A 72,089-nucleotide genomic window follows, 5' to 3' on the forward strand; every position below is an offset into this window, starting at 1 on the left:
TATATACATAAATGTAAATTTACAATATATTTATAATTAATTAAATATCAATACTTATATTTATAATTAATATATTTATAATTTATTATATTATCATTTATAATATGTTTATAACACATTTATATATAATACTTTTATATATAAATATATGTAATATAACACATATATTACATTATACATGATACAGTTAAAGTATAATATCATAAAATGAAGTAATATTTTAGTCCAAATTCCACCTATTCTTCAATCTAATAAGCAAGCAGCTTAAATACGTGCTTGAATATAGTACATGTATACCTTGTTTACATTGAATGTCATATACAAATAAATCTACTTAATTTTTTATATAGTCAATATAATTAATAAATTTTAATAATGTAATTGAGAGCAATCTAGTAGTGTTTCTTGTTTGAAAATTCTGTATAATGAATTGTTTGCTGTAGTTTGAGTTGCCTAGCACATCTAAGTCTCACAGCATACACATTTTTTTCTTTTTTTTTTTTGAGACTGTCTCACTCTGTCACCCAGGCTGGAGTTCAGTGGCACGATCTCAGCTCACTGCAACCTCTGCCTGCCAGAGTTCAAACGATCCTTCCACCTCAGCCTCCCGAGTAGCTGGGATTACAGGCGCCTGCCACTACATCTGGCTAATTTTTACATTTTTAATGGAGAAGGGGTTTCACCATGTTGTCCAGACTGGACAGGCTGGTCTCCAACTCCTGGCCTCAAGGGATCCGCCCTTCTCGGCCTTCCAAAGTGTTGCGATTACAGGCATGAGTCACTGCACCTGGCCTTCTTTTCTTTTTAAGACGTATAATAATTGCACATATTTATAGGGTATGTAGTGATGTTTCAATACAGATAATGTATAATAATCAGATCAGTGTAATTAGCATATTTATCACCTCAAACGTTTATCATTTATTTATATCGGGAGCATTCAGTATCCTCCTTCTAGCTGTATCAAAGTGTATAGTATATTATTGCTAACAATATCATCCACTGTGAAATAGAACACAATAATTTAGTCCTCCTGTCTAGCTGTAATTTGAAATCGTTTAATAATTCCCTCCTCATCCCTCCTTTCCCCCTACTCTTTCCAGCCCCTAGTCTCCTCTGTTCTAGTTTTTACTCCTATGAGACAAGCTTTTTGGCTTCAAAATATGCGTGAGAACATGTGGTGTTCAACTTTCTGTTTCTGGTTTATTTCACTTAATATAATGTCCTCCAGTTTTATCCATGTTGCTGCAAATGACAGGATTTCATTCATTTTTATGGTGCAATGGTATGCAACTGTGTATATGCAACACGTTTGCTTTCTACATCCATCTGTTTTTGGGCACCTAAATTGATTCTGTATATTGGCCGTTGCAAATAGTGCTGCAATAAACAGAGGCACAGATGTTTCTATTGGAAATACTGATTGCCTTTTCTTTGAATAAATACCCAGTCGTGAGACTGCTCAATCACATGGAAGTTCTATTTGTATTAATAATTTTTTGAGGCTGCTGCGTTCTGTTCTTCACAGTAGCTGCACTTGTTTACATTCCCTCTGAGCTTCCTTTTCTCTGCATCCTAGCCAGCATTTGTTAGTTTTTGTCTTTTTAATAAAAGTCTTCCTACGTGGGGTGAAGTGATACTTCACTGTGGTTTTAATGTGCATTTCCCTGATGACTAGATATGTTGAGCATTTTTTTTCGTATACCTGTTGGCCATCTGTATATCTACATTTAAGACATGGCTATTCAGATCCTTTAAATTAGATGATTCGTCTTTTGCTGTTTCTTGAGTTCCTTGCATATTCCGGATATCAGTCACTTGTCAGATACAACTTGCAATTTTTCTCCCATTCTGCAGGTTGCTTCTTCACTGTGTTGAATGTTTACTGTTCTGTGCAGAAGCTTTTTAGTGTTATACAACCCCATTTGTCTATGTTTTCTTTTGTTGCCTGTGCTTTTGTGGTCTTACCAAAAAATTCTTTGCCTAGACAGATGACCTGAAGTGGTTCTTCTGTGTTTTCCTCTAGTCGTTTATATAGTTATGAGTCTTTCATTTAAGTCTTTAATCAATTTTGAGTTGATTTTTGTAGAGGGTGAAAGACAAGGACCAAATTTTATTTTTCTGCGTATGAGTATCCAGTTTTCCCAGTACCATTTGTGGAAGAGATCATCCTTTCCCCATTGCATGTTCTTGGCACCTTTGTTAAAAATCAGTTGTCTGTAAATACATGGATTTGTTCCTCTATTCTGTTCTATTCGTCTATATGTCTGTTGTTGTTGTTGTTGTTGTTTGTTTTTAATACCAGTAACATGCTGTTTCAGTTACCATGGCTTTGTAGTGTATTTTGAAGTCGGGTATAATGTAATGTCTCCAGCTTTGTTTCTTTTGCTTAGGATTGCCTTGGCTATACAAGGTTATTTGTGATTCCATAGAAATTTTAGATTTTTTTTGCCATTTCTGTTAATGACATCATTTTTAAAATTGGGATTGCAGTAAATCTTTAGATTGTTTTGAGTAGTGTGATTATTTTAACAATATTAATTCTTTTGATCCATGGGATATCTTTCCATATTTTTGTGTCCTCTTCCAATTCTTTCACCAATATTTCATAGTTTTAATTTTAGAAATCTTTCATCTCTTTGGCTAAATTTATTTTTAAGTTTTTTTTTTGTTTGGAGCCATTATCAATGGAATTCTTGATTATTTTTCAGCTAGTTTCTTATTGTTGTATAGAAACATTATGGATTTTTCTGTTTATTTTTCGTATCCTACAACTTCACTAGATTTGTTTATAAACTCTAGGAATTCTCTCATCTTTATGTTTTTCTATATATAGGATTATGTGATCTGCAAAGAGAGACAATTTGACTTCCTTTTTTCCAATATGGGTGCCATTTTTTTCTTTCTCTAGGTTAATCTTGGAAGTCCTAACAGGGCTTCCAGGATTATGTTGAATAAGAGTGTGAAAACTGGTTCTCTTGTCTTCTTGCATTTCTCAGAGAAAAAGCTTTCAGTTTTTTTCCATTCAGTATATGTTAGATGTAGGCTTGTCATCTATAGCCTCTGTTGTGTGAGGGTATGTTCATTTTTTATCTAATTTGTTGATAGTTTTTATCATGAGACGATGATAAATCTTATTAAATACTTTGTCTACATCTTTTAATATGATCATAAGGAGTTTGCTCTTTATTACCTTTATTGATTTGTATATGTTGAATCACCCTTTTATCACTCGGATAAATCCTACTTGATCATGATGTAGTATCTTTTTGATATGCTGTTCAATTTGGTTTGTTAGAATTTTGTTGGGGATTTTTGTATCTATGTTCATGAGGGTTATTGGCCTGTAGTTTTTCTTGTTTGTTGTGTCTGTGGTTTTGAAATCAGTGTAAATCTAAACTCATAAAATGAGTTAGGAAGAATTTCCTCCTCATCTATTTCTTGGAATAGTTTGAGAAGAATTTCTGTTAATTCTTTCAAAACTTTGTGGATTCAGTGGTGAAGTTACCAGTCCAGGCCTTTTCTTTGTTGGGAGACATTTTATTGCTAATTTAATCTTATTACTTGATATTTATCTTTTCAGGTTTCTATTTCTTCTTGGTTCATCCTTGGTAGGTTTTATGTGTCCTGGAATTTATTCGTTTTCTCTAGGTTTTCTAGTTGTTCTCTAATGATCCTTTATATTTCTGTAGTATGATTTATAACATCAGTCTGGTTTTTGTTCTGATTTTATTTATTTGGGTCTTCTCTCTCATTTGAAAGTGAGTTGAGCTAGTGGTTTTTAAAATTTTATGTTCTTTTAAAAAATCTTTTCATTTTATTGATTCTTTGTGATATTTTAATCTCTATTTTGTTTAGCTCTACTCTGATTTTTATTAGTTTTTTACTTGTATTCATTTGGGGTGTGGTTTGTTCTTGATTTTATGATCCTTGAGATGTATCATTATGTTGTTTATGTAAAATATTTTTATTTTTTGATGTAGGATATGTATTGCTATAAACTACCCTATTAGTACTTTCTATGCTATATCCCATAGGTTTTAGTATGTTGTATATCTGTTTTAATTTCTTTCAAGAAATCCTTTGATTTTCTTTTTTAATCAATGCATCGATCATTCAGGAGATTATTGTTTAATTTCCACGTATCTGTATAATTTCCAAAGTTCCTCTTTTCATTATTTTCTAGTTTTATTTCACTGCAGTCAGATAATATACTTGACATAATTTTATTTATTTATTTTTTTTAATGCAGTCTTTCTCTGTTGCCCCAGGCTGGAAGGCAATAGCACCACCATGACTCACTGCAAACCCTACTTCCTGGGTTGACGCAATCTTCCTACCTCAGTCTCCCAAGTAGCTAGGAACACAGGTGTGCACTGCCACACCTAGCTAGCTAATTATTTTGATAAAAAAATTGTTGAGACATTTTTGTATTCTAACACATGATCTATCCTGGAGAATGTTCCATATGCTGTTGAGAAGAATGTGTATTCTGCAGCTGTTGGGTTAAATGTTCTTTAAATGTCTTCTCTATATATCTGTATATCTATCTAGTCCAACTTGAAGTTTAAATTCAACATTTCTTTTTTTGATTTTCTGTCTGGATGATCTTTCTAATGCTGAGGGTAGAGAGTTGAAAGTCCCCAACTATTATTGAATTGGAGTTTCTCTCTCTCTTTAGTTCTAATAATATTTGCCTTATAGGTGCAGGTGCTTTTATTTTGGATATATTTATAATTGTTATGGCCTCTTGCTGAATTGATGATTTATCATTATATTATAATAGTATTACATATTATCATAAATATGTGACACATGTTTCTTATCCCTTCACTTATAGTCTATTTGTGTCTTTACAGGTGAAGGTAGTTTATTGAAGGCCAAATACAGTTGGGTCTTGTTTTTTTGTTCATTCAGTCAGTCTATATTTTATAATTGGGGAGTTTATAATTTTTAGATTAAAGTTATTATTGACAGATGAGAACTTACTGCTGTCATTTTGTTCACAGTTTTCTGATTGTTTTGTGTATACGTTTTTTCTTTTCTTCCTCTCTTATTGTTTATCTTTACAGATCAGTGGTTTTCGGTGGTGATAACTTTTTATTTCCTTCTCCTTCTTATTTGTGTATCTGCTCTATCATTATAATTTTTATGCTTTCTTGTGATTACAGGATGCTGGATATGGTCCGTTCACTTTCAGATTTAGAAATTCCTTAAACATTTCTTGTAGAACAGGTCTAGTAGTGATGAATTTTCTTAGTTTTTGCTTTTGAGGAAAGACTTTATTTATATTTTATTTCTTATGGGTAGCTTCAATGGTATAGTATTTTTGGTTGCCAGTTATTTTCTTTCAGCATATTATATCATCCCATTCTCTCTGATCCTGTTAGGTGTCTGCTAAGAAATCTGCTGTTAGTTTGATGAGGATTCCCTTGCATTTGACTTAATTTTTTGTTGTTGTTGTTGCTGTTTTCATAATTCTCTCTTTGTCTTTTACTTTTGACAGGTTGACTGTAATGTGACATGGAGATCTTTTAAATTATACGTATGTGGAGATCTCTGAGTTTTCTGTGTCTGGAGGTCTAAATCTCTGGCTAGACTTGGTAGGTTTTAATCTGTTGTTTCACTAAATAAGTTATCTATCCATTTTGTTTTCTCTTCACTTTCTGAAGAACTGAAAATTCAAATATTTGGTTGCTTTAATGTCCCATCGTCATGTAGGTATCGTATATTCTCTTTTATTCTTCTCCCTTTTTTGTTTCCTCACAGAGTTATTTCAACAGACCTATCTTCAAGTTCAAAAATCCTTTCTTCTGCTTGAAATCTAATCTATTGATGAAGCACTTGATTGTAGTTTGTATTGTATTGTATTGTAGTTGATTTGCATTTGTATTTATATTCTTTTAATTATTCATTTCTAGGACATCTGGTTGGTTCTTCTCTAACTATGTCTGTCTCTTCATTGAAATTCTCATTCAGATCATGAATTGTTTTCTAGTTTCTTTGTCTTGTTTATCTGTGTTGTCTTGTATTTCATGAAGTTTCCTTAAGATTATTATTTTGAATTATTTTTCAGGTGTATACATTTCCTTTACTTTGGGGGTCTATTACTGGAGAATTATTGTGTTACTTTGGAGGTTTCATGTTTTCTTGCTTGTTCATGTTGTTTGTGTTTCTACACTGATATCTGCACATCTGGTATAAACATTTCCAATTTTATGAAGGTGATTTCGTATGGTGTGAGTTGTGTGTGGTACTTTGGCTTTGGTTCTGAGTCAGTTCAGAAGTGCACTCACCATATGATTTCTTCAGCAGTTGTTTGTGAAGGCTGTGGTACAGCTCTTCCAGGGGCTGGCATGCTGGAATGCCTGGTCCCTGAGCCCCTGGGGTGCATGCAGAGGCATCAGCGGTGGTAGCGGTGGGCCCAGGGTAGCTCAGTCCTCAGGATCCAGGTCAGTGCATGAAGGCACATGGCAGTTTTGATACTGACAGGCATGGGTTTATTCAGCAGGTGTGGTGATAGGTTCTGGGTGGGCCTATCTTCAAGCTCTCAAACAGTGAATGTTTACACCAGGAGTTGCGGTGGTGGGCCATGGATGTGTCAGTCTTTGAGCTTCTGGGATGGCGTACTTGAGCCCCGGAGAGGCTGACACTTGGACTGGTCTTTGGGTCCCTGCGTGGCACATGTGGGCCTTGGTTGGGCTGGTCCTTGGGCTCCCAAAGAGTGCACATGGGTGCTGGGAGTGGGTCCTGAGTGAGCCAGTTCGTGGGCCTCTGGGTGGCACATGTAGGGATTGGGGGGCTCTGTGGCATAATGAGCATGCCAGGCAGACCTGACATTGAGTCCCCAGGCAGCATGCATTGGTGTGTGACAACCTCCTTGCTGGAGGGAGTGAGGTTGTTCTAGTTGGCGGTGGTTCCAGGCATGTGGCTCTCAGGCTCTGGGGAGCGTGTGCTTTGGCTCCCTATGTCCTGAGGTAACCTCCCTGATGTGTGGGACTGCTGTTCTCCGGGGTGCAGGATGCTGTGTGGGCTCAGGTGTCAGAGATGTGGCTGTACTGAAGGGCCCAGCTAGTGCTGTGATGCTACAGCCCCCTGGGTGGTTTTGGGTGAATGTCGACAGCACTCCAAAGATATGGAGATGCAGGAGTTGTTGGACCCCAGGCCAGAACGTAGTCTGGTCATGTCATGTCTCCACTCCTAAAATAGCACTGTGCTGCAGTGGCTTGGGTTCTGGGGGTATTGGAAGATCAGTATGAATTTTCTCTCTGGACCAATGCAGTTGTATGGACTCCAGGTAGTTCACTATATTAGGCTCAGAGACTGTGAGGGCAGAGAGAGACCCTCCTGTGGTGAGGATTACGAATGTCTATGATGGGAATATCGTTGCTGGGATCTCCTTTCCTTTTCCCCACAGTGTGTAGTCTTCACTTGCCTCTCTATGCTGCCATCTGGAGTTTCCATGTCTTTGGGTGGATACGGTTGGATGTGGAGATGCAGGAGTTACTGGGCCTGGGTTTTTGTCACTTCCTCGCTGAATTCATATTCCCCCTTAAATGCTCTATTTGATATATGGTTGTCGATTTGCTGTTTGGTCCTTCTTTGTGGAGAAGGTGAGTACTGGGTGCTCTAGTTGGCCATCTTGATGATATCTCTTAATTATCTTTCTCCTGGCGTAACTCCTCTTTCTATTCATAAAATGGGACACTTTTTAAGGAATAATTGGGTTGTTCCCCAATTAATTTACTAAGTGTGAAAATATCATACACCTACCACAGCTTTGGCACTTCCTAAGTTTTCTTGGATGATAGGAATTTTTATATCAGAGTAAGACAGCTTATAAAATTATAATTAATATCACTCTTTTATCAGTGTATAAAAATGCAGAGTTAAAATGACACAACATGTATAGTCAATATTTAATAAAAAGTCTAACTGCAGTCATTTTTACTTGTGTGATCTCTCAGCTTCAGTTTCTCTATATTTAAAAGGAGAAAAATAAAACCTACCACTAAAATCAGATAATATATGCCTAAGTACTGCGAAACGTTAAGCACTATACAAATGAAAGCTATTATCATTACTTCCATAACTTACAGGCTATTATTCCCCTAAATATTAAAGGCTCCTGTGTGAAGGATGCTGCAACCTAAACTCTGAGGGCTACTGCTAACCTACTCCTAAACTTCCACTTTAACGGAATGAGAATTTATTACAGTGAAGGCAAAAATGTTCTGTAAGAGCATAGAAGAGAGAATTTAGATTAAAAAAAATGTTTTTACCTCAACTTTTCTTTGGTGATAAATTACAGCTACATATTAAATGTTCAGGTGTACCTCAAAATAAAATAATTTGGATTTGCAGGTGATTTGATTGTACCATTGTTTCCTAAAATGTTATGTGTACCATTTAAAAATAGCTCCATTCTCTACCACACTTAACTGACTTAAATGTTGCATTTTGCAGACTGTTTCATACAAGGCAGGTGAAATGACAACGTTGCAACAGAGAAGAGTCTGCTGAGAAGTAATATGATTAACATCTCCTTGAGATACTGATGGATAGATGGTAGGGGATGTAAGGATTGGCCATAAGTATTAATCATGTGCGGTAATGTGACTGATTGTTATTACTTCATATAGTAGGTGGCTAGGAATGCAGCCAGTTCAATAAAATTATTTTAATTTCCTTTTCATGGTGGTCATTTTTCTTGTGTCTCCTTTCTTCCTTTGGTATCTTCAATTAAGGAAGAGAAGGCCTTCCTTTCATTTCACTGTAAGTGACCCATGATTGGGGTCCACTAAGGAAAAATAAATGACTATGCTATTCAAAGTATGTCCCTCTGTGCAAGGCTGGCTCTGAACCATGAGAAGAATTGGGCAAGTTGACTCCCCTCCCTTAAGTTTCCACCTTTGTTCCATAATCTTATTGCTAAGGAGGGGTAAAGAAATTCCAATTAATGTTTTCCTTGTACAGTAAGTATCTTTAGATATTGCTGTATATTTTTGATGTATAGAAATTCCTCCAGAAATAAAGAAGAGAACTTTTAATGTGGAAGAGACCATATGGTTTGCTATTTGAAGTATCCCCCACTTGAATTTTGGAGGAAATGTAGCACAACTAATAAAATGTGGCCTGAAATGTTGAATATTCTGGACTAAAGTTATGTTAAAGACAATGTATGACCTTCAAGAATCTCAGAAATTCTAAACTTCAAGGGATATTATTTTGTTTCTGCAGAACTGTGTTACTTTCTAGAATTATAAAACCATTCAGGTAAAAATGACTTTTATTTAGTTTAAGTGGAGAAACATTAATGAAACTATTTCATTGATGAATGAAATACTATCTGTAGATGACTAGGTGTTTTTGGTTAGTGTAAAGTAAAAGCACATTCATAGTTAGAATTTCATTATACAGTTTGTTTATAGAGTTAATTGAAACATTAAAAATGTATTGCACATATACACAAATACAAAACTGTTGAAAGTGCTTTTTACACAAAATGCCTTGGAAAAAGAAAAGGAATGTAAATGTAATAGTATAATACATTTGATCATAAATAGTTGTTTTGGTAACTAATACTAGGTTTAAATGATCTTTTTTTCCTATTGACTATTGCTGTGAATCTGGTATCTGAAATATTTTAAAAGGGGCTGTCAAATAGTGTTTTCCATTTTCACATACAGGTAAAAAATAATCCTTTTGATTGTTAAACTTTTCAGGCACCCTCAGTGAGAGATTAACTAAAACAATATTTTGTTCCCTGCTATAATGGTGAGTACAAAGCATTAAATAAAATATGAATTCAACAAGGTGTCTACATGCTAAGTCATTTGGATCCATCGGTAGGCTCTTTGAAATTGATGGATTACTGCATTATCATTTAATTCAGTTTTGTTTTAAAGGCATAACGTTCACCATCATTTTAGTTAATTGTTTAACCAAATAAGGAGAGAAGTTGCTCCAGGAAGATGAATAATGTAGAAAATAATTCTTGTTGTTAAAATAATTATTAAAAATTGCTTTCTTAAAGAATCTACGCACAGTGTTGCATATACTCTTACAAGTACCTTCAATGTAACTGAGGAAAAGAACTAGGGGAGAAGAAAAATTCAATTATTTGTGATTTGGGGATTTTACCTTTCCTTTGAAATAACAACGATAATGTGTCAGGTCTGTTTGTGGCTTTAGTTTTCTCTCAGAGCAATTTTCAAATACAAAACCAGCTCTGCTCAGAGGGAGAATTACTGAAAATCAATTGCAATTGTATTTGTGATACTTAAAATTACACCCACCCACCATTTCTGCTCAATTATACCACGCTCAAATAATTTGTTAAATATCTTCGTGTCATAGTCGATATATGGGAATGAATGCTACTTGTATATTCGTGCAACTTTAGAAAACAACAGAAATTTCTTTGGTGAAGACTGAATTCGAAACTCTTGAAATGCATACTAAATTATTCTAATAGGGCACAAATGGATCTGGTAAAAAGTAATATTTTACTTTAAAACATTTTAGAGTTACAAAATTACGGTGCAGATAGCACAGACAGTTATTGTATATATCAGACCCAGCTTCCTCTGTTACTAACATCTCACTTTAGTATGGTATATTTGTCGCTGTTACTGAATGCATATTGATATATTATTAAATTTCTTACTTTATTCATATTTCCTCAGGTTACCTCCAAAGTTCTTTTTCTATTCCAGGATCTTATTCAGAATACCACATTACATTCAGTAGTCACGCCTTCTTAGGCTCCTACTGGCTGGGACAGTTTCTCAGACTTCCCTTGTTTTTTATACCACTGACAATTTCAAGAATTATTGGAGAGATGTTTTGTAGAATACCCCACAAATGAAATTTGTTTGATGTTTTTGCCATGATTTAACTGGGATTTGTAGCTTTTGGGGAGGAATACCATAAAAGTAGCCTACCTGCTGTGGTCTGAATGCCTCCCTCCAAATTCGTGTGTTGGAAACTTGATCCCCGGTGTAGCAGTGCTGGGAGATGGCACCTTCTGGGAGGTGTTTAGGTCATGAGGGCTCTGCCCTTTTGAATGGATTAAGGCTGCTTTAAAAAGGGATAGCACTTAAGTTCTCTCTCTTCTTCTGTGTGGGGACATGGTGGTCATTCCCGTTAGCCCTACTGCCTTTTACCATGTGAGGGTGTAGCAGACCCTCACCAGACACCAGAGGCTGCTGCCTTAATCTTGGACTTCCTGGCCTCTAGAACTGTGAGCAAATACATTTCTGTTTTGGTTTTCTTTAAATACATTATCATGTATCAGGTATTCTGTTACAGTAGCACAAGATGAACCAAGGCTGTGCCATTCTGATCACATGGCATCAAGGGTATATTCTCTCAGCATGACTTGTGACTGTTAATGTTAACCTTGATCACCTAACCAGAGTAGTGTTTGCCGGGTTTTTCCATTGTAAAGTTACTCTTTTGTTTTCTTTATGTATTCGACTCATTGAAAGGAATTTACCATGTACAGCCTACAGTTAAGGACTGGGGGTTGTGCTCCATCTCTTTTAGGGTGGAATATCTATGTAAATTGTTTGAAATTCTTCTGAACAAGAGATTTTTCTCTTTTCTTCATCTACTTATTTAGCCACTAGCTTGTTTATATCAGTAGAACTGGTGGTTACTTATTTTATACATTAGAATATAATACAATACTACTTCTTTAATTTGTTTATTTTGCTCAAATTGTTCCAGCTTTGGCCACTGGGAGCTCGGTCAGCTGGCTCCTGTATCCCTGTTGCATACCCCATCATTCTGTGTTTTCTCTAGTTTTCTTAGATTTTTTTATTACACTTTCTTGTTTTCTGGAACTATGATGCTCCAGGCTTTTCTTGTGCATTTTCTGTCCTTTCCTTGAATCAGGCATTTTTACAAAGAGAACTGGAAGCAGCCTCAAAAGTGAGTCAAAATATGAACATAAACCTTCTATTGAGCTTTAGATAAAGGATTTCTTTAATAAATATCTTATTTCTATACTCAAGTATCTGAGATTAAGGAACTGCCATAATACAAACTGAAAAAAAAAAAATTTGACCTAACATTGACTGACATTCATGTTAAAAATGTTTTATTTCCCAATTGGGAAGTGACAATTACACAGAATAATTTATGCAAACATTGTGATCTTTCCCGTATCTAGTAGATTTGTGCTGATCTTGGCTTTATTATTCAAAAGTGTATAATAAGCACCCACTGAACCCGTGTCTATGATCTTCAGCAGCTCTTGTAAACATTAGCATTTATCTGTAACGTAGTTGATAAATAATGAGAGTGCAGTGAATGATTACGGAAGATGGGAGTAGAAGGGATCTGTTACCTTGGCTTCAGTAGAATTTGGCTGTTGCAGAATTAACTAAAGTTACACATATGTTAAGCAAAGCTCTGTAAAATCCAAAAGAGAAAGATACACGAGTATTTAGTTTATATGGTAGCTTTGCGAGTTAATACTCAAAGATGATCTTTAAGGAAAATAAACTAAAATGTTGTCAGTGCTATGTTGGAATCAGTGGCCAGGATGGTTGACAAAGTATACTGAATAAGCCTATATTATTGCTATATTTATTTTGTGACTAATAATATTAAATAATTACTAACATTAGCACTGCTCATAATTCAATAAGATTAAATATCACACTTTAAACTATAGGTTTGTATATAATATGGATTTAGTACCTAAATAAGACGGTGTGGTTGATATTTGCTTCAAAGGTAAGGAAATGGAGGTTGTGAGAGGATAGCTAACTTAACCAAATATCATACAGAGAGCAAAAATAAAGTTGGCTTTCAATACAAACATTTCTGATCTATATTCTTAATTGCTAAACTATACCACCTCATTGAAAATGATTTGATTTGGGGCCAAAAATGTCAAATCATTCATTTGGAGCGAAGAGCAAAAATCTGTCTGACTACATTATGAAAAGCCTAAGAATTTTATATTAAGATATACAGTAGGTTGCTATTACAGAAATATGAGTGTATGCATACATATATACAAATAAATATACCGCTGTGGGGAGTGAGAAATAGTAAATTTAAATTTAATTTTCTACTAAATTAGAAATTAGACACATGGCCTATGGAGATTTTACTAATTACTTATATGGATTTCATTGGGTATTCACTATGGTTATGACGATTTTCCCTTATCTCTGTTGAAAACTCAGAGAGATAAAAGAAAAAAAAAATAAAGGCAGACTAACGTAGATGAGAAATTACTCATGTTGCAGAAACATTGTTCATTTGCCTCTGGCGTAAATTGAGGGAAGAGACAATATATTTATGTCACAACGTAATGGCACACGGTAGGCTATTTTTATATGCATTCTCATTCCAGACTAATTTGTCAATTGTCGGTAAATTCAGCATCTTCCACATCCGGATAAATATAGATTTCTTTCTCGGTTGATGGTAAATACATTGCAGCTGCTTTATGGCAAGCGGTAGAGAGATGGGGGTGTTAAGGTGACTTTCCTGCTGATCGTTGTGTCAGAGAGATGGGGGTGTTGAGGTGACTTTCCTGCTGATCGTTGTGTAGTAAAGTCAGGCATGCTGTGGAATATGTATTTGGAATGTGTTTGAAAATGAGACAAGAGTTCAAGGTTAACTCACCATCATCATTATGATTCTTCTTTTGGCCACTGTGGTTTCTTGAGTTGTGGTAAGTTAAGTAGGACCAGGATGACTCAGTCCAGAAAAAGGGGCTGCAGAAATCAGGTTCCAGTTTTGTTAAGCCTGTGGTTTCATTAGCTTTACTTTGATTAACCTGTTTTAAATCCTTTTGGAACAAGATGAGAAACAGAGTGGCTACATAAGTAAGTGCATAATACAAACTTTGATCCATAGTCATCTTTGCCCCATTGCCTAGTGAACACTACTAATTGGTCGTCTCAAAAATGTTATAAAGGGCAATAAGTTAAAAATAAGTGCATATTTAAAAAGAAGAAGAAGAAAGAAAAAGAGAAAGAAAGAAAATGCTAAACTTTGACTAACAGAGTCCTAACTGTTATATTCAAATACAAAATATAGCATTATGCAGGACATTAATATGGGGGGTTCAATAATCTATGCATAAAGTAAAAAATAATGCTTATAGTGGTTCACTGGTTCTCAAAGTGTGGCAGGCACAAGGACCTTCAGCATCAGTAATCCTTAGGAACTTGTTTAAAATGCAACTTTTTGAACCCCAATTCCCAATTACTGAATCTGAAACTCTAAGAATGGAGCCCAGCAATCTGTATTTCAACAAGATCTTCATAAAATTTTATATGAGAATCACTGGAAAAGTTACATTCCATTAAAGTTATTGAAAATAGAGAAAGACTCTGGATTCATTTAAAAGGAACAAAAAAAAGCTTTGGAATGGACTGCGGACTCCAAACCGAGTTCTTTATAGATATTTTCAATGACTTGGATTTTTTTTTTTTGTTAAATTATTTGTCTAATTGGATAAAAGGACTTTCCAGCTCTTCAGAAGTAATTTCAGGACATTTTCCTGATAGACCTCATTTATTTCAAATTTGCATAAACTGTTAAGGTGATCCAGATGAACATCTAAAGCACCTAACAACTGACCTTTCTAACTTTACATTGCTGAGGTGAAGGGCTCAGAAACATAGAACCTCTGAGTTGTGTTTGGTGGGCTGATTCTAACAGAATTTAATTCAATAAATATTATTAAAGGGTGACTATGAGAAAATTAATGAAGGTGGTGATGTGGAAAAATATATTTATGAACTATGACTCCTACAAAGATGTTTTACTAGCAAGTATTTGTGTACATATAAATTATCCATTTTGTGCTAATACTTTCTAAAATTAGAGCTCCAGCTATTTTAGAAACCTACACCAAATAAAGCCACACAGTGATGACTGGTCTCTGATGAGTCTTCTTATGAATACAACTCTGTGACTTTCTCTTGGTAATTTGTCAATTGTTGAGGCACAGAATTTAGTTTAAATTATTTATTATGGTCATATAGTATTATGATTTATTATAGTAAATAATAACTATAAAGGCAAATTTGTCTACAATAAAGAAAAAGGTCATGAATACTCATACTCATTACCTGAAACATAAGTTTTTTGATATGGCATTTTAAAAGCACCAAATGTAGGAGCAAAAAGAAATGAGTTTAGCATCAAGGAATAAAATATTCCCTATCCTTATACGAAAAACGAGACAGTTGGGAGATGTAGAAGAGAAAATAAAGTGTCAGGATTGCTAAAGTAGTAATGAACATCTTTTCGAAAGGAGGAAGTAAAGCAGGTAACTACAGTGCGTGGATAACTAAACAGACTTGTAGGGACAATGTAGCTTAAGTAGGAAGTTAGGTATAACGATTTGGGAATAATTAAAACACAAATGTAGTCAAACATATCTGGAAAATGAAAACAGTTTATTTTTATTAAACATAAATGAAAAAGTGATGCTAGAGCTAAAATAGAAAATCTCATAATGAATTCATGAAAACTCTGGTAATGATTAGAAACAGTTTATTGGAACCGGGCCAGGCTAACTTTGCACTGTTATAATCTAAACTAGGAACAAAAAATTTTATGACATACACAGTCAAGTGGTACCTGACTACTTGTGTTATAGTGAATTCTTGGAAAACTTCAAACTCAAGGCAAAATTCACAACCACTATTTTGGCCTGTGAAAGTATCTTGATGGGGAAAAGAAAGTAGGGCCTCTATTTAAAGGTAGCAACAACAAATTTCTACAAATGAAACATCTGTGGTATTAATTACAGGTCAGTTATTAGTATTAATTATTTACATGTTTCAATTTACAACATGGGACAATGCAATTTCCAACATAGGAAAATACTGGTAAGGGATCAGTGTATGCATTGCCTCTAATCAATACTCTTTAAATTAATCTATATATGAGCTATAAAATTATTGACAAATTGGGTATAAAATTCCTGTGAAAATGTTCACATGTAAGTAAAACCAGAATGCATAACTTGTTATGACACATAGTAAAATAAGAAAACTTCAAAATTCTGTCCGTACAAATGCATACAAATTCTGAAGAAAATATAGTCAAAAATTCATTTTTATACCTGTTAATCTTGGAAAGAAAAAAAGGAACACAATATCTAGGTTCCAGAAACAGAGAAAAGAACCAGCAAATTGAAAACCAGAGCGTAAGTGCAGGAATTGATGCTTCCATAGCTTTGTGGTAGGCAGTGTAAGGAAAGGGAAAGTATTGTACTGGCAACCAACTAGATTTGGTTTTAAAGTCTAAATTGGGACAAGATACAAGGCTTTGTTGGATTATAAGAGAGAAGTCAAAGCAAAGATCCCTACATAAACCAGAATATCTGAAGAACTCTACATGGTGTGAAATGTGAGTTTGAAAAAATAAAATACCTGCAGGTGCAGAAAGTTGACACATAAGTTTTCAACTTCTGTCTGGGTTTTGAGGGGAAAAAAAAAGATTCTCCAAACTGTGATTGTAACATAAAAAGTGGTGCATAGTAGTTGACATGTGTGAGTAAACAGAAGAAACAAATGAAAAACTGCTTCAGAAGACTGTCTCACCCTAGATTAAATAAGAAACCTCAGTTAAATTCCTACTAAAGTTCAGGTAGTTGGGGCTGAGAAAATGATACCCCCAAATCAAGGTCTCAGAAGCAGCCTCAAAACTAAAGTTTAACTCTGACTTTGCCCTGCCCACCTGTTCCTCACCCCTCATTCTCCCCCGGGGCTAGCTGTAGAAATTAGAATCCTTCTTCCTTGTGGCCGTCATAGATACCAGAAACCTTTGATCTCAAAGCCAGCCATCAGATCTAAAAATATTACTCAAACGTTTTCCTACCTTTCTGTGTAAGAGCTGGCCATAAAGAAATTACCTGACCTACCTTGTTTGATAGTAGGTTGTAAGAGCCCCCCATTCCAGAAACGGTCCTGCCTGATACGCGGGAGGAAGAAATGTTAAATAGAGAAGGCAAGAAGAATCTGAACAGGCAGGCTTGCTAGGTTTCCCCACTGTCTATTGGCATTAGATCATGCCTTCTTTTGTCCAGTCAAGTTTCTACATGGCTTTCCGTGCTTCATTGAATGTAAGCATAAAAATGAGTAGTTCACCTCTGTGTCTTAGGGTCTTCCTTCTGAAGGCTCCCATGTCATGTAAAACTATGATCAAATAAATTTGTTATGCTTTTCTCTTGTTAATCTGTCTATGTTATAGGGATATTAGACATGACCCTTATGATGATGAGGAGAGGAATAAATCTTTTTCTCCCCCTACAAGGTCATTGTTCAAAATTACAGAGCATCTTGGGGAACAATCTCCTGGTACTGTCACTAGACAAAACCAACAGGAGCATTCAAGTGCCAAAAAGTCACAGGCACAACTATAAAATAAGTATATTTACTTAAGTAAACAAACACCTATTTAAATAAAAGTGTAGTAGTCATTAATCTGACATGTAAATGTAAGAATTAAAAACACAATACATGGCAAGTCTATGTGAAAAACATCAGGTAGGTTTTAAAATAGATATTATATGCATAACATGCATGAATTATTTCCTTATTGGTCTTATTTATTTAAATAAAAGGGTAGAGGAAAGAGCAAATATCTCAAAGAAAAAGAAACCGCAAACCAGGTACTAAATAATTGGTGTAATAGCAATGAGTAATGGAAACAGTCCAACTTCTTTTTCTTTCTCCATGATTCACAAATTTTTTGGTAGAATCAAATGTTAAAATGTCTAAAACTGTGATTAAATTCTCAGGCTAAACCAGATACAGTTTGAATTACAATGTAGCCATTTTCAAAAGAACCCAATATCATTTCTAGAAATAATAAAATAGTCAATCAAATTAAACAACTTGAAGGAGGTCTTTTTTTAATTCTTAATTTCTATGAGCACACGATGGAGAATAGTATGGAGTTTTCTCAAAAAACTGAGCATAGAGCTACCATATGATCCAACAACCCCACTGCCAGGTATATACCCAAAAGAAAGGAAATCAGTATATTGAAGAAATATCTTCACTCCCATGTTTATGCATAAGAGCCAAGATTTGGAAGCAGCCTAAGTTTCCACCAACAGGTGAATGGATAAAGTAAATGTGGTACATACTCACAATGTAGGACTATTTCATCACAAAAAACAAATGAGATCCTGTCATTTACAACAATGAATAGAACGGAAGACATTATGTTAAGTGAAAGCCAGGCACAGAAAGACAAACTTTTTTTCTTTTTTACAGGGGACAAGATCTTGCTCTGTTACCAGATCGGAGGGCGATGGCATGATCATTGCTCACTGCAGCATCCAATTTGTGGGCTCAAGCAAACCTCCCACCTTGGCTTCCTAAGTAGCTTAGGGCTACAGGTATGTGCCATTATGCCTGACGAATTTTTTAACTTTTTGTAGAGATGGGATCTTGGTATGTTTCCCAGGCTGGTCTTGAACTCCTGGCATCAAGGAATCCAAGGAGATCTTGCAATAGGCAGATTAGACATGGGTGACGAGATAATTAATGAACTGAAAGATAGAGCTGAGAGAATTTTCCAGAAGGCAGTACAAAGAGATAAGCAGGTGATTAGTATCAGAGTGGTTAAGAAATGTGGAAAGTGGAATAAGAAGATCCAAAACATATCAAAAATACATTACAATAAGAAAGACAGGAAATAAACAAGTATATAATACCTATTGCCAAAGTGGAAAAAATGTAGAATAGTTATGTTACACCGTGATTTATGTAAAGCCTACAATATGCTTATACAACTCTGTATGTGCAGATTACCTTCGAAAGCAATATACTAGACAACTAAGATGCTGGTGAGAGTGGTTGCCTCTGGGAAGGGGACTGTGAGTCAATAGTAGAAAATAATTTCACTTTTGTATTTATTATAGTTTTATTTCTATTTACCTATACAAATTGTGTTTCATAAAAAATATTTTTCATTGCTACAAATTCATTGATGAAAATGAGGACTAAAATAAAATGAGGACAAGAAGATAAAATGAAGCCAGCAATACAGTTGTTTAAAATATGCGCGCATTGTTTCTCCAGTAATGAAAAACTTGATTTTTTAAGCCTTTTGTTATTCATAACAAAGATGAACATCTGACCATTTATATGATTCATAACTTTCAAAGACAAAAACAGAGTAGTAGCTCTGAAAAAGACGAACTAAGCTATGTGTTGAAATAAGAAAGATGCCTCCTGAAGATCCTCAAATTAAGACTTGAAAATGCAATTATTGAATTTACTCGTATCTCCCCAGAAAGTGGAAGCCAGGAAATAGTCTTTTTCAGTGACAACACTAAGGATCTAAATATACAATCTTCATGTCTTTGTAATATTCACTAATTAATTTTTTATTAAATATGTACTAGATCCAAGCACTGCAAATATATTGGCCAGAGTGATTCTTGTTATCATAAGCTAGAGGAAAAAACAGACATACAATATGAAAATTAGTATGACAGGATATTCACAAAGCACACCAGGCTCACAGGGAATACTGAGAGAAACTGTGTAACTTGAGGGAAATGTTTTCAAAAGAGGTAAAACTTCACAGAAAGATGGAAGTTATCTAGACAGACAGGATGGAGGAGTTTCAAGTTTAGGAAACAACATCTTTCATGTCTTTGTACTTCCTAATTTACTCACTTGCTTATCAGTTTATGTATTGATTACTTTATTGATACCAATTACAGATATTAGTAATTATTTTCTGTGTCTCTGGCTCAGATTTAGGCACTTGAGATGTAATAGTGATGTGATAGTCAGACATCTTTCTAAAAGACAAAGAGCATCCGGCGGCTTTTATATTTATGTAAAGCACATTTAGATAGCAGCATTTTCTTGTCAATGGAAGTGGTCTGCAAACTAAGATGCTTCAACCTCTTGGCCACAGGAGGACGTTCTAGGACATATAGCATGAGGTCATAGATATTTCTAATGAAATACATTTCTAGATCTTCCATTTCTATATATATTTCCCCTAAAATAAATCTTTCTGAGAACAATTTGCTTTCTACAGGTCTCCTTTCCCAAAACTCCTTTCGTAATTATCTTTGTCTATTTTGTCATCCACTTGGATAATATTTTCTGAATTTCCCAGGTAAAAACATCTCCAGGGTCATACACAAAGGGACATTTCAAGATTTATAACTTCTAAGAGTGATGTCTCTGAGAGCAAAGTGAAAAGAGCTTCTTTTCTTCAGGAATTTCGAAGGGGCAGTTCCTTATTTAGCCAGGTTATACATTTTTTCTAATCCATCTGTCTGATGGTTTATCTGTCTGCTTACATACTTACCTATCCATCTAAGAACCTACTTACTTTACTCCCTCAGAAGTGAGTTTGTGTGAATTAAAGATGAAGCTAGCCTGTATCTAATATGGCCATATTTCAAGGATTAAATAGTTTTTAACAATTCATTTAGGTATACGTGAAAAAAAAGTACGGTTACCTCTGGTATGAAATTAAGCCTAATCTGTTTGGCATAATAGGAAAGTTTTACAATCTGACCAAATCCACCTTTTCAAATATATTACTCTCTCTTCCTTGTCTTCTTCCCCCATACTCGATACTCTTAACCATATAAAATTGTTTTCTCTAGCAGAATAAATTATGTTTTTGTATTCCTTAATTTCACACATTATTTTTATACCCTTGAAAACATTTATTTGTCTCCAAGCTATGTCCTGACATTCCATTGGTTATTTCCTCCCATGTTCTCTTTGTAAGAGTTCCTGTCATGTTACGTGTTACAATGTGGGTTATTTGGTTATAGTTACGTGTTTCTTCTTCAGTGCAGCTCCATGTGGTAAGGGAAATGTGCTTTTTCATACAAGGCTCTGACCACCCCCATCATCCCAATACAAAATTGTAAACAGAATGACAGGTCCTGCAGCTTCCTCTTCTTCAAGATAGTAATTACTGACGTTTTGATGAATATCTCTGCATAGTCACTCTCTCGCTCTCAGACATACACACACACACACACACACAATTATCGTTAAATCTCTTCCTTTCTAGTATCTATAAACTTGTTTGTTGTTTCCTTAAGAAAAATAATAACTTCCAGATGGTTGAAACATAGTGCAATGTAGAGGCTTTGTTTCTGGTTTGAGTGGGACATTTTCTAATGACTCATCCTTTTAGAATAATCTCTATCAATATTTCTAATTTAAACTGTGTGTGTTAAGAATAATTTCTTTTATTTCTGTTTTGCTAACACAAATACCAGAAATATTTGGGTGTTATCAAAAGACTTTTTGTCAAGTACTGCCATGATTAATTTTTCACTTTTAATTAGCATCATAATTACCTAAAATTTATTTCTTATAATTAAATTATCTTTGTAATTATGGGCTGAACTGGATTGTTCATATTGCATTATTCTTTTCACATATATGAGATTATTTGCTATCATTTTATGTAATCCATATTTTTTTCTATGTTAATAATCGAGCAATGACCGTATCTTAGTTTTCTTTTAAATTTTTAGTGTTTAGCAGGAGAGGTGTTCAAGAAATATTTCTTGATTAAATGGATTAATAGATGTTAGCATCTGATATTTCTATTTGTACATAACTTTAATATATGATTTACCACATTTATTTAGTATTCTCTCATCTGTGTTCTATTCATTTTTTTCATCTCATCATTCATTTATTTAGCAAATATTTGCTAGTAGGCCATGTGTGTCATGGATAAGAGCTTGTTACACAGTAGTAATAGAAAACAAAAACAGATCTGGGTCCTTGCAGAGCTTTCAGTCCAGTGTCCACAACACAGTAAAGATTTTAATGACCTAAAGAAGGCTGTAGTTTTTTTGTTTCATTATTGTAAACTCCTCAGAGACAAGAGCTATATTTACTCCCATACACAGTAACAAATAAAGCATGATACTCAGTATACATATGGAAATGCTTTACTAGAATGCCAAATTAGCATATAGCAATTTCAGTGTTATCTTCTTGCCATACTCAACATTTTGGCATTGTTAGACAAGGATACTGTCCAATTTGAGGTCCTTAAGGAGCTTAATGAACTTTGTGTAGGATTCATTGGAGAGTCACATAAATGAAGAAGCTGGAAAATTATACTCAGGAGGAGAAATTAAAGGAGTTAAAATGATTCTGCTTTTAAAATGGGAGACTGAGAAACATTTCAAAATAATCTTTCAGGCTCATTCAAAAAATTGAACAGCTCTTCTAAATCCATAACAAGGATAGAATTCTAACAAACAGTTTTTTAGTTCATTAAGACATTTTCTTCATTGCATTCAAATTATAGAAATGTATTGACGATGAGAATTGTTTAACTTTGAAATACGCTGTCAAAAAATGTAAAAGAAACAAAAGTGGAACAATAATTACACTGTCCTGAATCGTCTAATTGTCTCAATAGAGTGATACTTAGTATACATCAACAGTGGCCTCAAGGGTTTTTCTAAGCCAATAATAATACATACACATATTAATAATATTCTAACACATATTGAGTACCTATAGATCTAATTTCTAAGTCTAAGTGTTTTCTGGGTGTTTTCTCATTTAGTAATGTCAGGCACTATTACTAGTAGGATGACCATATATGCCCTGGATTATCTTGAACAGTCCAGCTTTATGTCTCTTTTACTAGAGTATTTGATATTATTTACCATTCACAAAAATATCTCTTTGACAAATAAATCATATAGTTACACCAGATAATATCTATTTTTCAGCATAGACTTTAAACTGCATAGAGGTTAAATGATTTACCAGGATCACACAGGTATTAATTGGAAGCTGTGAATTTATGATTAAATAGGTGCATATTCATGATCTGTATTGAGGACTGTGAAAATAAGGACAAGACAATACCTGTCCTTCTGAAATTTTTAAATTAAATCACAGTATATTATACATGACTGTGACACATACAATTCCAGGCACAAATACTGAGGAAGCCAAACAACTCAGAAATGACATGAAGTTATCTTTATGCTACATTTAAAATTGTGTTTAGTACATTAGCATCGTGAAGATTTCAGTTCTCTTAGTTCTCAGAGGACATACTCCTTCAGTAAATCTTTTTTTTTTTTGCGACGGAGTCTGGCTCTGTGGCGAGGCTGGAGTGAGCGGCGCCATCTTGGCTCCCTGCAAGCTCCGCCCCCCGGGTTCCCGCCATTCTCCTGCCTCCGCCTCCCGAGGAGCTGGGACCACAGGCGCCGCCGCCTCGCGCGGCTAGTTTTTGTTTTTGTATTTTTAGTACAGACGGGGTTTCATCGTGTTAGCCAGGATGGTCTCCATCTCCTGACCTTGTGACCGCCCGTCTCGGCCTCCCACAGTGCTGGGATTACAGGCTTGAGCCACCGCGCCCGGCCTCCTTCAGTAAATCTTAGAAGGAAGTATTGGGACGGTATTTGAAATTGAAGTGAAAAAGACCTTTGACTTTAAAGAGGTGTGTAAGAAGGGTGATTTTGAAACCCGGGGAAACAGAATGTGTAGCAAAAAGGACAGCACCAGAAGAATAATTCGAGGAAGTAACCAGTGGAATCTGGGGGAGATGAGCTAGCACATGAGGTAAGCAGTAGCTTCAAGCTTCTTCAAATAACGGCTTCACCTCCTTTTTTTTTTGATGGAAGGACAGAAGGTCTGTATCTACAGTGAAAAGGGATTTCTATGAAGAGTATGTTTCTTTAACCATCCAAAGACCACTTACTGTCTAGCTGGCCTGTCTCCTTTTCCCCCATCCCTAACCCAAAAGCACTCACAAAATTTACAATCAATAGGAAGAAAATTGCGTTTCACGAACGTACTTATTGGTGCATTCTGTGGTTGGTTCACCATTCAGTGTTCCTGGTTTCTCACTTCTGAAGTTGGTAAAGTGTGACATTGCTATTTGCAGAAACCAGGTCTTTTCTGGATGGACCTTCAATTGAAACAGAAAACCTAACATTTTTACTTTATTTTGCCTCTTTGTTCTCTTACTCACTAACACTGACTGAGGAGCTATTTTGCTCCAGGCATCAGACAGTATGCTGAGAATACACAATGAAGATAACATGTCTTTTCTTTAAGGAGCTCATAGCCAAATGAGGGAAACATATGTCAACCTACAAATGAAATAGAATTGATTCTTCTAATTTGCAGTAGTTGTATTTTATATGTAATGTCGTTGTGACCAATGAATTAACAAATACTGAACAATTGCCCCTAGGGAAAACATGAAAAAACCTGGAGCAATATCTGGTTCAAAATAAGCTTGCAATAAATACTTGAGTGAATGAGTAATGTCTATTGAATATACAAAATAGTAAAAAAAAAAAGAAAAAAAAACGAGAACAAACAAACAGAACAGAAAAGCCCAATATTTTTGTTTTCATTTTAGAAACTGTTCAGGCAAATATATACTTTTAAAATGTGCATGTATTAAGTATTAATATTTATCTTGTGGGTATTTCAAATGTAATATTAGATTTTTTTATAATATTTGATTCGAGAAAAGACTGTACCTGCTAATAAATATCAAACTTTTATTTTCTATTTTATTACATAAAATGCTATATCGCTTATAGTTAAAAATATTTTTATTTTATTTTCTATTTTATTACATAATATGCTATATCGCTTATAGTTAAAAATAAGTTTGCAGAAAATCAGAATTTTTATTCACACCTGGTACATCTGTAATATGCTGTTAGTTAATGTAGAAATAACCTGACTGGCCATGCTACGGCAGGATTGACTGGTTTGGGTCCACAGATTTGACTTTAAACTCGATCTCATTTCTTCCTAAAGCGCTGTCATGTTTTATTTCCACCGACCACCCAATTCCTTTAATATTACATGTCCTCCAAAGCTGCTGCTTTGAAGAATCCATCTCTTGTAAATCTCACTCTATGTGGTTAAGCTCCCACTGCATGATTGAAATTAATTCTTCAGGTATCAACTAGAATGTTCACATTTCATTACCTTTTTCTGGTGCTACTTGACCTGTTTATGGCATGTGGTGTCGTTAAACCCCTGTTCCTTGAAAGTCTTTTTTCCTTACCTTTCACCACTCGCATTTTCTAACTCTCCTCCCTCTTTGGTCACTGTTTCTACTTCTTTTCTTCATTGTTTTTCTTTCCTCATTTCTTAAATATGGCTGTCACCCAAACCTCCAGCACTGGTTCCTCCATCCTCTTTTTCCACTCTGTACAGTCATTTAATTTCAGTGCTATAAATATCACTCAAACTAGGTGAGGACCAAACTTACAATCCCAGTTGTGATCTTTCTGCTGTGTTCTTATTTATTTCCACTTTTCACATAATAACCTTAGCTACCTAGTCTGCTATTCCATCCAACAGATGGGGTCTGTGCTTTCAAGGACCTGTTTTCAAGGTAGGAAACAAATATTAATGAATTTCTCAATTTATAAAAGTGTTATGTATATTTTGATAAATACATCAAAAGAGCCACCCAGGAGAATCTAGTTTAGGTGAGGCAGTGAAGGTTTCTTTCAGGAAATAACATGATCAAAAAAATAATAAGTTATTTGTAGCAGCATATGTATTTATTTGTTATTCAACAAAGATTTAGGACTGGAACACTTGAGGGACAAAGCTAGTAAGACATAATTTCTTGCCATAAATATTATCTAGTATGGGAGAATACCATACTTGTGATCTACAACAGTTGCAATAGAGTGGTTAAGGAGGGAAATACCAATTCTTCTGGAGGAGAGTTCAGCGCCACTGATCCACATCAATGAGAATCTAAATGACCAATTTATGAGATGCATGAAGCAATTGAGGGTTCAAACGGAAACACTTACTGGAATATGTGAAAAGTTCTACTTATGAAAAGGTGCCATTGCAATGACAAAGACATATACATGAAAGTTTTGGAAGCTGGAGCTTACAGTAGAGTCAAGGCATGTGAAAATTGTATTGTCATCCCCCACTTTAAACATTTTGTATCTAAAGTTGAGGCATGACATATTAGGTATGACTGGCCAATTCTTAGCATAACCTGACAACTGCAGCCAGTCAAAATAGGCAAACTGTTAGACCATCTAGTCAGCTGCTTTTGTAAATGGTCCACCACTGCTGCTGAAGACTAAATTGTATGGAGCATCCTACTTTTGTGTGCATGTCTGCCTACCTCAGCAGACTGTGAGTTTCTCAGAGGACATTTCTGTGTGTTATCTATCTCTGTGGGTCTTTTCAGGAGAATTCTCCATTAGCTCACCCAGCATTTTTGTTTTGCGAAGTTAAAATTATGTGAGAAGTAGTATGAAAGAATCAAAGTGATTTTTCTCTAGTAAAATCATGGTATGACTATACATACTTTTTTTTAATTCCCCGCTTTACATCTATTTTAATTGCTATAATTTTCATCTTCAATGTGTTTACCATTTTAAGCTACGTGTGTGCAAAACAAATTCTTTCTACATATTGAGATCATCTAAATGGATATTATTATTGTTATAGCTATTTCTTTGAAATCTGATTTAATTCAAACTATATGGGATTTAACACTTGAAAAGGTCTGAAAATTGACCTACACGAATTTGTATGAAACAGCTTCTGGATATATTTTTCTAAATGAGGCATTGTATGTTAGACTGCAATGTTGTAAGACAGGTATCTTACATTTTTCAAGCTACTGTGGACTGCTAATGAGTCAGAAGAAAATTGTGATTTGATGTTTAAAACTTATAGCAAAAAATATGCTTTTGACTAATACCATTGCAGAGAAAATCATCTCACAATAGCATACAACATTATATAGAAATTTAGCATAATTCAATTCATAAGGTCATGAATATTTTTATTAAGGAAAAAGTGTGCATTTAGCATTCTATAACATCTTCTGTTCTTCACTATGATGTTACCACATCTTTTTGAGAGTTATCCATTTCACTGTGATATCATTTACATATTTCATACATAGTACCATCAGAAACCCTCTAAAATTCTTTATGCTTTTGATTTACATGTTGTTCAAGAGAACTTTCTCCCTCACAGAAATGCACTCACAATACAGTAGCCACTAGGCACATGTGGCTATTGAATATTTAAAATGCGGCTAGTGTAAGTGAGGAATTGAAGTTTTAATTCTCTTTCCTTTAAATTTGTTTAAATTTTAATTTAAGTAGCCACCTGTGGTTATTTAAATGTGGCTACTACATTGAACAATGCAGCGGCTCAGGTTGAAGCTTCTCTCAAATTATTGAACCTTTACTGCTGGAAAAAAACTAAGTCAACGTGAAAAAAAAATCATATGTAGAAATAAGAAAAAGTAAAATACGACTAAGCATAAAGTCTTTGCCATTCACAACTCATATAATGAGAAAAACAGTCACTTTTGTAATTTCCAGTATACACCTAGAATAAACAATTATGGCATTTAAATTGCAGTGAAGTATCTCTGAGCAACGGGTTGCCTCTCACATTCTTCATGAGTGCTGCTGCACTTACATTTGTATTAGAGCAATAAAGTCATCCTGAAATATAGGGGATGAGTGGTCAATTCCGTTTATGTGCATTATAAGGTCTAGAACTTAGAAAAAGCACAAATTACAATGTGTCATGGCCCTTCAAGTTCTTTACAATCAGCCCAAACAGACGAAGTTCAATTCATTGAGTAAAATTTCCTTATTAAAAAAACTGCAGTGTAGATCTTTTTTGAGAACAAAATTAGGAATTATCATCCTCTGCTCCTGACTATGTTTGCTGAGTTATCTAATTTTAGTTTCTATTCCCCTGATAGCAGCTACTTTTTTCGTAGTGTGGCCACAAAACGCAATGTTAAACATTATAGTCCCAAAATCCCTCCCCAGTTCCCGTTAGAATGGCTCCTCGTGGGTAGTTCATGATGCATGTTGTCATTGTCTAGGTTGTTAGGGGCACTTTGGGTGGGTAGGAAGAACCATAGCATCCACGTGAAGCCCTAAAGCTTGGCTGGTCACCCTTTGAGCCATAATCTTATGCTGGGATAAGGCATGAGTTGGGGAAATTATAGTACTCCAGGAAGTTTATGATGGCACACATCCATAGATTCTGGAAGACAGACAAGGAAAAACTTAAAATGCAAACAAGGAGCTGGTTCTTGGTGAGGGTTACTGTGAAGTAATGGAGGTGGCATAAGAGATAAGGATTTCAGAGGAATCATGTCTGTGCAGACATGGTGACAAGTATTTGGCATCTGGGAGGCCTATTGTTTAAAAATAGGTGACCGTGCAAGAGGAAGGAAGCATTGTAGTGCTAAAAGGACAGAAGAACTAAAATGGCAACCTAGAGAAGTTTGGTAGAACAAGGCAGACACTTTCTTCCTGGAACTAGGGTACAAGATTAGGACTGAACTAGCAACACCATTCACACGTGGCTGAAACTGATTGTGCCGATTAGAGTTCTGTACCACCTTCTTGTCTAAAAGAAGATTTGGTTCTAAAGACATGGTCTGTGGGGATCTTGTAGAGGATGAATTGGTCTCAGCTGTGTTAGGGAGAATCAGCAAAACCAGGGAGTAGGCAGGGTGTGGGATGCTTCAGGCGAATAAGATAGCTCCTTTCTCTAAACTGCTGTCAAGGTTCTTACGTATGATGTTCCTGTGGCGCTCTGGATTAACCTTCTGAAAAATTTACAAAATCTTTCACAAGTCATTTTTAGTATTTTATTTTCAATTTGCAATTGACTAAAAAAAGTTGCAGCAAGAGTACGGTGAATTCCTGTGTATCTGTGATATTACGATATGTATATTGGTTTCCATCCACGATTCCTAGGTAACAACTCCCGTGGGGCAATTTAGACCTGAGAAAGCAGAATCTCTCTCTATTCCTCTCCTTCTCTCCTTTCACCTGCTATTTTTTCTTCCCAAGGCAAGACTCCTCCCTTCTTTTCTGTCTTGGAGCTGGCCATAAGGACATTCTCTGACCTATCTTGTCTGACTGCAGGTCATAAGGCTTTCATTTCAAAAGAGGTCCTGCTTCATACCCTGGAGGAAGGAATGTTGCACACAGGCCAACAAGAATCTGAACAATAGGCCTTGCTGGGTTTCCCTGTTCAGTCTACTAGTATTAGATTATTCCTTGTTTGTCCAATCACAGTTCTACACAGTTCACACTTCAATCCTGCTTATCCAATGAAGTCTCCATAAAGGCCCAGGAGGATTGGGTATGGAGAGCTTATGAACAACTGGGCGCATGGAGGTTCCTGGAAGGTGGTATGAGAGGAGCAAGCATGGGAGCTCTCCCCGGTGTGTGTGTGAAGTCTGTGGTCTTTCTCCCATACTTCGCCCTATCCATCTCTTCGCTTGTATCCTTTGTAATATTCTTTATAATAAACCAGTACACTAATTAAGTGTTTCCCTGAGTTCTGTGAGCCACTCTAGCAAATTAATCAAACAAAAGAAAGAGTCATGAAATCCATAATTAATATCCAGTTAGTCCAAAGCACAGGTAAAACAACCAGGGTATTGCAATTGGCATTGGAAGTGCAGGACTAAGCCCTCCGCTGGTGGGATCGATGCTGTACCCAGGTAGAGAGTGTCAAAGTAGAATTGGATTAGAGGACATCCACCTGATGTCTAGTGCAAAATTGATTAATTGCTTGTTAGTTGGGAGAAATCCCCACACATTTGGTCATAAAAGTATTTTATGTTGATTAGTGTTCAATGAGAGAATAGAAAAATCGCACTGTGAGCGTGTTTTCCACTGGCAGTACCCTTACCCAGCATCTCCAGACATTAGCATCTTATGTCACTACACTACAGCTATCAAACCAAGCAATTAATATTGATATGATGCTATTAACTAATCTACAAACTTTCTTCACATGTTGCCAATTGTGCAAAAAATGTTCAATTTCTGGTTCAGAGTCTAGTCTAGGTCACATATTGCATGTAACTGTTATCACCTTAGTTCCCTCTCATCCATGACATTTCTTCAATCTGTCTTTGAGACCCTTTCATGTCTGAAGAGTACTGAAAAAGATATTTAGTTTAACATCCCTCAATTTTCACTTGTGTGAGGTTTCCTTGTGATGAAAATCACGGTGGGCCTCTTTTTGCAATAATATAGTAGAAGTGATGTTTAGTCCTTGCTGTTTCATATCTCAGTGGTTCTTAATATTAGCACGTTCCATTACTTGTAGTTAAACTTGACTCCTTGGTAAAGGTGGTGTTTGCCAGATTTCTCTACTATAAAGTTATTTTTCCTGTTGCAATAAATCAGTGTTTTGTGAAGAGATACTTTGGGACTATGCAAACACTTGTTCCTCATTTTGCTTTTACTCAGTAATTTTTGCATTTATTGGTGATTCTTAATATTCTAAATCATAAATTCAAAATCATCACTATTTGGTAACATGTGTTTTCCAAATAGTGATTTTCTGTTTACATCATTTTTTTTCTACATCTGTTAATCAAAATTCTTCTGCAACGAAACACCATCCTTTATTTATTTATTTTATTTACTTATTTCAGCTAGATTCAAGGACATTTATATTATTCTAAGGATTGCAATCCATTACAATCAGCATTTTATTTTCAGTTGTTATCATGCTCTAATTGTTCCAAATTTGGCTAATGGGAGCATCTTCAGTCTATCTCTTTTGACATACCTCATTATATATATATTTTTCAGTACTTATTTATTTTCTTTCACTACAAAGTGTCAAAAATAAATTTTAAAATGGACTTTTTAATTTGTATTGTAAAAGCACCAAACATTACAAATACAATGTGTGTAAGTTATGTCTACTTAAATCAAACATATCTGGCTAAGAAAAAAATTGATTTATTTTATTTTTTCTTATACATGTTTAGATATCATCTTGATATACATCATTTTTTTCACTCACTTTATATACATCATTTTTTCAATGAGTTATTGATGAGCTTATAACTCAGGAGTGGTAGAGCAAAACAAAGTTAGAAAATCATGATGAAAGGTTATCAATAACTTTCTGAATGGATTCACAACCTGCCAATTGAATATATTGTTTACACAACGTCAGTTTCAATATACATTATGTCATGATGTGGAGATTGGGGCAGATTTATTTCACTTAATTTGGAGAAATCTGTTTCAAACAATTGTTTCTGACCTTCTAGGTGACTGTCAATTGTACTTCAAAATATTATTAATAACTTCATGTAGAATAATTCAAATCCCTAATTTTGAACCTTTTTTCCCCTGTGATACCATTGAGTTCTCCTGAATATATTTGGATTTTGCTTTGTATATAGTTGTGTTGTGTTATATGTAAAAGTTGGAAATCAGTACAGTGTAATCAGCTTTTATTTTACAGAGAAAAGACTGTTATGGCAACAACTACAATTTTTATCACTATTATTACACAAAAGAAAATAACTTTTAACACTAAAATGTAGGAAGAACATAATCTCAGAATCCTGCACTCTCTTTTAAATTCAATACACAGCTTTTTGACAGCCTGGTTGCTATTACTTTTCTTCATTTCACCATGGACTGCTGAACAGATGACATGAATGAAGTATTTCTGATAGCAATCACAACATTAGCAAATGAAGAATATATAGTAGCAATGGGGACGCTACTGTTAAATATTAACCTTCAGAAACTAGCTGAGTGGCTCATTTTGCAAGAACGCATCTCATACGCTTCTTTTCTATGAATATACTTATCAAAAATATATAGCGAAGCTGTGAATTAAAATAATTACATGATTTTAATTCTAACCAAAGAAGAATGATCTAGAGATCAGGGTAGTTGCATAAGCTTACTAATTGTTTCCAGAACATGGATGCAGTCTCAGATTCTCCTTCAAATATTATTTGCATCCATATTTAAGAACCTTAAGGATCTGCCTTTCACTAGCCCTCACCAGTTTTCCACCTTTTAGTGGTTTGAATTGGTTTTTCTTTTGTATGGTTTTGTTCTTGAACTTAATTTTTACCAAATTCTATCTTTCAGTAACACCTGGCTCCAAGACTTAAAATCTGTAAGTTAGTCCCCGCTCCTCCTTCATATCCCATTTCGTTTATCACAACGTACCTATCAGACTGTGCCTGGCAGTCTCTGCCACTGGCTGAAATGTACTGCTGTGTAACTGGACTGTTCACTGACTGTCTCCAATTTTTATCCCCAGCCTCAAAAAAGAAAAAAAAGGAAAAAAAAAAAAAAAGAAAAAAAAGGTATTTCTGAGTGGAACTCTCTGTATGGGGCAGGAGGTAGGGATTTGATTTTCAGTTGATGAATGGATAAACTTGTGGATTTCTGGAAGTGCTCAGGACCAAGTTTGAATTTGGCATGTCTTGCATCACCACTTGACCTAACAATGGCTATGAATAAATGTTCCCTGTTTAGCTTACACATGATCTGTGGTCATGGGGCGTTCTGTTAAGAGGTGATGTTGACTGTCACTTTCTCTAGATCTCCTCCTGTGAATTTTGTCTTCCCTGGCTGAATGATCTTGAGTTTTCTCTTTTGGAAAGCCTAAAACCTTCAGCCAGCTTTTGAATTTCTAAAACTACTCTTGTTTGGGACCACCACCAATTCACTCACTGCTTACTAACCTTGCTAAATATAATAGACAGATTTGTCCCCTGTGGAGGAGTGTTATTAGCATTGAAGCACGGGAGCTGTTTCTCATCTAGATCTAACTTGTGGCAGACAGCAAAAGTTACATGCAGCTCCTTCTCTTGAGACTCTGTCTGCAAGGGGAATGATGGTACTTGATTCTGGGAGACCCTTCACTCGGAAAACTATGGTCATCCAGCCATATGTGGAGATGACATAGGTTGTTGGCATTGGTTAGAAACAGACAACTACATGCCATGTTGTCTTTGAGCCAGACAATGTCAGGACAGTTTCAGGTGCAATGGACAGAAAATCCAACTCAGCTTTGACTGAGAAATAAAAGAAAATTTGTGGTTCATAAAACTGGAAAAGGTTAGAGTAGCTCAAATTTCAGGCCCAGTTGGAATTAGCGTTCAAATGATGTGATCAGAACTTTGTTTTTCTTGGTTGTGAGTTGTCTAGTGTCAGCAGTATTGGTTGATTGTGGGTTCAGCTTGTGATTATTTCAAACTATTTCCAAAACCATGTTCCAGTGGCTTGGATTTGATTACATCCTTGACCCCAAAATTGAAGACTTTGGAATGCAATGGACTGGCTGGCCAGGCTTGACTCACATTCTCTACTTTTTGAGCTAGGAGCAAAGTCCCATCTAAATTCACTGGTCAAAAGTGAGAAGAGTTATTAATTCAAGGAATGGGAATTAATCTAAGTGGGAATTAGTCTAAATCATAAGACTTTAATAGGAGTCTTTTTTTCTGAAAAGAGTCAGGTAATTTTCAGGGAACAAACTTGCTGACATTGAACTTCAGTTCTTTATGGCATACACCATTTCATAGCATCTACCTATGCTTGTGGTATAAACAGCAGATTCTAATAGAATGAGCAAAAACAAATAGAATAATCAGATAGTCTGTTAAATGAGAGTCACTGGTCATTAGCTATGAAATGATGTATGCCATAAATAACTGAAGTTCAATGCCAGCAAATTTGTTCCCTGAAAATTACCTGACCCTCACTAGAAAAAAGACTTACCAACGTGTTACTACTTCCCCGCCTTTTTGGTTGTTGTTTTTCAGTATGTATTATTTCTAGAGAAAAATTACACTTGACATCCTATGTTCTTATTAGTTTGCATCAGTGGAAAATGATTCTTATGGAAGCACAAATAGTTTTATGGATGTAATAGTAACTGTCCTTGGCAAATTAAAATAAATAAAACAAACTTATTTTGAAATTATTTAAACTCTATTTTCTAAAGTCCATGCTCAGATATCCTCACTCTATCCTTTTTTAAATCTTCTTCCAAAAAATCTATGATCTTACTTGTTACTCATTCTTATATTCATTTTAAAACTATTATTGGTGAAACACAAAGCTAGATGCTATCTGAGATACAGTATATAAAATATGATCCTTACTCTCCAGATATTTACAATTTAATTAAATTTTCAGTGCTATCAAAGGACCAACCAAGAAGAAAGTCAGCAGATGCTTGGAAGTGTTCTTTGTCACTTAGGGCTTCTTCATATGAGCTAATTTGATGCCTACAAAAGATTGGTATAAAATTAAGTGACTTGTGGGTTCTATTTAGAATTTCCAGTCTATGTGAGTAGCCATCCACACAACCTCAATACCAGAGAAAATTGCACAGTCCATGAAAATATACAAAGAACTTAGGCATGAAATAGAATAAAATTGTAGGGGTATGAATAATTAGCCTTCCAAGTCACAAATGCTTTCAACACAGGATATGCCTTTAGTCTCCATAGTAAAGAGGCTAATGATTAAATTATGTTCTTCCATTTCAAATGTACTTTTTAGATCTTTATTCTCTTTCAAAATTTCCATAATGATCAAGTTGTGCCCGTCAGAAGTTGACTTCATCACTAAAACTTTCATGTTCGTATCGTTCACTTTTATCCCCAAAGTCTTAAACTTCCCGTCACTCCCTGTGATTACTTCTCCCAGTCACACCTGTCATTAATCATCTCAGGAAAGCCCATGCAAAGTCACAACATGTGAAGGGCAGGGAAAGAATTGAGGCTTCTGATGGCGTTGGTTTTCTAACTTACTTGACTTCAAATGGAAAAATATTGAGCATTCCTCAAAACGACCATTATTGACCCAGCTGGGAACTCAAATAACAAGAAGGCAATAATCTGAGCTAAAAGAATTCTGTTTTCTGTGTGGAATGCTTCTTATATGTTGGTATCTGTTTTTTAAAATTCTTGGATAATGCCCGAGAAAAAGAAATAAACAGGAAAAGAGCCTTAAAATTTTAAAATTTCTCAAAATACCATGTATTATTCTCCAGCCACTGACCACTTTTGATGAGTATAATAGAATTTGGGATATATTTATAAAACAAAAAACCCAACAAGCATTTTCACGCAAATGGTTTACAGTAATCAAATAGTAAACTATCAGTTTACTGATCAAATAGTTTACAGCAATTTCCACCTCAATGACATAACTATAATTCCAATTGACTAAGCAACTTACTAAATACAAAAGCCTGCTGGAAATGAAGTTGGCAGTAGTTGCCAGGTTGAGTGGTACTTGGTGTAGATTCTCTGCCTTTGTGAAATTATGGGACTTAGAAGGGGAGTAGCTGTGACATGACTATCAACAGATTTTCATACATTTACCAGATCTACAGACCACTTCCCGGAATAATACAGTACTCTCAGTCGGCATCCAGACTTTCAAGCTAGACTGGACCCCTCATAAGATGTTAATTAGATGGTCAAGTTTGTATTGAAACCTTAGCAATCAGATAAAGTGTGGAATTAAAAAAATATATTTAGAGATTGATTAACTCTTTCCAGTCTCTTTAGAACATACTTTTTCACTGCTCTCCTATACTATTATCTTAGTTCTATTTATGTAACTATTAATTGTTATGACACAAAAAATCACTAGTTATATGTGGAAGTTACAAAATCTAGACCATGTTGGATAATAATGTCCAAAAAGTTAGAGGTGATAGAATTGTTTTAATGAACACTGAGTCAGACAAAAAAAAAAAAAAACAAAAAAAAAAAACTGGCGTAGTTAGATTTAGATACCTTTCTCTATGAGGTTTCTGATTAAATCACGTAACACTTTATGGTAAGAAATTTTAGTAATTATGTTCCTATCCCTTGGGAGGTAAAGCAAATGTTTCTAGAAGCTCTTAGATCTTTCTCCTGAATGTAATTAAACGTTAGTAAATGTTTTAGCTTGAAATACTAAGACCCTATCTCTACTTGTTACTATTTCGGAGATGTGCAGGATTCATTAGATTCCTATTGAACTAAATTTCTTCTAAAAAAAAAGATGCATCTATTCTTCTCATCTTTTGTGTTTGGCAATCATTTTACACTTCCCCTTACCTTAAGTCATGTGCTACAATTATTTTTACACAATTGAAATTAAAAATTTGTTTGTGTTTTCTTTTGATTTGTTTTATTAAATGCTTAATTCATGTGTTTTCTAATATCTTTTGGATCATGTGATAAACTAATGCAAAAAAGTACACTTATGTATTAGTTGCTGCAGTACTGAAAAAAAAACCTCATATCATGATTCTTCTAAAACCTAATTCTGGGTGATACAGTCCTCAGCTATCAGTCTCTTGGGCTCATGTGACTATTCATCTGGCACATATTAGGGATATGTATACTGTTATATGACGGTATATTGGTTTCACAAGCGAACCATCTCTTTCCCAGCCTTCTTCACTGCATTCAGTGCAACCCCTGTGCACCCAATTGCTTCAGCCTGAAATGTGAAAGTTGACCTTGACGCTTCACTTTTCGTCACTTCTCCACATCTGCCACATCAGCAAGCACTGGCTCTTCATTTATTCAGAGTCACTGGAGAAAACAGAATTCAACACAAACGGTTCAAATAAAAATACTGCAATGAAAGGACTACTCACAGTGATGTGAGCAGAATGATGGATCAAATAAGGAGTGGTGAGGCAACGAGACTAGCAAGAGTAGAAAGCCGTGAATGCCCCAGGGACAGAAGAGATAATGAGTATCTGAGTCAGTCTTCATTGGGCTGCTATAACAAATTAACATAGACCTGTGGCTTATAAACAACAGAAATTTATTTTTCATAGTTCTGGAGGCTGGCGGTCTGAGGTGAGGGTGTCAGGTGGCTGGGGTCTGGTGAAGGCCCTCTTCCGGGTTGCTGACTGCCATCTTGTCAGATCCTAACAAGGTGGAAAGAGGGCAAAGAGGAGGTCTCTGGAGTCCCTCTTACAAGGGCACTAGTCCCATTCATGAGAATACCTCATGACCTCATCACCTCCCAGTGGCCCCATCTCCTAATACCATCACATTGGTTTAAGATTTCACCATAAGAATTTTGTGGGGACATAAACAGTCATACCATTGCAAAGGGAAAAAGGAGTGTTGCAAGAGTCAGAAATACCCAAGGAAGTGAAGAACAGCCCATGTAAGAGGAATTATACTCATGAAAAGATGCAGAAGCTCTGAGAAGTTCTGGCCTGAAGTAAGAAGTATGTGGAAAAAGAAATACGTTTGAACCTTCCAATTTACTGCTAGCATGTCCTGATGGCCAAATCCAACTAGAAGTCACCTGGAAAGGGAGCATAGGTGACACGGTCTGGATGATCAACCTCCTAACTACTGAGTGCTGTGGAAAAGGATGAACAAGTTTGGAGGATAAAGAGGACAAATTGAGAATAAACCTAATGTTGTACCTTAAATACTTATCCAAAATTAGTCCTTTTTTTTTCATCTCACAGAAACTACCCTACTCTAAGCCTACTCTTCACCCTACTTTTCACCTCGCTGCTCATTCTTTAACCAGGCATGGCTACCTTCCAACATCAGGGTGACTTTTAAAACCAACTAAATTATAAACATCTCCTACTTATAACTTCAGTGGTATTCTGCCACACTTGAAATAAAACCAAATTTTTTTACCAAGTGGTGGGCAGAAGAAGTAAGGTTGAAATGAACAAAGTGACAGAGGATATGAAATTCTTTGCCCCGAGTTGTCTATGGCATTGATTGTAGCTGTACTACATTTTCCCTTCCAGGCCCATCAGTCACAGCCACAAGTTCTTGACTAGGCCACCTGTTTATTCACACCGAAATAAAATCAATGCAGATCAACTCTTCCCATAATCCAATGTGGGGATGCAAAAGACCTTTGATTATTTAAATGCTTTATCAAACAGGTTAATAATGACAGTCTATCTTTTCTTTATCTCTCCATCTATATTTCCCTAATTCCCATGTGGAGAAAATATTACGGAGCCCAGTGAGAAGGGAGTAAGCAACTTTTTACAGGTTTTTCTTGAAATTTATGGAATGTGGTACTTGAAATACAATTGAGAAAGCCATTGGCTCAACTATTTATGTACAAGGAAAAAAATGAGGCTCAGAAATATAAATGGATTTGTTCCATGTCAATAGAGTTAAATAATGGTAGATTCTGTTTTAGGATACTGTTCCTCCAGCTCCCAAGTTAGTTTTCCAGTAATCAGTTTGGATTTCTTCACAGTTAATAACTGATTTCTGTCTCTAATACCATTTGGAGCATATAATGTGGTACCTTTTCAACACTAGATCCTTACCTATTTGTTTGGATCCTTTAGTACTTGCTCAAAAAGCAACTCAATAAATAAAATGCTGCTTCTTCTCTGCTGTTATCAAATACATCCCAGATTAAAATAAATTTTTTGTCCATCAGAAATACAGTCCTGACCGTCACTAGCGACTCTTTGCAGAAGTTGGGGAAAATCGGTATATTGCTATTGTTTGTCAGTGTTGTGGCAGCTAATAACGCACGTCTAGGTTTCAAAATCCTTGCAGCCATGTGCACGGAAGCTTCCCATGGCAACCAGCTTGTAAGAGTCTACTGCCGCCACAATGAGCTTTTATCAAGGTTCGTGCAAATTTTGTCTTCGGCTTTATTATTGTTTGTCATGGTGGATGCATATGTGTTGATGGTAGTGAACAGATTTGGTTTAGAAATGGTAGAAGTTGCTAGGGTTGTCTTAAAGAAAACCAAACACGTAACTGGCATCAATCTATCTAAAAATAATCCCCTAAAAGAACAATTTTATAATGAGATTTTGTTTTGAGTGAAGATTTCCTCATGCTCTATTTAAGCTCTCTTTAGTATAATCAGGACAGTAGAGTTGTTTTTGGAATATAATATCGGCTTCTTATCTTATTTTATTTTACTTATTTGTTTTCTTCTGGAGAGACAGGGTTTCACCAGATTGTCCAGTCTGTTCCCAAACTTCTGGGCGCGAGCAATTCACCAGCCTCAACCTCCCAAAGTGTGGGTATTACAGGCGTGAGCTACCACCCCCAGCCTAAAATGCTGACTTCTAGCAATTAATATCCTAAGGTAAAATGATTTGCTTTTGTCAACATTTTTCTTTAAGACTTCATTTATTACAGAAGTTTCAAGTTCACAGAAAAATTGTTCATGAGGTAGAGAGATTTCCCACACAGCCCCTGCCCCACCATGTGCATAGCCTCTCCACTATATGATCCGTGTTCCCTGGCAGGTTGGTATACTAGTTAACAATTGATGATTGATCTTGTTTTGTTTTGTTTTTTTTTTTTTTTTCCCCCACAGGTAACACTTCTTTTCCATTGTATATCATGTCATATCCTGAGTTACCATGCATTGCATTCAATTCTAATCCACAACTTTTCACAGAATGAACATTTCCTTAGAATCTATTATGTGCCAAGCACTTGTTAAGGAGTAGAAGTATTAAGATAAATAGGCTACAGTTCATGCACTCAAGGAACTAAGATAACTGAGAATCAAGATAATATTATAAAAGATGAGTGGCATTCGTGTACTCCTCTCTTTAACCATTATTAAACACTATCTGCTAAACACTGTCAGCTTCTAGGGGTAAAAAGCTGAACAGAATATACTCTCTGTCCTCAATCACCTCAATGCCTGTTGTGGAGACAGACATACACGAAGATCAATATAATATATTATGTGTATGTATAAGTATGGAGATATGCAAAGAATATTATGTGACCACAAAGAAAGAGGAGTGAGTTTCAGGCTTGATGGGCCAGGAAAGGTTTTCTGGAGGAGCTGTTAGCTGTGCCATAGAACACAGGTTATAAAGATATAAAAGGGAGAAAAAATAGTTTGCACATGGGGATATACTGGCAGTTGTGGTTGACACAGTGTAAAATTCAATGCAGAAAGTGGTGAGATATACGGTCAGAGAATCAAGCAGGATCAGATTTTCAAGGATTTTGACTGTCATGTCAGATTGACATTTGCCCTTTGGTCCAAAAAGAATAATAGAAATGGTTTCAGACAGAAGAGCGGCATGACTGTGTTTGTATTTTGACGCACCATTTTATTGGGAGGAATTTGCTTAGTACAAGATATAAAGCAGGGAGCTGAGTTACAGGGTGGGTGTATTAGAGCAGCCCTGTAATGATCATAGATGAATGAGGAGAGTGGTAGGCAGTATGAATAAAAGGTTAGGAAATCATTAAGCAGTCATGCAGATGTGCAAGAATTTGTGACTGATTACATGGGATGAGGTGAATAAGAGAAAGGAAGCAGTTTCATATCTCAATCTTTAGGGAAAAGAAAATTTTAAAGCAATAGATGTTGATTTAAAATTTTGGATGGAGACTGTAACTTCCAGAAGGGCAGTGCAAAGTCAGTTTTGTTAATAACCATATGCCTGATGGCTAGCACAATTCATGTTGCATTGTAGGCAATCGTGTACGGTGGAATCGAAGAGGAAGCCAGATTACATAATAAGTGCCAAACAGTAAATACAAGGTCAGGAAGTAGAGTCAATGAGTTTATATAGCTCTTTGTAGAGAAAAAAAATGGAGTGAGCTAGGTGGTAATTTCGTGTCAAAGGAAGTAATTTTTTGAAATGATAGTTTTAAGGATGCAAACAGGATTAAAAAATGCATATAGAAAGAGATTAAGAAAGGGGGAAGGAAAAAAGAGAGAAGAATACATAAAAAATATAATTCTCATAAAAAATCAAGGCATTCCAGAAAGCTGAAGATACAACAGATTTGTATTAAAATGTTAGAGGGAAATCTCATTCTCAAAAACCAGAAGCGAGATGAGGAGGGGTGAAAACATCAATAAATGTGTAAATAATAGAGTGGAGATTGAGTGTGGTGGAATCCTGACATAAGGGGTACATTTGCCTGCTGAGAGTTCTGAGATCAGGGACTGAAGAAAGAGGTTGGGAAGAAATGTGAACATTTGTTATTGGAGAATATCTGAAAGAGAGATAAGTGAGGATAAATGAAAGGACTGACAGACAGTACTACGCAAAATAACTGTGGTTGAAGGCTAGACACTTGGAGTGATGTCTATTTGTAAATTTTCTGTGGATAGGACTCAGCCCTTTAGGCTTTGAACCAGTGAAAATGAATAGTGATTTTTGCCAACATGATCGTTTTACTGGGTGAATACCTTTAAGGATAAAAGGGAAAGAAATTTAGGATGTGGTGGAAAAGTAGTTTAATATTAGTAGGATTTAGGCTAAATCAGAACAGATGTTTTGAGGAAAGAAAATTGAGAGATTAAGGAATTATAAGTATAAAGTTAAGGAGCAGATGAAATATGATTATAAAATAAAGCTTACAAAGTGCAGGAGGTTTTGATCAGTGCACAGTTCAGTTCAGAATTTCAGAAGTCACATAGTTACAGGCAAAATATTTTTACATGTTATGGCCATGGGAGTGGATGGCTCAAATAGGGGTGAGAACCTCACTAAACCATGGGGCTAAAGTTTTGGATAAAATTATCTCCATGGATTTTGCAGACAGCTAGCTGATAGCTGGACTTGAGGTATAAAAGAAGACTGGTATAGAGATTAAAGAATTCAGTTAATACGGTGATGTGAATAGATCTTGAGTAAACGACAAAGACAAGTACAGATAGAGCAGAAAAGAAGGAATTTTTTTTGCACAGATATGTGGAAGCAGTCCTGGAAAGCTGAAAGCATGTTCATATATCTCCCACCTAAAGGCATACGGCATGTGAGATAATGAATAGACCACCTTTGGAAGCATGGATGAAGCTATGTGATATGGGGAAGAGCTACAGTTCAGTAAAACTCTAGTGTATAAACCATTTAAAAGTAGATTAAGAATAGACATTATTTTGTTTGCTATTTCATGGGAGTAGTGGAAACATTTGAAGGGCAACAGTAAGAGATTTGGTGAAAAGAAAGGAAGTACAGAAAATAATAAAAATGAGAATGTGGTATTGTAAGATAAATAATTGAGGAAGCAAGTAAAGAGGCTAAGGGAGAGAGGAAATGCTTCTCCCACTATTATTTAAAGGAGAAGTAGCAATTATTCAAAAGGCTGTTATAATTCTGCAAGAAGGAGCATGTACAAAGAAGACAGAAGAGATGACAGTAAGAATAGTAAGGTGGCTGTCATGACTTGTGAGGGTGTGGAGTACAGTACAAAGAGGGCGGATATGTGTGTGTGCATGCTTGTGGATGCATGTGCACCAGTTGGCATGGTAATAATGTCAAAGCGATTTGAAATGAAACTGGGGAAGTATAATGAGGAGTGTTGTGAAGCATCTGGGCTGTCATTCCATGACCATTTCTATTTGACCTAAAAGCAAAAGAGAGATTTACAGTAATGTATTCAAATCTGTGTTTAAGAAACAAACTTGAGCTTGGAGTGTCAAATATACAGGAGAGTGAAGAAATGAGGAAGCTTGATCAGGAGTTAATATTATAACACATCACGTCAGGTGAGAGAGGAATGGTTGTGAAAGAAAATATGAGGCTTAAGACATTCAGCTGTGTGATTGATAAAATATTCAGGGAGGTTGAAGATGACTGCAATATTTTCCACTGAAGAACATGAGTTGATCGAGGTTACATTAAATGAAATTAAGTTCGATAGGTCTAGAGCATATTATACTAAAAGTATATATTAAGAAGTTGAAAAAGTCTGAAGCTCAAGAAAGAGATTAATTTGCTGAAATATATGCTTAAAAACATTTGGGTACTAATATTAGAATAGAAATGATAGATAAAAGGAAGATTGTCAAGGTGAGCATATTAAACGAAAGTAAAGCAGGACCATGGACAGAGCCCTGAGTCGCATCAAATTTTTAGAGATGGCTGAGGAGATGACAGATGAAAGAAGGAGGGGGGAGGATCAGTCGGAGAGATAAATTAAAAATAAGAGTATATTTCCACAAAAATGTATTGAGAGAGTGCCAAGAACTGCAAAGGGCCTGACATTTTTACCTTCCTTGGAAGGTAACAAGTTAGCCTTTCGCTATTCTCTGGATGCTGACAGAAGCCACAAGCCTCCTAGGTCAGAGACGAAAGACTATTACTCACATCAAAGCAGTAGCCTGATTGTCTGCATGGTCCTGTTGGTTCTCTGATCTTCAGTTCTCACGGTGGTGACGCAAGGGAGCATAGACTGATGTCTGCATACACAGTAGGCTGCATTACAGGAGAGGGACACTAGCCCTGGGAAACTTACCAGTTCATCGCACCCTAAAAATAATCCTGGTTTTTGTCCCAGAGGGAGAGATTACCTCATCCCCTTGAGGTTGCAAACAGAACCCTGAGGAATGGCACTGGTAGAGTGGTCAGGTCGTTGCATTTTTGGGCAAACTGTACAGAAAGAAAAATGAGCCAAAGGAAGGCTCTTCCAATAGAAACTTTCAGGGAAGGTATGGCCAACATATCACCTGATGCAAGAAGGTAGGGTGGCTCTGGAAAGCAGCTCATGGACTTGGGCATTAGAGAGAGGCTCCTGGTAATCCTTCAAAGTGAACATGTTTCCTGTTTGGTGTCATTTAAGTAAATGTTCTACAAACTGGGGTTCACTGATTTCTCATGTTTTGGGATATGTCCTAGGAATGTCATGAGTATCTATAAAATTTTAATATTGTAGTTCAATTTGATGTATTCTAGAAAAGATAAGGCAAGCATATGCTGAATTACTTGTATGACCATCTTATATAGTCATTTGATTTCTGTATTTGCTTGTTTGATTATCATGGATGTCTCAGATGCTACTACTTTAGTTGTTCCATGCCAAAGAGAAAAGAACAGAGCCAATGTTGATATGAAAACAAATGTTTATCCCAAATTAAAGACAAATAGTATTATCATAGGTTCTAAGAAAAAATGTTTTGTCAGAGTTTAAATATGGAAAAGTTGTAGATCTGTGCCATAACACATAATATTGATTAATGCATGATACCAAACTTGAAAGAAACTGAGCTATGTCTCTCAGTATCATATCCATGTTGTCAGTGTGAACTTGTAATCAGCAAAATGAAATGTTTTAAATATGATTTTATTAGTTTTGGGATGCTTGAAAAAATCTAATATGTTGAAATTACATTGCTACATGGTTCAAATAAGATTTTAAAAATTAAACTTCTTTTCTACCCTTTCATTTGCATATTATCCCCTTCTCTTTACTACTATACACATACACACCCAGGTAGCCAGTATTATTACATTCTCATTTATTTTTTCAGAATTTTCTTTCTCACAGTAAAGCACGTAAGAATATATTTGGTGTGGGCTGAATTCTGAAGGTGTCCTACCAAGATTCTTCTTCCCTAATTATTCAATCCAATACTTATCTAGATGCTACTGTGGGTACTTTGCACACGTAATTAAAGTAACTAATCAGCTAACCTGAAAATAAGGAGATTATTTTAATTATCCTGGACTCAAGGTCAAAAATCCCTTTAAAGATGAAAAAGAGAGGCAGAAAAGTCTAATAAGAGAAAAGGGGGCAGGAACATGAGGCAGAAGAGGAAACCAGAGAGATGTGGAAAGTCAGAAGGATGCCACTTGCCATTTCTGGTTAGAAGAAAGTGGGTCCCATAGGCTAAAAGCAATCTGTGTAGCCTCTAGAGTTCAGAACAATGTCCAGCCAAAGACAGCAAGGAAACGGAGGCCTCGGTGCTGTAAGCACAGGGAACTGAATTCTGCCAACCACCTACATGAACTTGGAAGTATATTTTTCCTCTGGAATCTCCAGGTAAGAGACCAGGTCAGCCAACACTTTGATTTCATTCTTGAGGGACCTTAACAAGAATAACCAGCCATGGCAACACAGATTTCTGACCTACAGAAGCCACAAGATAATAAATGTATGTTCTTAGGTGGGCAGTGCACTTGAAGTCAGAAGTCAAGACCAGCCTGGTCAACATGGTGAAACCCCATCTCTACTAAAAATACAGTAATTAGCTGGGCTAGGTGGCATGCGCTGTAGTCCCAACTACTTGGGAGGCTGAGGCAGGAGAATAGTTTGAACCTGGTAGGCGGAGGTTGCAGTGAGCGAAGATCGTACCATTGCACTCCAGCCTGGGTGACAGAGCAAGATTCTGTCTCAAAAAATAAACATTAATTAATTAATGTTTTACATTACTCATGTTACATTACATTAATTAATTACATTAATTAATTGTTTATTTTTACAAATAAATTAATTTATGTTTATTTTTACATTGCTGAGTTTGTGGTAACTTGTATGGCAGAAATAGAAAATAAATGTAATCTTATTTTGCTTTCAGCACAAAGAGAATCATGCTATTACACTGTTTGCATTAACTTGTTTCCACTCAAACTCAAGTCCTGGAGAGTTTTACATAACAGCACACAGAGACTTTTGTATTCTTATTTACAGCTGCATAATACTTCACTGACTGATGTATCTGAATTTATTTGACCAGGCCCCTATTGACAGATATTAAGTTTATCATCATTTGCTAATGTACTGCAATAAATAACCTCATTCACACATAATTGACACACGTGCTAGTATATCTGAGAGATCGATATTGCTAGAACAGAACTTACATAAATGTATTTTGATTAACATTGCCACAGTGGTTGTTTCCCCTCTCCCTACCCAGCTTTTAGACTGTAATTCCTCTGAACCTCTTACTATTGACTACAAGGACTGTGTAGCCTCTGCCTTCTTATCACATAAGACGTCTTATGTTCTACTGCACTTGCTTGGCTTCTGTTTTCAAACATGCTAACTCTGTCCTACCTTAAGGCTCTGGCACCAGATGTTTGCTTTGCCTACTATAGTCTCCACCTCACTTCAAGTCTCAACATAGCTGAATCCCCTTGCTCTTCAGGTCTCAGTTCATGTATTACCTCCTCAGAGAACAATGTGGAGCATATAGTGCTTGGTCCATGCCTTATTGACTGGATGAATAAATTATTAAATAATGCAGGAGATCAGAGAGCAATATGGTCATAAATCTGCTTTGGAGTTGAGTATCTTGCACTGGGCTAGGACTTGCCAAGAATGAGGGCAGTGTAGACTCAAATTACGGACAGCCCTGATTACAACATTATGTAACTTGAAGTTCACCCTGTAAACAAGGAGAATTATTGACAGTTTTTTAAACACGGCAATAATGTGATGAAATAATCTTTAAGATTTCTACCTTTAAAGTGAGGGGGTAGGGGGAAATAGATGACTACAGCATCAGGTATCACATATATCAAGCATGTAATTACCTATTATAAAAAATTAAAAAATTATCTTATTGTTTATCACCAGGTCTTTTGTGTTAGATTGTGGTATCATTATATGAAGACATTATATCAATTCCTGATGTTTTATGTATTAGTGTATTGATGGTATCTGTCTGTTAATCATTGTAATTTTTATAGCATAAATTTTGTTTTATTGGAAGAATCTGAAAACTTATTCTAAAGGTAATATTCATACCATATTTCTTTTAATTAACTCATATTAAAAATAAAGGCAAGTCTTAAAAGGAATTTATGAAGCACAAGATAGTTCATTGCCATATTTATTTTTAAGCTGCAGAGAAAAAATTCTTTTGGATTATCTCAATTTAGGATTTAAAAAGATTGATAATGTATAGTAGAGTAAGATAATATGGCATAAAAATTTTGAACAGAAAGATGGAATACACTGGATATTAGATGGTTTTTTAGAGGAAGCCTCAGTTTTTCTAAAAATGGTATGAACACTTTCCGGGGTGGCACGTGCTTATTGAGGGCATTTGATGTTTTCAGAGAAACCAATGGACATGGCAGGCTCATTGATGACATGACGCATAACTACTTTCAGCCTCTAAAGAAATGACAGCAGCTGAGGACAATTTCTAATGTCTCAAGTTCAGGATGGATTTGACAAAGGAACTGCTCTGGAGAAATAGAATTTTTAAAGTACTGACCTTATACTAAAAAGAAAATACTTGAGAGACAAGTGGAAGAGAATAAAATATTAGGATTTGGCACGTCTGTAAGTGAGGCTATGTGTGTGGGAAAAGTGAAGAGATTAAATATAAGACCTGAATTCTCCATATTTCGACTTGGAGTTGTTTAAATGTGTTCAAACATGATTTTACATTTAAAACAAAAACACCATAATAATTAGAGATAACGAGAGATAGTTTTTCAGTTTGTGTGATCCTGCCCAACAAGTGTCAGTCTTCACAATCAATCTGACCAGCAAAGTGCTCCGCTCCATTTCCAAATGCCTCTCTGTGGGCCAGTGCCACCCTCAGTTGAGAAATGCTAGACTAGAAGGACCAAATTTATTCCCCTTCTTCAATTCCAAGCGAAAAGCAGAGTAACAGGACGAGAACTTGGCACAGGCAGATAATGATGAAGAGGAGAGATAATTAATGAGGTTTATTTATGCACACAGAAATAAATACCATTATAGCAAAAGGCATAGTGTATCAGACTTGCAGAATTAAAATTAAATTGACAAACACAAAATATTGTATTTTCAAAAAAATGTTAAATCTTACAGGTCATGTTTTTCTTAAAGTTAAGTGGTATGTGGCTAATCTGATGAAAGGGCTGAAGGATTAAGCACATTTTGTGGTGGTATATTTGATTATGACTTAGTAAAGCTATGTTTTGGGCAAATAGCCAATTGAGAAGCAATTATTAGACATACATTAGAAGCCTAAAATAATGCTGGTGTGATAAAGTTAAGCTAATGCCTATGTTGCAAAGAGCTTTAAAGTGGAGTTTAACAGTCCCTAGAATTTGTGAGAATCAAAAATTTCTAGTAATATAGCATTTAACTATATACAAAGCAAAGTGGGAAATAGAGGCAGTCATTCATCTAATTTAAACCAGAACATCGGTTGCCTCAATTGCCTGTGTTTTTAGCTGACATGCTTTTGACTTGAGTTATTCATATTAATTGCAGCAATTCTCCACGTCTCTGCATTTATATACAGTTTTGGATTCACAGAAATAGTTTTGCTTGCTTCTTGACATTCTGTCAGAGAGCTATGCTCTGAGCACCCTAAAACTTCAAAACTCTAGAGTATAATGGTATTAGCAAGTTGTATATCAACTGCACTCAGTGGGGAGCAAAAGGATTAGGAGACAGTATGGAAAATTGCTTAACTGGTGCTTTCGATTATTGATGAGAAGGCAGAATAATCCAGAAAGGGACTATCTACCTCCCACAGCAATGTATTCTCTGATTAACTCAAGGATGCTGATATTAGAATGTACTTGGGTTCAATGGATTGTACCAGAAAAATCTGCAAAGGGATTGCTGTATTAGCAGAGGGAGAACATATAAAACAAATTGATATACATGATAGCTAAGAGTGCATGACAAGTCCTCAAACAGTGTGGACTTAATGAAAATATTAAAATAAAATGCATGTATATCTGCGATAAAAGGAGGAATATTGAAGTTGTTAAGACAGGTACTTTAAAAAAATGGGAGTATATGAAATAGAGAAACATAAGGTGGGAAAAACTGGAAACTGATAGTATGTATTTTCCAACCAGAAATTTGTTGACATATATTTGGAAACAAGAACTATAAAGAGCATAAGCAGATTTTTGGATATTGCTTTAGTGTAAATCACCAGGGCCTTAACAAAGGAGGTGGGGAAATGTTTTTATAGATTGGCAAAGGCACGTTCTTTGATCCTGGCAGGATTTTAATTGCTTTGCTGTTGATTGGCATGCAACTATGTTGAAATGAAGGAAGGGAACATATTTCGAGAACTATTTCAAGGATTGCTTTCCGATACACTTCAGTGAACAACTTAGGTGGTTACAGGCTATTTTGGACGATAGCCTAGAAATGGCTCGGAGTAAGATAAATAAGGCTGAAATAGAAGAAAGTTGCTGTCTCACACTGTAATCACAATAACCTTCACTTAAAAATACTCTTGAGAGGTCAGGAAAGAAACAAGATCATTACAGAAAGAAATATACAAAATCTTAATTGGAAGAATGTCTGAAATGCTTGGGTAAATTTTGACTGTGCTCTTAATAGAAATGAATAGCAACAGTAGAGGTGTATTCCTCTTTGAGGTTTGAAGTGCCTCTGTGAGTGTGTGTGTGGGTGGGTGTGTTGTGTGTACATGCTCACACAAAGCTCTCAACAAATGAAATGAACAAAGAGCTTCTGTGTGTTACTCTGTCTTTCTGAACTTGGTTCCTGAAAGATGAGCTAAAATGTGATATGACAAGACAGGACGGGAGCAATAACCAGACCATGAAGAGTTCTTGACAAAGCATCTTGTGTACTGTTACTCTGCCTGGGGATTCATGATCTTATGCTATGGGTCTGGAAGAGGGGAGTGTTTAGGACCCAAAATCCTCCACAAAAATTCTGTTTTCTTTCTATGATTATCTCCCAGCTGAGGGTACACTGAGAAACCAAATCAGGTGAAGCCTATTCTGAGTACCCAACTATGGGATTATTTGTGTGTGCATACTGTTTTTTGTTGTTGTTGTTGTTGTTGTTTTTCTTGAGACAGGGTCTTGCTCTGTAGCCCAGGCTGGAGTGCACTGGTGTGATCACAGCTCACTGCAACATTGACCTCCTGGGCACAAGCAATCCTCCCACCTCAGCCTCCCAATTAGCTAGGACTGTAGATGTGCGTCATCACATTCAGCTAATTTTTAAACATTATGTAGACATGGGATTTCACTATGCTGCCCAGACTGGTCTTTAACTCCTAGGCTCAAGCAGTCTTCCCAAAGTGCTGGGATTCCAGGCATGAGCCACCATGCCCAGCCTAAAGTGTGTCTCTGTGTAGGCTTTGCTTCATAACATCTGCTTCTATTTTTGTTCAAATTAACCATGGTGTGCCCTGTGTTTTGAAGTACAGGATTGTGGGTTAATTTTTGAAAACTGTCCACTGGAGTAGCACTTTTAATGTCCTTTGAGAGCTTTACCTTTGCGAGCTATAGCTTGGCTATTTGGTGCAAGATGCCCAACTTTCAGACTATCTTGGCTTTTGGCATGTCTTTCTCACTAAGATAAATCATTTCTAGCTTTTGATTTAAGTGAGAAACATGGGACTCTTCCTTTTACTTGAATACCACAGGTCACCGTAGGATTATTCATTGACCTAATTTCCATATCGTAAGAGGGAGAGAGAGCGGGTATGACTGGTGGGTGGAGCAGTCAGAACACACATAACATTTATGGATTAAGTATAACCTTTAATATGGATACAGTTAGTGGTGCTCCCAGAAAAGTACAATGGTAACATCAAAGATCACAAATCACAAATTTCTATAACAGGTAAAATAATGATGAAAATTGTGAAATATAGCAACAGTTACCATAATGTGACACAGAGACACAAAGTGAGCACAGGCTGTTGGAAAAATGGTACCAATAGACTTGTTCAATCCAGGCTTGCCACAAACATTCAATTTGTGAAAAACAAGAAAGCAATGCACAATAAAGGAGGGATGCCTGTAAACAAATCTAGTATAAGTGTAGTGTAAGTGTCAATAACTAATCAGCACCCACATTTCTTCTATGCAGCTCTTCACTCTCTCTAGATTGGGTTAGCTTTATAATTTCCAGGTTATTACCTAGGGCAATTTGTAAATTAGCCACAAATAGGAAGGAAAATCTTTTTCTCCTTTCACACATATCAGTGGAAGCAGTGTCCCCAAACCTAAAGCAAGCCCTCTACCTGGGCTTTGGGTCCAATCCCCCCCTTCCTACTTTTGGTCCGTTTCTCCGTCAAATACCACCTCTCTTTTCTGGATCTTCATTCTTCTCATTTTTAACAGTTCTATTTGAATCACCAAAGCCCTCTTTACAATTACATCTAAAGAAAATTGGTTTTGATTGCAAATCTTACTTTTCTACTTTGCTCCCTTGCCTTCTATTTTTTCTTGCTATTTCCTCTAAAATTTCTTTCACAAGATCTTTATCTCCACCAATACTTTATTAGTTAATGTTCCCTTAATGTTGATCTTGTTTTTGTTTTTCCTTCTAAGTGTTCTCTTCTTGCTCATGTCCTTAACTACTGTTTATATTCTTACGGCTCATAGATCTGTGTCTCAAATGCATAGATCTGTGTCTCAAATGCATAGGTTTGCCTCGATTGGCACCCCACAGTCTTAGCACTGATTTGAGGATAATGTACTTTTCTTAATGGTCTACCACCTCCCTGACAGTCCTTCTGCTTAATTCATTTTTCATATTGCAGCTAAAATGTCAATTTAATCATACAATTCTCTTTTTTAAAACTGCTAAATTCCTGCTGAAAACTTTCAGGATAAAGGTAAACATCTTAGCCTAGAGTGTTAAGTCCTTTCTTTTCCTAGTGCCTGTCTACCTGCTTTATTTCTCCTCCCCTAGTATCTCATAAACTTATAAAAATGGTTCCCTTAAATTCACCTCTACTCTCTTTCTGGAATGTTCTGTGTCATCACTGCTCATGCGATACAGCTACTGCCGCTGCTTTCCCCCAAAGAGTTATCTATTTCCTATTTGCTTTCAAATACCACCTCCAGGAATCCATTTCTGATCTCACAGTCTGAATTAGGCATCATCCACTCTTCTGACTTGTTCATTCATTAACTTGATATTCTATAATCAGTGACCTCCTTGTCTATATCACATATCAGACTATGGGCTTCTTGAGGACAGAGACTGTGGCTTGATAAACTTCATATCCTTATGAAGTTTTGAGTAAAAGTTGGTGTGACGTGGATTTGTCCCATCACTCCTCATTCCTAGGGTGAAGTGTGTAACCCCATTCTGGGTCCCTATTCCACATTTAACCAGGCTAATATAAGAGGACATTTGCAAAAAAGTAAAAATGATACTGTTATTATAATAATGAAAGCAGGCGCCTTATATGATCTAATAAAGGACTTAAAGGTCAAAGTAAACAATTCTTTGGTATCCTCTCTTGTTTAAGCATTTGTATTTGATGGTCTGATGGTAAAATCTCACTATCAGATTGTCAAACATAAACATAAATCATTATTTATAGTAATCTTGTCTTCCTATTGACAAGAGGTTAAAAATAATGATGAAGAAGTTCAACATGATAGTCATGAGAGTTCCGAGAATGTCGTTTAAGTGTTACTTTATGTTTTCATAGATCTGATTTGAGAAAGAGATTACAGAGAAAAGGGTTAAGAGTTTGTATTGATGCAGTGAAAATTTGTCAATCGTAGTTGTTTGTTGTCAAAGTAAAATGGCAAGTGATGCATTTTACCAGTAAAAAGAAGAGATACCAAAAATATTAACTGTGACTATGTCATTTTAACTAGATAAACTATTTGTGAGAATTGTAAGATAAACTTAGTTCTAAATTGTATATTGGCTGTGCTTTTAAGTAATACATCCAAATCATTTTTCTTTAGCCTCCAGACACTTTTCAGATGAAGCATCTCTAAATTTTAAGTGGTATGTACAAGTGTTAATATGAAGAGAGTGCAATAAATACACCTTTTTTTTTCTATCTAGACAGTTTTGACATTCTGTGTTATATTTATTATACTGCTTTCAGATTAACAATTGGTTCCATTGCGGTAAATTTAGAGGCACTTCACCTGAAAACATGTTGAGCATAATTTGAAAATGTAACTTACATATTGTTTTAAAGTAAGTTTATTCTATGTTTCTCAACTTTGTGGATATCCTGCATTATAAACGTATTATGTATTACACATTTTTAAGGATATAAAAAAGCTCATGGAATATAATGTTAAGTAAAAAAGAATCAGGATATAAACATACAATTTTATGTTTCAAATTTCTGAATATATTTGGAAGGAAATATGATATGTTAATAGTGGTTATTGCTACCAGTGTGATTTCCTGAATTTTATAAAGCTTTTTAAAAGAACTATTTCTTACTCTTTATAGTTACAAATATATTTGTAAATTCTTTACTATTTTCCTGACTTTTAATCATAGTCAAGAGCATCTATTTCACAGTGACAATGCCAAACCTGTTTGATAATGTTTACTGACAATTACAGGCTTAGCTGAGAAGCAACAACAGGGAGTAAAGCAGTCTTTGAATAAAGTCAGCTTCAAAATGAACAACGGTAGGGGACTGATTGGCTCAGTTTTATTTAACATTTTTAAAGCTGATCTTTGACATTTTCATTAGTGAGCAGAAATAGCACATTGATGCAATTCTCAGGTGGCTCAAAGAGGAAAGTGCTAAACATACCGGAAACAACTAAATAATTCAGAAGAATCTGCTATGTATAAAAATGGAGCTATATGTGGAAAAATTTTAGGATGCAGCAATAGAGAAAGCTAGGCAACATTTCCTTCACTTTTTTCCTATTATTTGGGAGACAACAATGTATGTGTGGAAATCAACCATTCTGTTGGCAACATTTTGGAGATTTATTAGAGTTATAGCTGTATTGTACAAAGAACAGTGGAAGTTTAGTAATACATTGGGGCAAATTTATTATTGTTTTCTTACAAATGTGTATGGAGGTAATAAGAAATTCTTCTAAGATCTTCCCCATCAACTACAAAAAAATAAAAGGGAAAACTAGAATTAACTGGATAAGCCATATTCAAGCAACTACATAATGCTAATACATATTGCTACGTAAAGATTGGAGAGGCCTGGCATGGTGGCTCATGCTTGTAATCCCAGCATTTTGGGAGGCTGGGGGGTGCGGTTGCCGGAGACTGGGAGTTCACAACCAGCCTGAGCAACATGGTGAAACCCTGTCTCTACTAAAATACAAAAAATTTGCCTGGTTTGGCAGTGGGTGCCTGTAGTCCCAGCTACTTGGGAGGCTGAGGCAGGAGATTTGCTTGAACCTGGGAGGCGGAGGTTGCAGTGAGCTGAGATGTGTCACTGCATTGCAGCCTGGGCATGACAGAGCAAGACTCCATCCCAAAAAAAAAAAAAAGAAAAGAAAAAAATAAAGATTGAAGAAAGGAGGGACTTTACTGAGATTTCATCATGTTACATTCTTGCTTCTTTGGCTGCCCATTGCCTATCCTTTGATTGTCAAATGAAAATAAGCATATCACCAAGATTATGTGAGGTATGCAGGAAGTACATAATATAAGGTCACAGAGTGAATACAGAACATTCTAAAATATCAATTATTAAGTTAAGTAGAGAACTCTCAATGTCGTTGAAGACAATGTTTAAATGACACATTGAGAACTATCTCCCAATGTCACTGAAACCACACTCCAGCCCCCTCACCCACAGATAAAGCCTCTAAATGCAAATTTATTTGAAGTTCAAATAACAGTGTTATTACTGAACAGTAAGAATTGACTGTGGGCCGGGCACGGTGGCTCAAGCCTGTAATCCCAGCACTTTGGGAGGCCGAGACGGGCGGATCACGAGGTCAGGAGATCGAGACCATCCTGGATAACACGGTGAAACCCCGTCTCTACTAAAAATACAAACAATTAGCCGGGCGAGGTGGCAGCGCCTGTGGTCCCAGCTACTTGGGAGGCTGAGCCAGGAGAATGGCGGGAACCCGGGGGGCGGAGCTTGCAGGGAGCTGAGATCGGGCCACTGCACTCCAGCCTGGGCCACAGAGCCAGACTCCGTCTCAAAAAAAAAAAAAAAAAAGAATTGACTGTGTTCCTCAAATGGGAATTGCTTGGGCAGATCTTGTTTCTTTCTTCAATTATTTATTGATTCAACAAATTGTATTTAGTCAAACTATTTGCAAGTTATTATAGAAACTAAGAATGGTGACTTACTGGAGGGCTTAAAGACAGGGTGTCATGTCATTCTTTTTCACAGCTTTTTTTCCAGCTCTGTATTGGGCAGAGAATGTCCTTGTTAAATAACTAACACATGGTAGCATAATGAAAGACTGTGGAATCAAACTTCCTCAATTTAGATCCTGGACTGAAAACTTATTCTCCCAGGAGAGCCTAGCAACTTACTCAACACCTCTGAGCCTTCGCTCTTCCTCTTTAAATTAAAGGATTACATATAAACTTTTAACACAGTGTCCTGATGTGATAAAGATACCTGAATATTAGCTATTGTTTTCAAGGAGTTTTGTGTCTCTTTTTATTTTTCTTTCATTTAACATTTTTTAGGATAATATGAAAAAAAAAAAAAAAAACCCTACAGTGCAAGTAAGTTCAGTCTCTGTAATTTTTATAAATCTCATATTGTGTGTGCATGTGTGTGTGTGTGTCTGTGTGTCTGTGTGCATATATGTAGAGGAAGAAAAATTAAATATGTTTATGGAAAATGGGACAATCACGTTACAAATGACAAGAAAACAGATTTAAAGGTTAGAGGGCAAAAGTCCCTGAAGCCATCAGTCCTCCATATTGCAGGATAGAAAAGACAGACAGGTTAGAGACTTCATCAACTGAGAAATTGAAATACAATATAAATTTGGTGAAATACTCTGTCACTAAACTCCGGAAATACCTTGACTAGAACACTCTATTCAATATCAGAGAAGTTTTGCATGGTTATTCATGGTTATAGATTGGGAATGTATTCTGGTAGACATCCAAACAGCAGAAAGAGATAATACTGGTAATGCAGTGTGGAGTAATTATTTAAAACAAATCCAATATTTTCTTGTGTTAATGTTTATAAATTAAGATAATGATGCTGCTGCATGACTAAAATTTTTTTCAATTTATTTGAAAACTCAATAATGTGTGCTCAGCATTTCAGACCAAAGGATAATTGGTTTTAGGGTCAATCCTATCAACTTTTAATTAATTCTTTGGAAGTCTTGAAACAGAAGAGAGAGCATAAAGTAAGGCTATAAATGGATTTGATGACCCTCCTTTCACTCAAAGCCATGCTTCAAAAGAAAATCCATACTTGCAACATTTTTAAACTTAAACTAAAAATAATATTAATGATCAAAAATTCTGAAAGTTGAGTTTTTAAAATGCTTATTTCTTGCCATTGAACTGAGAAGAGAATGTAAAAATCAAAATGAATTAATCAAGCCCCTATTATATATACCAAGATAATTCAGGAAGGAAAGAAAATATGATCTCAAATTCTCTTGAGAATGAATAATGAAGAAAGATTTAACTCAAGTTCATAATTGCACCTAATGCATTCATCTTCTTCACAAACATAAGAGAGATTTTCCCTCACAAAAAGGTGCTCATATATGCATACGACCATGCCCACCTGGGTTAATGCCACTCGTTATACAATAAGAAGTAGTGAAACTAATTTATGACATCTCAATTTGAAATACTGAATTTGGGAGATGATACTGACTTGACCCACATAAGCTGAAAGGACAAATTACATATTCAGTGTTTACTTTAAGCTTAAGAAAGTCACACACACACAAACACACACACTCTTCCAACTTATCTCTTTTACTTATTATATTTTAGCACAGAATCATGAAACATGAAGAGACACGGAGTCTCTGTATCCCAGACTGGAGTGCAATGGTGCAATCTCTGCTCACTGCAACCTCCTCCTTCTGGGTTCAGGTGATTCTCCTGCCTCAGCCTCCCAAGTAGCTGGAATTACAGGCACCCACCACCAAGTGCAGCTAATTTTTGTATTTTTAGTAGAGACAGGGTTTCACCATGACCTCAGGTGATTCACCTGCCTCGACCTCCCAAAGTGCTGGAATTACAAGTGTGAGCCACTGTGTCCAGTGAGGCATATAATTTTTTTTTAAAAAAATTACAAATTATGCTACTACAAAGACACATGCACACGTATGTTTATTGCAGCACTATTCACAATAGCAAAGACTTGGAATCAACCCAAATGTCCATCAGTGACAGACTGGATTAAGAAAATGTGGCACATATACACCATGGAATACTATGCAGCCATAAAAAAGGATGAGTTTGCGTCCTTTGTAGGGACATGGATGCAGCTGGAAACCATCATTCTTAGCAAACTATCACAAGAAGAGAAAACCAAACACCGCATGTTCTCACTCATAGGTGGGAACTGAACAATGAGCTCACTTGGACTCGGGAAGGGGAACATCACACAATGGGGCCTATCATGGGGAGGGGGGAGGGGGGAGGGATTGCATTGGGGAGTTATACCTGATATAAATGATGAATTGATGGGTGCTGACGAGTTGATGGGTGCAGCACACCAACATGGCACATATATACATATGTAACAAACCTGCATGTTATGCACATGTACCCTAGAACTTAAAGTATAATAAAAAATAAATTTAAAAAAAATTACAAACAAATTTATTGGACTTCTTTCATATGAAAGACTTTACTTATATACACTAACTTCTTTGAAGAAGAAGAACTCTGGTTATGACTTGGGAGTGTGATGTGTTTCAGCTGTGTTGTTCTTGACACATTCATCTTAAATTCTCTTGAGCTCCTTGACATGGGATAGGATTTGAGAGGAAGAAGACTATCCTTTCCTACTGATGTTTTGTTCAAGCATGCCCAACCCAGATTATAGAAAGAATTAAAATACTTTGCTATAGGCATTCATGTTACCAGAGAGAAGAGGACAGAAGGATCAGGTGGCTAATCTATATTGTTTATATTTAGTATTGGTTAAAAACAACAACAGCAAAACTGCACTCTGTCTTGCTCCAAAAGAATATTTAGTAGCTTTTAGTCTTCATTAAGTAGTGTATTAGTCAATTCTCACACTGCTAATAAAGGCATACCTGAGACTAGCTAATTTATAAAGAAAAAAGATTTTATTGACTCACAGTTCAGTATGACTAGGAGGGGCCTCAGGAAACATACAATCATGGTGGAAGGGGAAGCAAACACACCTTTCTTCCCATTATGGCAGAAAGAAGTGCCAAGCAAACAGGGAAAAATGCCTTATAAAACCATCAGCTCTCATGAGAACTCACTCACTATCACAAAAACAGCATGGAAGTAGCTGCCCTATAATTCAGTTACCTGCTACTGGGTCCCTCCCATGACACATGGAGATTATGGGAACTACAATTCAAGATGAGATTAGGGTGGGGACACAGCCAAAGCATATCATGCTGCCCCTGGCCCTTCCCAAATCTCATATCCTAACATTTCAAAACACAATCATGCCTTTCCAACAGTTCACCAAAGTCTTAGTTAATTCTATTATTAACCCCAAAGTCCAAGTCCAAAGTCTCATCTTAGACAAGTCCCTTCTGTTTATGAGCCTATAAATTAAAAGCAAGTTAGTTACTTCCTAGATAGAATGGGGGTATGGGGATTGGATAAATACACTCATTCCAAATGGGAGAAATTTGCCAAAACAAAGTGGCTACAGGCCCCATACAAGCCTGAAATCTAGCAAAGCAGTCAAATCTTAAAACTCTGAAAACATCTCCATTTACTCCATGTTTCACATCCAGGTGATGGAGATGCAAGATGTGAACTCCCACAGCCTTGAGCAGCACTGCTTCTGTGGCTTTGCAAGATACAGCCCCCCCTCAGCTGCCTTCATGGCCTGGTGTTGAGTGTCTGTGGCTTTTCCAGGTGCACAATGCAAGCTGTCAGTTTCCATTCTGGGGTCTGGAGGATGGGGGCCCTCCTCTCACAGCTTCACTAGGCAGTGCACCAGAGGGGACTCTGTGTGGGGGTGCTGACCCCACATTTCCCTTCTGTATTGCCCTAGCAGAGGTTCACCTTGAGGGCTCCACCCCTGCAGTGAACTTCTGCCTGGACATTCAGGCATGTCCATACATCCTCTGAAATGTAGGTAGAGGTTCCCAAACCTCAGTTATTGACTTCTGTACACCCATAGGCCCAACACCACGTGGAAGCTGCCAAGGCTTGGGGCTTGCACCCTCTGAAGTAACAGCCTGAGCTGTATACTATCCCTTTTTATCCATGGCTAAAGTTGAAGCAGCTAGGATGCAGGGTACCTTGTCCTGAGGCTACACAGAGTAGGGGAGCCCTAGGCCTGGCCCACAAAACCATTTCCCCTCCTAGGTCTCTAGGCCTGTGGTGGAGGGATTGCTGTGAAAGTCTCTGACATGCCCTGGAGACATTTTCCCTATTGTCTTGTTGATTAACATTTGGCTCCTCGTTACATACACAAATTTCTGCAGCCAGGTTGAATTTCTCGCCAGAAAATGATGATTTTCTTTTCTATCACATCTTCAGGTTGCAAATTTTTTAAACTTTTATGCTCTGCTTCCTCTTGAACACTTTGCTTCTTAGAAATTTCTTCCACCAGATACCCTAAATCATCTCTCTCAAGTTCAAAGTTTCACAAATTTCTAAGACAAAAGCAAAATGCTGCCATTCTTTTTGCATAGCAAGAGTGACCTGTATTTCAGCTCCCAACAAGTTCCTCATCTCCATCTGAGACCACCTCAGCCTCGACTTTATTGTCCATTCACTATCAGCATTTTGGTCAAAGCCATTCAACAAACCTCTAGGAAGTTCCAAAGTTTCCCACATCTTCCTGTCTTCTGAGCCTTCCAAATCTCTAGGAAGTTCTGAACTTTCCCATCTTTTCCTCCCTTCTTCTGAGCCCTCCAAACTGTTCCAACCTCTGCCTGTTACCCACTTCCAATGTTGCTTCCACATTTGCAGGTATCTTTACAGCAGCACCCCACTACCCAGTACCAATTTACTGTATTAGTTCATTCTCATGCTGCTAATAAAGAGATACCCAAGACTGGGTAATTTATAAAGAAAAGAAGTTTAATTGACTCACAGTTCAGCATGGCTAGGGAGGTCTCAGGAAACTTACAATCATGGCAGAAGGGGAAGTAAACATGTCATTGTTCACATGAAGGCAGAAATGAGAAGTGCCAAGCAAAAGGGGAAAAGCTTCTTATAAAACCATCAGATCGCATGAGAACTCACTCATTAGCATGAAAACAGCGTGAGGGTAATCATTCCCATGATTCAATTACCTCCCACCATGTCCCTCCCACTGCATGTGGGGATTATAGAAACTACAATTCAAGATGAGATTTGGGTGGGGACACAGCTAAACCATATCAAGTAGCATGGCTTACTTGATCATATTAACACTTGTTACCTTTAGAAAGTGAGGAAACCTAAAGAACATGGAATGATTTAATTGCACTATGGGAGTCAGGAGACACTTGACTTTTTTTTCTTTCTGTATAAAATTCCAAAACATTGATGACATGGTTTGGCTGTATCTCCACCCAAATCTCATCTTGAATTCCTATATGTTGTGGGAGGGATCCAGTGGGAGGTAATTCAATCATGGGGACAGGTCTTTCCTGTGCTCTTCTTGTGATAGTGAATAAGTAGCATGAGATCTGGTGGCTTTATAAGATGAAGTTTCCCCACAGAAGCACTCTTTTTGCTTGCCACCATCTACTTAAGATGTAACTTGCTCCTCTTTGCCTTCTGCCATGATTGTGAGGCTTCCCCAGCCATGTGGAACTGTGAGTTCTCTATTAAACCTCATTATTTTGTAAACTGTCCAGTCTTGGGTATGTCTTTATCAGCAGGGTGAAAATGGACTAACCCAGTAAATTGGTACCAGTAGAGTGAGGCATTGGTGAAAAGATACCTGAAAATGTGGAAGAGACTTTGGAACTGGGTAACAGGCAGATGTTGGAACAATTTGGAGGGCTCAGAAAAAGACAAGAAAATATGGGAAAGTTTGGAACTTCCTAGAGACTTGTTGAATGGCTTTGCCCAAAATGCTGATAGTGATATGTACAATAAGGTCCAGGCTGAGGTGGTATCAGATGGAGATGAGGAACTTGTTGGGAACTAGAGCAAAAGTGACATTTGGTATATTTTAGCAAAGAGACTGGCAGAATTTTGCCCCTGCCCTAGAGATTTGTGGAACTTTAAATTTGAGAGAGATGATTTAGGGTATCTGGCAGAATACCTTTTTAAACAGCAAAGGATTCAAGAGGTGACTTGGATGCTGCTAAAAGCATTCAATTTTAAAAGAGAAATCGAGCATAAAAGTTTGACAAACTTGCAGCCTGACAAAGTGATAGAAAAGAAAAACCCATTTTCTGAGGAAAAATTCAAGCCAGCTGCAGAAATTTGCATAAGTAATGAGGAGACAAATATTAATTCCTAGGACAATGGGGAAAATGTCTCCAGGGCATGTCAGAGGTCTTCATGGAAGCCCCTCCCATCACAAGCCATGGAGGCCTATGAGGAAAAACTGGTTTTGTGGGCCAGGTCCAGGGTCCCACGCTGTGTGTTGCCTAGGGACTTGGTGTTCTGCATCTTAGCCACTCCAGTCATGGCCAAAAATGGCCAACATTGAGCTCAGGCCGTGGCTTCAGATGGTGCAAGCCCCAAACCTTGGCAGTCTCCATGTGGTGTTGAGCCTGTGGGTGCACAGAAGTCAAGAATTGAGGTTTGGGAATCTCTGCCTAGATTTCAGAAGATGTATGGAAACACCTAAATGTCCAGGCAGAAGTTTGCTACAGGGACAGAGCTCTCATGGAGAACCTCTGCTAGGGCAGTGCAGAAGGGAAATGTGGGGTTGGAGCTCCCACACAAAGTCCCTACTGGTGCAGAGCCCAGTGGAGCTGTAAGAAAAGGGCCACTGTACGGCAGACCCAAGAATTGTGGATCCACTGACAGCTTGCACCAGGCACCTGGAAAAGCTGCAGACACTCAATGCCAGCCCATGAAAGCAGCTGAGAGGGAGGCTGTACCCTGCAAATCCAGAGGGGTGGAGCTGTCCAAGATCATGGCAACACATTACTTGCATCATTGTGACCTGGATGTGAGACAAGGAGTCAAAGCAGATCACTTTGGAGCTTTAAGATTTGACTGCTCCGCTGGATTTCAGACTTGCCTGGGGCCTGTAGTCCCTTTGTTTTGGCCAATTTCTCCTATTTGGAATGGTTGTACTTATCCAATGTCTGTATCCCTGTTGCATCTAGGAAATAACTAGCTTGCTTTTGATTTTACAGGCTCATAGGTGGAAGGGACTTGCCTTGTCCCAGATGAGACTTTGGACTGTGGACTTTTGACTTAATGCTAAAATAAGAAAAGACGTTGGGGGACTGTGGAGGGCATGATTGATACTGAAATGTGAGGACATGGGATTTGTCAGGGCCAGGGGTGGAATTATATGATTTGGCTGTGTCTCCACCCAAATCTCATCTTGACTTCCCATGTGCTGTGAGAGGGACCGGTGGAAGGTAATTGAATCATGGGGGCAGGTTTTTCCTGTGCTGTTCTTGTGCTAGTGAGTAAATCTCACTAGATCTGCTTTCTAAGGCAGAGTTTCCCTGCACAAGCTCTCCTTTTGCCTGCTGCCATCTACAAAAGTTGTGACTTGCTTCTCCTTGATTTCTGCCATGATTGTGAAGCTTCCCCAGGCATATGGAAATATAAGTTCTCCATTAAACGTCATTCTTTTGTAGATTGCCTGGTCTTGTGTATGTCTATCAGCAGCATGAAAACAAACTAATATAATTGATGTACAAAAATTTTATCCTCCATTTTTCTATTGATATTCACCTTTTTCTTTTTTTGCTTTTGTACTTATCAATAACACTGCATTAAACACTATATTTATCGATATAGTGTGTGTATATATATGTTGGGGTCCGCGTGTTTCCTAAACAAAGGAATGAACACACAAGACAACACAAGACAAGACAAACATGGTGGCCGTGCCGAACGACACACTCTGCTTTATGTTATACAGTCGTTTCAAGTCACAAGACACATTGTTGTTTTTCTGACCTTTCCCTGACTTTCTGGATTTTCAAGATGTTTACACATAAACAAGCCCCCAGGGTCTGCGGTTTGCAGCTGGCTCCTTTGTCCTCCCTGCAAACAGGGAAGGAACACCCTGCTTCGTTTGCAAGAGCAGGACTTATCGGGAACGTCTCGTTTGCGAGCACGTAGTCCTCTACATATATACACATATATAATATGTATATGTATGTGTGTGTATATATGTTATTTATGTTTTCTTAAATTTCAATGAGCTTGAGTGTCTTATTTGTTGACATTTGCATTTGGTCTTCAACGTACTGCCAAGCTCCTTATATTTTACAGGTATTAATCTTGTGTCATTGCATTATAAATCTTCCCCCAATTTTTTTTGTCTATTGACTTTATGATGTTTTTCAAAATATATTTATGCCATCAATTTTGTCTGCCTGTTTTTTTAAAGCTTCTGGTTTGCCAATATTATTTAAGCAGGCAACCTATATTGTCAGAAATGAAAATAATCGGTGTAGGCTGAAAATATTGACAATGTCTCCTAGAGGAGGTGACACCCAACCCTGATCTTTGAAGGATGAAAATAATGTAAATGGGTATAGAAAAGTTACAACCATTTTCTTCCTAACTTGGAGACATGCCTAAGAACATGCAATGTACATATATTATGTTGTCTTGCAGAGTCATCACTAAAATCCTATATTGCTATTATTTGAATATTCAAATCACTCATTAAGCCAGAGAATTATTTGATTATTTTGAAGTTACATATCAATAAGGTTTCAACCATTTTGTAACACATATGAATAATTATGATAAGAAGAAAAGTATAGCCATAGCTAAGTGTTGAATATCTTAAGATAGTACATTATTTGAGATGCTACATTATTTTTCTAATTCTGATCAATAAAGATAGTTATTCCCATCATCTCAATAAGCTGATTAATGTGGAAAGTTCTTCCAGGTATATTACTGGTTGTTCTTTCTAGTCTAGTTTAAAATGTTCTAGCAGTGTATTTTTCAAACTCTTCTCTGGACAGTTTAGGCTGAGCAGGTTAAAAGAATTTTTTGCATCTATCACAAAATAAATCTAAAATCGGAAGTTTTTTTGAAATCAGGAAATAAAGTTTATTTTTAAAACACGTTCCTCTTTTTTCCTATTATTCCCTTACACTTAAAGCCATTCTAAATATGACTCTAAATTTTTTCCATTTATCTTTTTATTTCCAGATTAACTAGTTTTCTTAATGGATAACTCAAAGTGTTCCTAATGTCAAAAGTGGTATTATATAATTATCTTCAGATAGAAACAATAACAGATTTATTAGATTTCAATGAATTTTGTCTATTTTATCTGACCATACTGAGCTCATCATGGAATGCTGTAATGGAGTTGCTGTGAATTATTTTGAATAAATTTCTACTTTACTTGCTTTGTGTTTCCTTTAAATGCTGGCATATGGCTAAAATATGGCTTTCAATACTATTTATCTAAGTGGTATAGATACACATGCATATGCACACACATGTATTTTAATTTTGTAGGATCAAGTTATTCAATCCTTATTGCATTTTTATAACTCTGTTATGAGTTCCCAGAAAATGGGAACTTCTCTGAAATAACTGTATACAAACCTAAATCTCACTGAATTTTATTTTCTTATTGCATGCAATTTGCTTCTTCTCCTGTATATTTTTTCACATCATTATTCCTTTTCAAGTTTAATCCATTAAGTGTTTTGTAGGATTTTCTTCCAATGTATCTAAATGCTTTGTGCATTTAGAATATAAATTGTACACCACATCCATTTTATTTACCACCTACTGTGCATTTAAAAGTTGTTTATATTAACGTTTTTTAGGTGAATTAGGTATGTAACTGGATTGGCCACCTAAATGATTTCAGAGAGTCCCCTAAATATAAGATGCATATTTTTCTAGCTTATATAGAGTCAGGACAGTTAGTTCCTATACAAGAGAAATTCCAGATTTTCACTACTAGACAAATTGATCCTAGACAATTGCATTATTAGATGTTATTAAAGGATAGAGTTTCTTAGATTAGAGGTACTTTTTATTAAGAGTAACATTCAGGTGACTTCTCCATACCTCTTAAGTTTCAGCTTATCAAGAAATAATCTGTAACCGTAGCTTTAAGGTAAGTCCTTCCATAATTCCTAAATTCATTTTAAAAGCTCATTTGCAGTCTCTGTTGGCCTACCTGGAACACTCCCTCTCCTTTGTAATTTTAGCAAAGTTTCATCGCTGATAATGGATCCTCAAGGCTTCTTTTTTTTATTAGAAAATTCTAAGACATTATTTTCTAAAATTTTATAATTGCATTGCTACTGTAAGTTGAGTAACTCCAGTGTACAGTGTATTTCACACTTTACTGACCTTGAGAAGATTAGCACAAATTAAATGTCACGTTAACCACCCTAAAGCCATGAACAGGAAAGTAGGCTCAAGGGTATTTGGTTAATTGTGCTAAAAATATATTCATCCTTTTTGTGGAGGGCATAAATGTAGCAAAAGTATTTTTTAAATACAATGTGGGTAGTTTATAGTAGTTTGGTTTCTTGGGCTTTCCCTTTCATTTTTAGATGTGAATAATAGTGACTATTTCAGTGTTTTGCAAACATGATAGGTGATTGTTTACAAACTATAATCCTTTTATTATTTTGTGTTTGAGAGATATTTATTTAGCAAAATTATCTTTATCTGTGTTTTTATTCAAGATCTTTATTGCCATTGTTTTACTTTGTAACCATTCATTATAGGCATAGACTTAGGAATAAAAGAAAATCAAAATTAAATCAATAATCTGTGTATAAATTATTTGACTATTATTTACTAAAGACTTGAAGTGTAAAGTCATTTTACTTTTATTTGCTCCACCTCTTTAATTTAATGATGAAAAAAGAGTGTTAATAAGTTGCTGTATGAATAGATGTACATTTTTCTAAGGAAAAGTACAAGAATTTCACTAGATTTGACAGGGGCTCAATGTCTCAAAATATTATCACATTAAAAGTTAAATGTATTCAGATACCATAATGGGCTTTGAGAAAACTGCAAAATTATTGTGATTCTCAACTTTATCTGGAATAAATGCCAGCTCTTTATTAAGGTTACATGTAATTTCCTCAAATACCCTAAAATATCTATTAGCCAGGTATTTAATCATTTTTTGCCTAAATTTTATCAATGACTATATTGAAACCATTTCAACCAGTGACTAAAGATGTTAATGTTTTAAACCTTAAAAGTGATGTATTTCATCATTTAACATCCCTTTGGAATTGTCTGTTTTATATATATATATATATATATATATATATATATATATATATGTATATACACAAAGAGAGAGAGAGAGCTCTCTACGTAGCTACTCACTTTTGCTAATAAACATTAGCCCTGATAGTTTGCCCTCTTCATTATTTTATTCCCTTTTGGTTTCTTAAGCAGTCCATGACGTGGATGATGCTTCCTTTTCACACCTTCTCTCAGATGTTTAATTTAGGATTTGAATTGTTAATATATCTTGATTATTATAAGCTCTAACTCACCGGATTCCATTTCCAAGCTTGAAAATGTACAACCCACTTACTGAAAGGGAAGTCGCTGGTCCATTTGAATGCTAATTACTACATAAGTCCTGTATACTGCATCAAAACTCAGCATAAATATGGTCATCAGGGGAAGTGAAGAAACTATTAAAATGCTCCCCAGGAGACTGAGCTCATTAGAACTGACACTAAAATCCAACAAGGAATGGAAAGAACTAGCTGAGCTAGTTCCATTTTTAGACATGCAATTCATAGACTTTCTAAGTGTGAGTCAGGTATGTGTTCTCTATTCCAACAAGGAAGGAGATTTTAAAAATGTTAGTTTCTCAGGGTACAAAAAGAGAAGCTAGGGCAAAGGATATCTGACTGAAAAGAAATACTGTGCAGAATGAAGATTGGTTACAATTGTCCAAAATACTTAGTTTTCTTTCATAGAAAAGGAAAACCACAATTCTACATTTTATATCAACAAATTTTCTAAATAACAGAAGGTGGTAGTTACTAAAAAAACTAGTCTTTCAACCTTCTTGCATCTGTTATGTACCTAAAACATAAATATCAATCTTATCTCATCCGGGTTGCATCACACAACTTGGACCAAGAGTTGACTTTAACGTTTTGACTGGTGTTATCTCTAGAAAGTGATTAAAGTCATAAAAAGTTTTAGCTAGTATATAAAGTTAAATCTTGACACTAGGCAGAAGCAGGTACAAAGGCAACAATATCATCAAGCAAAATTCTTCTTGACTCTCACTTATGCTTTTTATTTTATTTAATGCTAGTTTAAATATATGATATTTCTTCCAATATAAATTAATTAGATATGTACCAGTTTCACCAGCATACAATCTATGGTGTTCTTATAAATTCCTTCAATCAGTAGCTTTTAAACTATGTGTGCATCAGATTACCTAGAGGATTGGTAACATCTAGATTCCTGAGCTCCAGTGCCCCAGGGGATCTGCATGTTCAACAAGCACTCCCGATAATTGTTGTGTCGATAGGACCATATTACCTTAAATAAATGGCATTAATTAAATAGTGGTATATATGTTCATGCCCAGTGAATTTAATTTATCTGTGATTCATTATGACATCTGGATGATCTATTGTTGGAACTCCATGTCTTTTTTAGAAAGAAAAAAAAGAAGAAGAGAAGTTTTTAAATGTTTGTGGCATTTCTGACTCAAATGATGCATTTTCTCACATTAACTAGATCTTACCTGGTTTTAGGATTATTTTGTAGGTAATCCTTAGCATATCATATGACTCTCAAATTATTTTCTCTCAAGCCCATCGAAGAAACACAATAAAGGGAAAACCATCACATGCTCCAGCCCCACTAGAAAGATGGAGACCTGGTGTCTTAGTCTGTTTGTGCTGTTATAACAAAGGACCCCAGACTACATAATTAATAAACAATAGAAGTTTATTTCTTGTAGTTCTGGAGGCCGAGAAAGTCAAGATCGAGGCAATGGCAGGTTCAGGGTCTGGTGAGGGCCCGGACTCGGCCTTCAGTATAATGCCCTGAATGCTGCGTCCTCACGTGGCAGAAGGGACAGAAGGAAAAAGCAGTGAAAACACTCTCAGTCCCAACAGTCACCTCATGAAGGCCCTACTTCTTAATGCTATCACGTTGGCAAAAACACTCTCAGTCCCAACACTCACCTCATGAAGCCCCTACTTCTTAATGCTATCACGCTGGCGACTAGGTTTTAACACATGAATTTTGGGGAACATTCAGACCACAGCACATTGCTTCCTTGTCCAAGTGATTCTAGGCTGTGAGAAGTCAAGCTTCAGGAACGTAACACTCTACTGTGATTTGAATGTCCCTCCACAAAACTCATGGTGAAACCTAATTGCCAGTGTGGCAGTGTTGGGAGGTGGGGCCTTTGAGAGGTGACTAGGCCAGGAAGGTTCCACCCTCATTAATAGATTTTTATTACTGGGGGAGTGGGTTAGTTATTGTGAGAATTCAACCCCCTTTTTCTTTGTCTCATGTGCTCTTGCTTTTTTCTTTGGCCCTTCCACCAAGAAATGACCCTTATCAGATGCTGGTGCTGTGCTCTGAAACCTCCCCACCTCCGGAACTGCAAGCTACATAAATGGGTTTTCTTTGTAGATTACCCAGCACGTGGCATTTTGTTATAGCAGCAGAAAATGGACTAAGACACTCTTCCCTTCACAAATACAAACTGAGGACCTAAAATAAAATATGCCAGATAATGTGCTAAGCCCTGAGTGTACGAAGGGCTTGCCCTCAGGGGACAGGCTGTCTTGTTTGTCTTTTACCTTTTATAAGTTATTGAACAGGATAGCTGCAACGTGAAAAAAGAAATCATATTTCTAAAAATTAATGTAGAGTATTTACCTATATTTTCAACTTGTGTGCAGTTGAAAGGATAATTGTAATATACATGTTCCTAGCTCTTTGAGAATGATCCTTCAGAGCTCAGAAAAAAAGAAAACTTAATCCATTAGGAACATGATTAGTATTTTAGAAAAAGGAAATCAAATAAGAATAAAGGTCTAACAAAATACCCTCCCAAACTTAACATAACGTGAATAACATTCACTTACGCTTTCAACAACAATTCACTAACTAACAAATACTTGTTCTATGTGTCAGTGGTAATTGCATGAGCCTAAGTTTTGTTTACTGTCAGATTCATGCGTGTTCAGGCATAATTTGTAGAACTGGTGAACAGCTTCCAGGGGTGTGTTTACAAGGAGAATCAAAAAACCTCCCAAAAAAATAAAAAGTTCATCCCAGGGGAAAAGAAGGTCAAGATGGGTAGGTTTTGTTGAAGGATCGTTGGCACATATTGTACACAGAAAGAAGGGATGATTCTGAGCAGGGTTTGTGTTTCTGAGATTGTTACATAGCCCAGATCTCATGATCTCACACACAAATCCTTGGACAAGAGGACTGAAACACAAACTAAGAAGCTCCAGTTAAAAAGAGCTATTGCTCTGTAATTGCTGTGGGACATGAAGAGTGTGAGGCCTTGGCAGCATTGGTGCTGATGGTGTTAGCAGCACTATTGGGGCATGGCATTGGCAGAAATTTCTATGTAAATGTCAGCAACAGTGTTGGCAGCAGCACTGGTGACCATGGCATTGGGGAAGATGTAAACCTTAGCAATGCCAGCGTGATGGCTGGAGTATCTTCAGGGTTCTGCATACTGGATAACACTTGTCATAAGGGTGAAGGAAGGGTCAAGGAAGATTTCCATTAATTTTTTTTCCTTAAATAATGGAGTTGTGCAATTTTCTGAAGCAGAGATCTTGGATAAGAAGCAATTCAAGGGGGAATAAAATTTTATTTTTGTGCATATTGAACTTGAACTGTCTGTTTTATATATAAGTTGCAATTGGATATATGTGTGTAAAATTCAGAAAGTGGGGTCATACCCCGACTTTGGGAGTCATCAATAATTGAAGATATGGGAAGTGGTTGAGATAATCCAAGGAGAAAGTGTATTAATGCTAAAGAACAGGAATAAAAGTAAAACAGAGAATTACAGAGCAATAATATTTGATACCCATCTTCCTGGATTAAGTAAATCTGGACTGGGTTTGAAAGATGAAAGTGCTTAATAGATAGATTGGGGGTAAGTGGTAAAAAACAGCCGAGGTCAGAGACATAACATGTAAAAAAAGCAGAGGTGAGTGAAGTGCCACAATGCACTTAAAGAACAAAAGGAAGTTTAGTATTGTGGAAGGGTAAAGTGCAGTATTGCTAGGGAAAGTAGTAGGAGATGAGGCTGGAGATTTAGGGACCTGATCATAAAATGCTTTATATAGCACATTCAGTAACATGTGAAAATGGAGACCATTATAAAGGTTTTAAGTGCTGAAGAGATATAATCAGATCTGCATGCTTAGAAATGACTTTGTTAGCAAGTTAAGGACAAATTGAAGGGCTTTTAGGCTAGGTGAGGAGAACAGTTAGAAAGCTAGTTTAATAGCCAGGAAAAATACTGATAATAGCTTTAAAAAGATAAGTATAGGTAAGAAAAGAGAGAGGAGATAAAGTGGGGCTCAAAAAAAAAAAAAAAAAAAAAAAAAAAGGATGACTCCACACAGCATGCTAGTAATCTTGTCTGTCTATAAATGTGGTATTTTATTCATCATGGATATTGCATTAGTTTTGATTTTTAAAATTGTAGTACAGGCAAAGAGAATTTTTGAGGGAGCAGAAGGAATATGGTATGAAGCTGTTCAGTAGCATTTGGCTTGAAATGTGGTTCCTCTAGACAACTTAAAGTAATAGAGCAAAACGGATTGCTTAGGAGAAAGGTGTGTAGACAGAAAGGCATGCAAGAAGCATGTTTCTTGCTTCTGCTACACAAGTGTCTGTTACACAAGACAGGAATCTGATTCAAATTAGACTATGCAAAAAAATGATCTTGGGGGGTAAGCATATGGGGTATTCTTAAGAGATTCAGAAATTTGGGGAATAAATCTGAACCACAGGAATAATTGGATACAATGAGTCAAACACCATCAGGACCCTCTATCTGTTAGCTGTTCCTCTAGGCCTATTACCTCCTTCCTCTTCCCTCCTGCCCCACACATTCTACTGTTTTGTTGTTCCATAGATATGATGATTCTGGGGCACTTTTATTGCTTGGTTCCAGTTCTAAAAATTTAAGAGAAGACTTATATTTTAAAGGAAGGCCTGATCTCATTAAACACTTTTCTCTAAAATATTTTTGCGCAGCATGACAGAATAACATAGAAAATGTCTAAGTCATACAATGAAGGGGTTCACTGAGCTTTTTCACCAGCATTGAAGACAGCGTAGGTGGCTTCTACCATGTTTTCCCACGATTGTCCTTAAAGCCAAATATACACTTGTAAGATATCTAGACATATGACAAAATAGTTTGTGAGCATGAAGCAATAATTATAGCAAAAAAGCTAACGCTCGGTCAACACGTCTTCAACAATATGCACTGTAATTTAATAACAAGAACTCTTATTTCTTAACGGCACACAGACTCCTGATCGTGAAGTGTGTGTGGCAAGGCTCGTGGCCTTCTTTCTCTCCATTATACAATTCTCCATATGTATGTACTTTCGCTAACATTAGTAACAAATGACTTGTTACTCATCCCACTAGTGATCACCATATACCTTATTGAATGACACTACTCTTAACCTACACCCTCCAAGATTACCAAGCTTTATCAGAGACTTAAAAATGTCTGCATTTATTGCTGGGCCTGGTGGCTCACGCCTGTAATCCCAACATTTTGGTAGGCCAAGGTGAGTGGATCGCTTGAGCCCAGAAGTTTAATACCAGCCTGAGCCACATGGAGAAAACCTGTCTCTACAAAAAAACAAAAAGCGAAACAGCTGGGCATGGCGGTGAGTATCTGTGGTTCCAGCTACTTGGGCGGCTGAGGTGAGAGGATTGCTTGAGCCGAGAAGGCAGAGGTTACAGTGAGCCAAGGTCATACCTGTGCACTCCAGCCTGGGTGACAGAGACAGACATTGTCTCAAAAAGAAAAAAAAAAAAGTCTACATTTATGAACTTCCATTAAGTGCCTAGTGATTTACATATATGCTAACATATTTCATCTTTACAATAATCTTCTGAGATAAGTTTTAATATCCCAATTTAATAGATGAAGAATCTGTAGCCTAGAGTGCTTATAGAATCAGGCTAAGATGACGCTAAGTGCAAATTCTAGATCTGATTGGATGTCAAACTCAATCTGCCTCCAAATGTGTGCCCTTCTCCGCCCTGCTGTCTTGCTAATGCTAAGCAGCAAGAGAAGTGTGATGGCTTCTTAACTCTTTAACCTACATACGCATGTCTGTACAATTAACTTATTTTTGTATTATATGACATATCGACACAGTTTAATTAAACCGTCCTTAAATCTTCAATATGGATATAACTTACAAAATAACTTAAAATACCAGATTATCTGTCTTGAAATTGAAAGATGACATTGTGGTTCCACAGATGCATAACATGAAATTATAGCAAAAATAGTTGTGACATATCAACATGCATGCAAAAAATGTTGTCTATAAACGTCAGCCCAT

The sequence above is a fragment of the Piliocolobus tephrosceles genome, chromosome 2 (genome assembly GCF_002776525.5).
Source record: "Piliocolobus tephrosceles isolate RC106 chromosome 2, ASM277652v3, whole genome shotgun sequence".
NCBI lineage: Eukaryota > Metazoa > Chordata > Mammalia > Primates > Cercopithecidae > Piliocolobus > Piliocolobus tephrosceles.